We start from the raw sequence: 72,089 nt of genomic DNA on the forward strand, positions 1-72,089 counted from the left end.
TGCTAGTGGGTTTCCTCCGGGTGCTCCGGTTTCCTCCCACAGTCCAAAGATGTGCAGGTCAGGTGAATTGGCCATGCTAAATTGCCCGTAGTGTTAGGTAAGGGGTATATGTAGGGGTATGGGTGGGTTGCGCTTCGGCGGGTCGGTGTGGACTTGTTGGGCCGAAGGGCCTGTTTCCACACTGTAAGTAATCTAATCTAAACCTGATCAGGTCCTGGGGATTTATCCACCTTTAACCGTTTCAAGACATCCAGCGCTTCCTCCTCTGAAATCTGGACATTTTGCAAGATGTCACCATCTATTTCCCTCCACTCTATATCTTCTATATCCTTTTCCACAGTAAATATTGATGCAAAATATTCATTTAATATCTCCCCCATTTTCCGTGGCTCCACACAAAGGCTACCTTGCTGATCTTTGAGGGGCCCTATTCTCTAGTTCCCCTTTTGTTCTTAATTTATTTGTAAGAACCCTTTGGATTTTCCTTAATTCTATTTGCCAAAGTTATCTCAAGTCCCCGTTTTGCCCTCCTGATTTCCCTCTTAAGTATACTCCTATTTCCTTTATACTCTTCTAAGGATTCACTTGATCTATCCTGTCTATACCTGACATATGCTTCCTTCTTTTTCTTAACCAAACCCTCAATTTCTTTAGCCATCCAGCATTCCCTATACCTACCAGCTTTCCCTTTCACCCTGACAGGAATATACTTTCTCTGGATTCTTGTTATCTCATTTCTGAAGGCTTCCCATTTTCTAGCCATCCCTGCCTGCCCTGACTGTTTGATTCACTTCTGTTCTCAACTGTTCCAGTCTCACATTGATCTCTTTCCTCACTATCTCCCTGGGTACCCCCACCCCCCCCACCCCACCGCCAAAACTTACTAGTTTAAATCCTCCCAAGCAGTTCTAGCAAATTTCCCTGCCAGTATATTAGTCCCTTTCCAATTTAGGTGCAATCCATCCTTCTTGTACAGGTCACTTCTACCCCAAAATAAATTCCAATGATCCAAAAATGTGAATCCTTCTCCCATACGCCAGCTTCTCAGCCATGCATTCATCTGCTCTATCCGCCTATTCCTGCCCTCACTAGCTCGTAGGACTAGGAGTAATTCCGATATTACTCCCCTTGAGGACCTCCTTTTTAAATTTCTGCCCAACTCTCTGTAATCTCCCTTCAGAATCTCAACCTTTTCCCTTCCAATGTCATTGGTTCCAATGTGGGCAATGACCTCTTGCTGGCCCCTCTCCTCCGTGAGAACATTCTGCACTCTCTCTGAAACATCCTTGATCCTGGCACCAGGGAAACAACACACCATTCTGCTTTTTCTCTGCTGGCCACAGAAACATCTGTCTGTACCTCTGACTACAGAATCCCCAAACACAATCGATCTCTTGGAAGCTGATGTACCCCTGCATTAGAGCCAGTCTCAATACCAGAAACTTGGCTGTTTGTGCCATTTCCCCCTGAGAATCCATCACTCCCTACATTTTCCAAAACAGCATACCTGTTTGAAATGGGTATATCCACAAAAGACTCCTGCCCTAGATGCCAACCCCTCTTACCCTTCCTGGAGTTAACCCATCTCTGTGACTCTATCTGAGACTTTCCCCCCTTCCTTACACTGCCATCCATCACATACTGTTGCTGTTGTAAATTCCTCATCGCTTCTATCTGTCTCTCTAACCAATCCACTCGATCTGATAAGATTCACATCCAACAGCATTTATGGCAGATATAATCCACAGTAACCCTTAAACTCTCTTTAAACTCCCACATCAGACAAGAAGTACATATCAATGCAAAGGCCATTTTTGCTCCTTCATAATCTACAGACCCAGAAAATAACACCATCTTATTCCTCTACAAAACACTGCATCGGGTTAAATTAAGAGCCATGGCTTATATTTTAAGTTTAATCAAGAGACTTATCTCCAAAAACATATAATCAAGAAAGAACCCACTGTACTCACTAATATAGCCTTTTTTTTGGACAGATTTAAAACAACAATTAACTTATCTGATTCTGTGTTGTGAACTTCGCCCAAACCGGTTCCTCCAAGATTAGTTGTGAAATTCACTGTTTGTCCATTTTCCCAGATGCATTCCGATGTCCAGCAATACATGAATTCAAAAACAGCAAAGGCAGTAGGCAGTAACTGTGCAGGTTTTCTCTCTCTCTCTCTCTCTCTCTCTCTCTCTCCCCCTCACCATGTGCTTCCTTTGTCTGCTGTTCTCCCTTTTAAAACTGCTGCTGTTTTGGCATTTTTCTCTCCAATGAAAACAGCCTCAAGTCCCTCAGCCTTTCCTCATAAGACCTCCCCTCCATACCAGGCAACATCCCAGTAAATCTCCTTTGCATCCTTTCCAAAGCTTCCACATCCTTCTTGTAATGCGGTGACCAGAACTGTACACAATACTTCAAGTGCGGCCGCACCAGAGTTTTGTACAGCTGTAGCATAACCTCATGGCTCCAGAACTCGAACTCTCTATTAATAAAAGCTAAAACACTGCATGCCTTCTTAACAACCCTGTCAACCTGGGAGGCAACATTCAAGGATCTGTGTACCTGGATACCGAGATCTCTCTGCTCATCTACACAACCAAGAATCTTACCATTAGCCCAGTACTTTGCATTCCGGTTACTCCGACCAAAGTGAATCACCCCACACTTGTCCGCATTAAACTTCATTTGCCACCTCTCAGCCCAGTTCTGCAGCTTATCTATGTCTCTCTGTAACCTACAACATCCTTCATTACTATCCACAACTCCACTGACCTTAGTGTCATCCGCAAATTTACTAACCCACCCTTCTATGTCCTCACCCAGGTTGTTTATAAAAATGATGAACAGCAGTGGACCCAACACCAACCGTTGCGGTACACCATTGGTAACTGGACTCTAGGATGAACATTTCCCATCAATCACCACCCTCTGTCTTCTTTCAGCAAGCTAATTACTGATCCAAACTGCTATATCTCCCACAATCCCATTCCTCCGCATTTTGTACAATAGCCTATTGTGGGGAACCTTATCAAACGCAACGCGGAAATCCATATACACCACATCAACCGGTTTACTCTCATCTACCTCTTTGGTCACCTTCTCAAAGAACTCAACGAGGTTTGTGAGGCACGACCTACCTTTACAAAACCGTGCTGACTATCTGTAATCAAATTATTCTTTTCTAGATGATTATAAATCCTATCTCTTATAACCTTTTCCAACAGTTTACCAACGACTGAAGTAAGGCTCACTGGTCTATAATGACCAGGGTTGTCTCTACTCCCCTTCTTGAACAGGGGAACACATTTGCTATCCTCCAGTCTTCTGGCACTATTCCTGTAGACAATGACGATTTAAAGATCAATGCCAAAGGCTTGGCAATCTCCTCCCTGGCTTCCCAGAGAATCCTGGGATGAATCCTATCCAGCCCAGGGGACTTATTTATTTTTACACTCTGCAGGATTTCTAATACCTCTTCCTTGTGAACCTCAATCCCTCCTAGTCTAGTAGCCTGTATCTCAGTATTCTCCTCGACAACATTGTCGTTTTCTAGGGTGAATACTGTCGAAAAATATTCATTTAGTGCTTCCCCTATCTCCTCTGACTCCACACACAATTTCCCACTACTATCCTTGACTGGCCCTAATCTTACTCTCGTCATTCTTTTATTCTTTAAATACCTGTAGAAAGCCTTAGGGTTTACCCTCATCCTATCCACCAACAACTTCTCATGTCTCCTCCTGGCTCTTCTGAGCTCTCTCTTTAGGTCTGTCCTGGCTACCTTGTAACCCTCTAGCGCTCTAACTGAGCCTTCACATCTCATCCTAACATAAACCTTCTTCTTCCTCTTGACCAGAGATTCCACTTCCTTCGTAAACCACGGCTCCTGCGCTGTACAGCTTCCTCCCTGCCTGACAGGTGCATACTTATCTAGGACACTCAGGAGCTTTTCCCTGAATAAGCTCCACATTTCTAATGTGCCTATCCCCTGCAGTTTCCCTCCCCATCCTATGCTTCCTAAATCTTGCCTAATCACATTGTAATTGCCTTTCCTCCAGCTGTAACTCTTACCCAGTGGTATACACCTATCCCTTTCTATCACTAAAGTAAACATAACAGAATTGTGCTCGCTATCACCAAAGTGCTCACCTACTGTCTTCTTCTGGATGAAGATCTCCCTAAGTTGTCTTCTTTCTTATTACTGCGAGTATGTTTTCTATGAATAAGTACCTTTGGTAGAGAGCGTTTCCTAAATATTTGGATCTGTGTTGATGGCAGTTGCTCTATCTGCAATTGTCAAAATGCCTGCATTTTTATATTCCTATCATCAGATTGTTTCATTGGTTTGGTGTTGGCAAAACAGTAAATTGGTTAGGTTTTAGTATCCAGGGGCATAATTTATACCGGTTACAGTCATGGAGATACACAGGACAGAAACAAACCCTTCAATCCAACTCATCCATGCCGACCAGTTACACAAAACTAGCCTAATCTAGTCCCATTTGCCAGCAGTTTGCCCGTATCCCTCTAAATCTTTCCAGTTCATACACCTATCCAGATGCCTCTTAAATGCTGTAATTGTACCAGCCTCCACCTCTTCCTCTGGCAGCTCATTCCATTCATGCACCATCCTCTGCATGAAAAAGTTGCCTTCAAGATCCCTTTTGTAGCTTTCCCCTCTCACCCTAAACCTGTGCCCTCTAATGCTGGACTCTCCCATCCCAGGGAAAAGACCTTGTCTATTTACCCTAGCCATGCCCCTCATAATTTTATAAACCTCTATAAGGTCACCCCTCAGCTTCCAACACTTCAGGGAAAATAGTCCCAGCCTACTCAGCCTGTCCCTATAGCTCAAACCCTCCAAACCTGGTAACATCCTTGTAAATCTTTTCTGAACTCTTTCAAGTTTCACCACTGATTAAATTTGAATTATTATCAAAACAGCAACCTCCTCAGGTATCCATTTCACAGCTAAATTTTACATGTTTCCAATTTTCCAGTACACTCTGAGACAACTATCTAGGTGTTTGTAATCTCTCAGTTCAGAACAGCATTCACTCTCTCTTAATGGTACAGTCCATGCCTTCAACATCATAACACCAACGCATTGTTGTGACTTTCATGAAGGAAGAAGGAGGCGTTTGGTGGTGGTGGAGAAAAATGGACTAAAATAGATTGTGGTAGTAGGGTTAGAAAGCAATAGATCTCTCTCAGCTGCTCCACGCACTCTCTGAAGTTTCTCTGGATTTTTTTTTACCTCTAGGGCTGCTGGAGTTGTGTGTAAGATATTTCTGTTTTCTGAATGTGCCTTTTGGCAAGGGTGTGTACACAAAAGGTGTAACTATATTGGAACAGTAACTGTTTAAGTTTAAAATAACCTATTTCTCTGTTCAGTTTCCCAGTGGAGTAGTTAAGTTATTCTTAGAGTAGTTAAATAGTTAAGTTCCTCTTTTTTTTGTTTGTAGTTTAACTATAGTGTTTGAATAAAGTGTGTTTTGTTTAACATTGAATATTTTGACCAATTGAATTGCATCTGGAACATCGCAGTTACTTTGAACAAAGAGAAGGTTAGGGTCTAGTATACCTTCCGAATATATTTGGAGGGGTCTGGCCTGGTCCATAACACCTGTTATGAGCCCGTCACTCAGATAAATAGTGACCTGAGATAAACCTTGGAAGGTGTTCTCCACCCTGCACTGCAAAATGGCACAGGCTGATGATCCCACAAATGGCAGTCTCGTATATTGGTACAAAACCCTTATGGGGAACGTACTTCTGGGAATCCTTATCGAACTGCCATGGCAGGTACGCATAGATCATGTCCAGCTTCATGAAAGATAACACCCATCCCCTGCCAACGTTGCTTCCAACTCCTCTATATGAGGGCCTGGGTATTTATCCAGAAGCGGTTTATTGTTTGTAATTAAATAGGCAGGGGGTAGCAGCAAAGGAGAAGGCCATTCAGTCCAAGCAGAGTGTCCTGGCAGTTGGTAAGTAATGAGGCTATTGCAATTCACTTCCACAACCAATATCTTTGATGATGTGATGTGACACACACAGATTCCAATGATCAATGCCTTCAATAGGTTGCTATTATTATTGTGCTCTGGGAGACAGTGAGGACTGCAGATGCTGGAGATCAGAGCTGAAAAATGTGATGCTGGAAAAGTGCAGCAGGTCAGGCAGCATCCAAGGAGCAGGAGAGTCGACATTTCGGGCATAAGCCCTTCTTTAGGAATGAGGAAGGTATGCCACGACGGCTAAGATAAAAGGTAGGGAGGAGGGACTTGGGGAAGGGGGGTTGGGAATGCGATCGGTGGAAGGAGGTTAAGGTGATGGTGACAGGCCTATCGCATTCCCAACGTCCCTCCCCCAAGTCCCTCCTCCCTACCTTTTATCTTATTGAGCTCTGGGCCTGGTACTCACAAACAGGACAATTCCACTTCAGACTCTCGGTTCCTGTTAGACACAAACAAAACCACTCAGCCCCTTGAGCCAGTTACACTGGACCAGTATGACGACCATCCAGCCCCACAAGCCTTCAGCACAGGACCAGGAGGAGTCACATTCATCCCCTCAGGTCTATGAGAGAGGAATTCAACCCCTTGGACCATGTTAAATGCTGCCCAGGTCTATAGAGAGACCATATCGGAATAGACAAAGGGTTAACAGTATGTTTGTAATCCAGGGCTAATTGCTGCTTTCTCCCTTTGAACCAACTTGCTGCTCTCACTCACAGTGACACATCGGCAATTCTGATTAAATACACAAGGGGAACACCACAGGAAGTGGCTATTCTACCCAGACAGAGTATGTGGGCACTTCCTCCCCAGGCGAGCATTCGGACAGGTCCAGGGTAAGTAAAGTCACAGCAAGAACTTTCTGCCGCGACCAGCAACATTGTTTGCTGATGTTGTGAAGATATATTCCAATGAACGATTTCTATTTAGTAGTGAGATCTGGCTGTAGGGCTCAAGTCTGTCAGACAGAGTATCTTTCTACATCAACAGGCATGGGTAATGCAGAGACAATGGCACAGGTAATGGCATATCCTGAGGAGGTGAAGGCTGCTATAGAAATTCAAATATTTTGTTGTTTTACCTTCTTGAAGCCTCCTGACTCTCTGAGGAGCACCCATCATCCCACAGAGAATCAAAGTAGTCTGCAAGGACGTGGTCTAAAAGCAGTTCTGATCTCTCGAGAGCTGGTGACAAGAGGTGAGGTCTCATTAACTTCTTTCTGTTTCAGAGCTTGAGAGGGTGAGGCTGATGAAATATCTGGGAGCAGACACTGATCAAGAAATTTTACATCCTGCTGTTACTTCTCCAAGGTAATGACATCGTCAGCTCGGACGTGCTCATGGTTAATAATCTTTGTACAAGATTGGTATTATCGAGCTCTGTTTGGGAACCAGTGCAGCAGTGAGGCAGTGTACACACTCATACCTCGTCCTGGTCACCCATCACCCTGTGCTCACTGATATACACTGGCTCCCATCCTGACAACAGTCATGGAGTAACACAGAGATCCCACAGTGTACATTGCAGACCGAGAGGAGGTTACAGAGGGAGGGAGTGGAGAGCGGTGACAGAGAGATGGGAAAGCAATGGTGATTATCATAAAGCTGAAGCTTTGTTAACCAATGGAATTCAGTGAATAAGGATTCAGTCGTGAGGATGAGCTGGAATAAATACTGGGGAATGATGTTTACACTGACACTGCAAGTTCAGTTACAATTTACTGAAACTTATGTTCTTTACTGATTTAGTTAGAATTTCCCACAAAGACAGCACAGGAGCTCCTAGAATAGACAGACTGGTCAGCGTCGCACTTCCTGTTCATTCTCACTGTGCTAGAAACCTCAATAAGGGTGTGAGATAACCGACAGAGAGAAGGGAGAGTGCAGGGCTGACATGTTCCCATGAAGGTGAAGGGCAGGACCAATAGGCTGAGAGAACCCTGAATGTCAGTGGATGCACAGGATTGGATACGGGAAAAAACACCCTTTTGACAGACACCGAGGGCTCAAAACACTGAATGTTTCAGAGGAGAAAATACAGGGGGTTACTGAAAATGGGAATTAGGAGAACAACGAGGGGACATGAAGAAGCAATGGTGGGTACCATTACGGAAAACCCAAAGGTGGTTTATAAGTATATTCGGGGTCAGAGAAGGAGCCGGCCCCATTAGGGACCAAACGGGCAAACTGTGTGTGTGGGGCCAGAAGACACAGCTGAGGTTCAAAATGAGTATGTTGTATCTGTGTTCACTGTAGAGAGGGACAAGGTAAGTCTGGGACTCAGGGAGGGAGAATCTCATGTATTACAGTGAATTAGCATTGAGAAGGAGGAGATATTAACTGTTTTAATGGATCAGTCCCTTTGGCCCAGATCACATGTACCTCAGGCTGCTGTGGGAGGCAAAGGGAGGAGATTGCAGGCACCCCAACATGAAATTACAAATCCTCCCGTTTTGATGTGTTTTGATTTTTGATTGTCACATGCACATCAGTCCAGTGAAAGGTTTTGTGTGCAGTACAGATAGACCAGACTTTACAAAGACCATCGTGTGATTGTACAGAGTGGGGAATACGGCTGCACAGAATTTGTACATAAAGCAAGATGAACATTAGGTTTGAAATTTGAGAGGTCCATTCAGAATCTAACATCAGCAGCAGGGAAGAGGCTGAACTTGAACCTGTCGGTATCTGTGTGGAAGGTTTTGTATCTCCTGCCTGGTGGGAGGGTTGGAAGAGATTAGAACCAGGGTGGGAGGGCTCTCTGATGGTGTTGGCTGTCCCTCTGAGGCAAGGAGAGGTGTACATGGAGACAATGGACAGATGATCAGCTTGTGTGATGGTCTAGGCTGTGTTCACAACCCTCTGTCGTTATTTACAGGCCTGGGCAGAGCAGTTGCTGTTCCAAGACGTGATGTATCCAGCTAGAATGCTCTCCATGGTGCATCTGGAAAGGTGGGTGAGGGGCCTTATGCTGAATTTCCTTCACCTCCTGACATTAACGTGCTTCTTCACCATCACATCTACTTGGGGTGATCCAGGACACATTGTTGGTTATCGTCACTCCGAGGAATTTGATGCTGTCCACCCACTGCTCCTCATCCCCCCTCCACCTTTCTTCCAACCTCTATAACCTCCTCCTGCCCCTACACCCCCTCCCTATCTCCATAATCTCCTCCAGCCCCTACACCCCTACCCTATCTTTGTAACCCCCTGCAGTCCATACACCCCCTCCCTATCTCTATAACCCTGTCCAGTCCTTACACCCCCCCATCTCTGTAACCTCCTCCAACCCCTACACCCCCTCCCTATCTCTGTAACCCTCTCCAGCCCCTACACCCCTCCATATCTCTGTAACCCCCTCCAGCCCCTACACCCCCTCCCTATCTCTGTAACCCCCTCCAACCCCTACACCCCCTCCCTATCTCTGTAACCCTCTCCAGCCCCTGCACCTCTCCCTATCTCTGTAACCCCCTCCAGCTCCTACACCCCTCCCTATCTCTGTAACCCCCTCCAACCCCTACACCCCCTCCCTATCTCTGTCACCTCCTCCAGTGGGTATGAACTTTCGAGATCTCTGTGCTCCTCCGATTCTCGAGTCCCTCCTGATTCCTTGGCTCCATTATTCTCCGATGTGCCTTCAGCTGCCAAGGGGCCCTGAGCCCAGGGATGAGTTCCTAAAACTCTCCAACTGTCATCTCTATCTCTGATGCTTTCTCTTACTCTTTCTTTCTCTCTCTGTATCTCTCTCTTTCCCTTGCTCCCAACGTTTCACCGCAGTATGTCATCAATGTCCTCTCTGACTCAGCCTTTTGTCACCTGTTTCCTGATATCCCCGGTGAACTCAGCGTGAGACGATGGTGGATTCAGATGAACGATCAGTCCTCAGCAAAGGACTCACCTTCATCCCCCTCCGTCCACGCATCAATGAATTTAATACACGCTGTGACATCAAACACTTCTTCCGTTGCCTCAGCCTCCGAGCTTACTTTCACAATCAGGATTCCCGCCCACCTTCCAAGGACCCCTTCGCCCACCTCCAACATACTGCATCCACCTGGACACCCCGCACTGGCCTATTACCTGCCCTCGACCTCTTCATTTCCAACTGCGGCCGGGATATTAACCGCCTCAACCTGTCTACCCCCCTTCCCCCACTCCAACCTCTCACCCTCACAACGCGCAGCCCTCCAATCCCTCTGCTCCAATCCCAACCTCACTATCAAACCAGCAGATAAAGGGGGCACAGCGGTAGTCTGGCGCACTGACCTCTACACCGCTGAAGCCAAACTCCAACTCGAGGACACCTCTTCCTACTGCCCCCTTGACCATGACCCCACCCCCCCATCACCAAACCATCATCTCCCAGACCATACAGAACCTCATCACCTCAGGAGATCTCCCACCCACAGCTTCCAACCTCATAGTCCGGGAACCCCGCACTGCCCGGTTCTACCTCCTTCTCAAGATCCACAAACCTGACCACCCTGGCCTACCCATTGTCTCAGCATGCTCCTGCCCCACTGAATGCATCTCTACCTACCTCGAAACTGTCCTATCCCCCTAGTCCAGGAACTCCCCACATACGTTCGAGACACCACCCACACCCTTCACCTCCTCCAAGACTTCGGTTTCTCCGGCCCCCAATTGCCTCATCTTCACCATGGATATCCAATCACTCTACACCTCCATCCGCCATGACGAGGGCCTCCAAGCCCTCTGTTTTTACCTCTCCCGACGTCCCCAACAGTACCCTTCTACCGACACTCTCATTCGTTTGGCTGAACTGGTCCTCACCCTTAACAATTTCTCCTTCAAATCCTACCACTTCCTCCAGACCAAAGGGGTAGCCATGGGCACCCGTATGGGCCCCAGCTATGCCTGTCTCTTTGTTGGCTACGTAGAACACTCGATCTTCCATAATTACACCGGCACCACTCCCCACCTCTTCCTCCGCTGCATTGATGACTGCATTGGCGCCACCTCGTGCTCCCGTGAGGAGGTTGAGCAATTCATCAACTTCACCAACACATTCCACCCTGATCTTAAATTTACCTGGACCATCTCTGACACCTCCCTCCCCTTCCTGGACATCTCCATCTCCATTAATGACGACCGACTTGATACTGACATTTTTTACAAACCCACCGACTCCCACAGCTACCTGGATTACACCTCTTCCCACCCTACCTCTTGCAAAAATTCCAATTCCCAGGAGGACCAGTTCCACCACAGAACAGACCAGATGGTCTCCTTCTTTAGAGACCGCAATTTCCCTTCCCACGTGGTTAAAGATGCCCTCCAACGTATCTCGTCCACATCCCGCACCTCCACCCTCAGACCCCACCACTCCAACCGTAACAAGGACAGAACGCCCCTGGTGTTCACCTTCCACCCTACCAACCTTCGCATAAACCAAATCATCCGCCGACATTTCCGCCACCTCCAAATGGACCCTACCACCAGGGATATATTTCCCTTCCCACCCCTTTCCGCCTTCCGCAAAGACCATTTCCTCTGTGACTACCTGGTTAGGTCCACGCCCCCCCCCCCCAACGACCCACCCTCCCATCCTGGCACTTTCCCCTGCCACCGCAGGAACTGCAAAACCTGTGCCCACACCTCCTCCCTCACCTCTATCCAAGGCCCTAAGGAGCCTTCCACATCCATCAAAGTTTTACCTGCACATCCACCAATATCATTTATTGTATCCGTTGCTCCAAATGTGGTTTCCCCTACATTGGGGAGACTGGGAGCCTCCCAGCAGAGCGCTTTAGGGAACATCTCCGAGATACCCGCACCAATCAACCACACCGCCCTGTGGCCCAACATTTCAACTGCCCCTCCCACTCTGCCGAGGACATGGTGGTCCTGGGCCTCCTTCACAGCTGCTCCCTCATCACCAGACACCTGGAGGAAGAACGCCTCATCTTCCGCCTCAGAACGCTTCAATCCAGGGCATCAATGTGGAATTCAACAGTTTCCTCATTTCCCCTTCCCCTACCTCACCTCAGTTCCAAATTTCCAGCTCAGCACTGTCCCCATGACCTGTCCTACCTGCCTTTCTTCTTTTCTACCTATCCACTGCACCCTCCCCCGCCTCCGACCTATCACCTTCATCCCCTCCCCCACTCACCTATTGTACTCTATGCTACTTTCTCCCCACCCCCACCCTCCTCTAGTTTATCTCTCCACACTTCAGGCTCTCTGCCTTTATTCCTGATGAAGGGCTTTTGCACGAAACGTCGATTTTACTGCTCCTCGGATGCTGCCTGAACTGCTGTGCTCTTCCAACACTCCCTGCCTTCTGTCAGCCAGCCAATTCTGAATCCAGATAGCCAAATCTCACTGTATCGCATACCTTCTGACTTTATGAGCTTATCAGGGGAACCTTCTCAAATACCTTGCTGAAGTCAATATACACCATATCAACTGCTCAACCTTCATCTCCCTGTCTCGTCACCTCCTCAAAGAACTCAATAAGGTTTGTGAGGCATGACCTGCCCCTTACAAAACCATGCTGACTGCCTTTAATCACGCTATGCTTTTCCAAATAGTCACAAATCCTATCCCTCAGAATTCTTTCCAAAACCTTGCTGACCACAGACGTAAGTAATTGCCAGGGATTTCACCTTTAAGCAACCACCGACCCTCAAACAGATCACTGTTTGTAGCAAACTGCCCAACTTTCAGGACAACACCATACAACCCTGTTATGGTAGACACTGCAAGGTGTGTCAGAGTGTCAACATGGATACCACCATTACACATGAGGACACCGCCCACCGTGTACGTGGCAGGTACTCATGCGACTCAGCCAATGCTGTCTACCTCATACGCTGCAGGCAAGGGTGCCCTGAGGCATGGTACATTGGCAAGACCGAGCAGAGGCTACGTCAACGGATGAATGGACACCACACAATAATCAACAGACAGCAAATGGGATGGCCTCAACTGGGACCTTGGGTTCATGTCACACTACAGGTGACCCCATTGCACTGTACACACACAGACAGACATACACACACACACACACACAGACACTCCTAAACACACATTCCTACAGACGTACACACTCTCCTACTGGCCCATACACTCAAGCAGACCCTTTCTCATCCGCTCACACATACACTTACACATGCACCCTCTCACAGACGTATACCCCTTTACACTCACACACATGCACACACTCTCTCACAGAGACTCGGCGCCCCCCTGCGCAGACAGACACCCACATACACATATAAGTTTGTGGTGTGAATTTGTACTTGCAGAATTACTTTTACTTTGCTCAAAAACTGCATGAATCCATGTAAGATTCTGTAAATCTTTTTTTTAGATTAGATTCGGTCTGCCCACTGTGGGACAGACAGCCTCACACAGGGCAGCTCACACCTTCAATGCATTATCTGGGCTGACATGACGCCAGTTGTTAAAGTTCATTGAGAACATAACTTTTACATGTTTTGCGATTTACACATGAAAGAACTGAAACCAACATGTTCATTCTAAAAGATGAGAGACTTAACAAACAATATATAATTTTAGTTACATCATACTACACTTTTGCTGTAAATTCTGTAACTTGCGATCTTATGCTCCACACCATCTGATGGAGGAGCAGCGCTCTGAAAGCTAATGCTTTGTTGTGTGATTTTTAACTTTGTACACCCCAGTCCAACACTGGCATCTCCAAATCATAATCTAATGATGGCCAGATGAACACTTTTGGACAAACCAATTGGGGTCACTGATATACTTCAGAGAAGGAAATCTGCCATTCCTCTCCAGTCTCACCCTACATGTAACTCCAGACCCACAGCACCCAAAGATCCCTCTGTGTATCAACGCTCCTTAGGGTCCTGCCATTTATTTTATATTTTCCTAAACATTTGTCCTGGAAAAATGCATCACCTCACACTTATGCAGATTAAACTCTATCTGCCATTTCTCTGTCCAACTTTCCAGATGATCGAGATCCTGCTGAATCCATTCACAACCTTCCTCACTATCCACAACTCCACCAAAGTTCACGATGTTTGCAAACTTATTAAACAGACCGCTGACATTATCATCCAAATTATTTATCTGTTTCATAAACTACAGGGGGCCCAGCAGTGGACCCTGTTTAACACCACTGGTCACAGGCCCCCATTTCCCCCACATCTCTCCACAGGGACTCTCTGTGCTCTCTGACCAAGCCAAATTTGTATCTAACTGACCAACTCACCCTGAATCCTGTGTGCCTTTATCTTCGGAGCAAATTTACCATGAGGGACCTTGTCAAATGCTTTAGTAAAATCTGAGTAGACAACATCCACTGCCCTTCCCTCATCAGTCATCCTCATCACTTCCTCAAAGCACTCAATCAAGTTTGTGAGGCAGACTTCCCCTGCATAAAGCCATGGGGATATCCTTCATCGGAACATTCTTTTCCAAGTATGAGTAAATCCTGTCTCTCAGAATCTTCTCCAATAAATACCGATGAGAACTTAAAATAATTTCTAACACTTTTGGAAAAACACTCATTGTTTTCACCTTGCTTGCTTTCTGTGACAGTGCGGCACATCCTTCGCACTGACCTTCTGACAGTGCAACATTGCTTCTGTACGAACCCACTCCGACAGTGTGACACTCCCTCAGCACTGACCCTCCGACAGTGCAACATTCCTTCAGTACTAACCCACCAACAGTGCAGCACTCACTCAGCACTGACCACTCTGACAGTGCGACACTCCCTCAACACTGACCGTCCAACGGTGCAACACTCTTTAAGTACTAAACCAACGACAATGGAGTGCTCCCTCAGCACTAACCACTCCGACAGTGCGACACTCCCTCAGCACTGACCCTCCGACAGTGCAGCACTCCCTCAGCACTGACCCTCCAACAGTGCGGCACTCCCTCAGCACTGACCCTCTGACAGTGCGGCACTCCCTCAGCACTGACCCTCCAACAATGCCCACTCCTTCAGCACTGACCCTCCAATAGTGCCCACTCCCTCAGCACTGACCCTCCGATGGTACAGTTCTCCTTCAGTATTAACCCACTGACAATGCCACACTCCCTCAGTCCTGAGCCCCTCAGATGTCTGCCTTAATGCGGTTGGTTCAGACAGAGAGTATAAATTTCAACAATGATGATGTAAATCTTTTCATGATTTGTCTCCATTTCTCTTCAGGTCTTTGCCAATGAAGTGGTTCCTCCTCTTGTCACTGCTCCTGCCTTCAGTCTGTGGTATGTGTCTTTCTCAATGTACATCTACATATGCAGAGGAGCCTTGTGAGAGAGGAGGGGAGACAGAGAGGGAGAGAGAGAAAGAGAGCGGGGTGGGGGAAGAGAGAGACGGGAGAGAGAGATACACAGAGAAACAGCAAAAGGCAGAAAGGATGAGGAAATATCTGTCGCAAAGACAGACCCTAATTAGAAATTGGAATGTGGAGAGACTGGGATATTATTAAGGGCAGCATGTTAATAAGTTTGACTGGGTGGGATATTAAAGGGAGCAGGGAGTGAGGGGGGGAGTGGGATTAGACTGGGTGGGATATTAAAGGGTGTGGGGAGTGAGGGGGAGAGTGGGATTAGACTGGGTGGGATATTAAAGTGAGCAGGGAGTGAGGGGGAGAGTGGGATTAGTCTGGGTGGGATATTAAAGGAAGCGGGGAGTGAGGGGGAGAGTGGGATTAGACTGGGTGGGATATTAAAGGGAGCGGGGAGTGAGGGGGAGAGTGGGATTAGACTGGGTAGGATATTGAAGGATGTGTGGAGTGAGGGGGAGAGTGGGATTAGACTGGGTGGGATATTAAAGGGAGCGGGAAGTGAGGGGAGAGTGGGATTAGACTGGGTAGGATATTGAAGGATGTGTGGAGTGAGGGGAGAGTGGGATTAGACTGGGTGGGATATTAAAGGGAGTGGGAAATGAGGGGAGAGTGGGATTAGACTGGGTGGGATAGGAAGAGGAATGAGGAGTATTATGACATGGGTATCCCCTCCTGCTTAATTTAAACCTGCAGCACAGGGAAGATTTATCCCCTGCAGTCATCTGTGAAAATCCGAGAGGTCAAGAACTATTTGAAGGAAAAATTAACAACTTTATTTCTAAAGGTATACGAGAGAATAACTATCCAGCAACTGTTTTCATCTCCTTCCTCTAACCTGTCTTTTACTTTCCCTTCTGCAATACTAGTCTCATTAAACCCCGATTAAAATTTACAAAACAAAACTTCTTATCTCAAAAGGCAGCTTTCTGTTCTTCTCTGTATTCCTGTCTTCATTCCTCCTTCTAGGGGATTCTGCTTCACAGGTTATTGATCAATAAAGGTACCTTTAAGAGAGCGATTTTTCAGGCAGTCTCTTCATGCTGCTGGCTTGGCAGCTCTCCTCCCAACTGTTCGATTTTCCTCAGTCTTTTACCCCCAAACAATCGGATTATGTCATTGCCATTTACAATTGTCAAAAAACTAAATTCAAACTTGATTGGAATGTGGTATTTTTCAGGGTATAATTTAAACTGACTGGCCTCACTCAAATTTGTTTTGTCGATTCATGGCAACCCAGCTAACCTAGCTTTTGACCAAGTGTTACATTGTTAGGTCAATGAGAACATTTGGTGCTGTCAGGTTATTCTGTGAGCTTTTAACTCTCTGACAAGTGCAGTTCACCCACATCCTCATAACAGGAGGCAAGGGGGAGCATAGGATTAGTCTGCATGGGATTTCAAATAATTCCTACCTATCTCTGCAGCCTCCTCCAGCCCATACACCACCTCACTATCTCTGTAACCTACTTTGGTCCCTACAGCGCCTCCCTATCTCTGTAACCTCCTCCAGCCCCTACACATCTTCCCTCTCTCTGCCACTTCCTCCAATCCCTACGACCCCTCCCTATCTCTGTAACCCCCTCCAGCATCTACACCCCTACCCTATGTCTGTAACCTCCTCTAGCACGCACACCCCACTATATCTCTACAACCCCATCCACAATCTACAGCACCTCCCTATCTCTGTAAGCCCCTCCAGCCGCACCACTCCCTCCCAATTGCTGTAACCTCCTCCAGCCCCTACACCCCTTCCTTATCTCTGTAACCCCCTCCAGCCCCTACACTCCCTCCCTATCTCTGTAAGCCCCTACAACCCCTCCCTATCTCTGTAACCTCCTCCAGTCCCTACACCCCCTCCACTTGTGTGTGTGTTGGGGAGGGGGGCGGTACAGTGGGAGGGAGCGACCGGAAGGAGAGGCCGTCGGTCAGAGACAGTCCTGAATAACTCCCATTGTGAATTTGGAGAAACGTCTTCACCCAGAGAGTCGGGGGAGAGAGGCGAATGTGGGACTCACTCCCACAGGGAGTTAGAGGGCAGGGCATGTGGGACTCACTCCCACAGGGAGTTAGAGGGCAGGGAATGTGAAACTCACTCCCACAGGGAGTTAGAGGGCGGGGAATGTGGGACTCACTCCCACAGGGAGTTAGAGGGCGGGGAATGTGGGACTCACTCCCACAGGGAGTTAGAGGGCGGGGAATGTGAGACTCACTCCCACAGGGAGTTAGAGGGCGGGGAATGTGGGACTCACTCCCACAGGGAGTTAGAGGGCGGAGAATGTGGGACTCACTCCCCCAGGGAGTTAGAAGGTGGGACTCACTCCCACAGGGAGTTAGAGGGCGGGGAATGTGGGACTCACTCCCACAGGGAGTTGGAGGGTGGGGAATGTGGGACTCACTCCCAAAGGGAGTTAGAGGGCAGGGAATGTGAGACTCAATCCGACAACTCCCTGTGGAAGTGAATCCTTTCCATGCATTGGTGCAGGGGAAGCTGGTTAAACACACGAGGGAGAGAGGGAGATGAAGATGAGGTGCTGAGGAAGCTGATCTGGAGCAGAAACCCTAGCATGGAGCAGAGAGGCCGAATGGAAAATTCAGTGACAACACCATCAGTAAAACATTTCCCACCATGTCAACACTAACCGGATTGGTAACACATCTCTGTTTCAGATAAACCGAGAGATTTTCAGATTGTACACAGTGTGAATGGTGACGATAAGAGAGATTTAACGTCTGTGAATGAGCGGGACACTGTGAATATTAGCTGTACCAGTCAGAACAGTGACCCTGCAGTCTCAGGGTACAGCTGGTACAGACACACTCAGAACAAGCCAGTCAGCGGGCAGATACTGCTGTTTGAAAGCATCACCAAGGACGACAGTGGGAATTATCAATGTGAGGCTAGAAACAACGTTGGGACAGGGAGATCACACACCATCACCATCAGAGTGCAGTGTGAGTATCCCCAGAAACACAGCTCCTGAATTCATTCACCTGGTATTTCCAAACCTGGTCAAACAGCTTCTGGACAGAAACCATTAAAGGGCACATGCAGATAGAGTGCGGCACTGTCGGAGGGTCAGTGCTGATGGAGTGCCGCACTGTCAGAGGGTCAGTGCTGAGCGAGTGGGCACTGTTGGAGGGTCAGTGCTGAGGGAGCACTGCAATGTCGGAGGGTCACTGCTGAGGGAGTGCCGTACTGTCGGAGGGTCAGTGCTGAGGGAGTGCCGCGCTGTCGGAGGGTCAGAGCTCAGGGAGTGGGCACTGTGGAGGGTCAGTGCTGACAGAGTGGGCATTGTCGGAGGGTCAGTACTCAGGGAGTGCCGCACTGTGGGAAGGTCAGTCCTGAGTGAGTGGGCACTGTGGAGAATCAGTGCTGAGGGAGTGCCGCACTGTCGGAGGGTCACTGCTGAGGGAGTGCCGCACTGTTGGAGGGTCAGTGCTGAGGGAGTGCCACACTGTCGGAGGTTCAGTGCTGAGGAAATGCCACACTGTCGGAGGTTCAGTGCTGAGGAAATGGGCACTGTCGTAGGGTCAGTGCTGAGGGAGTGCCGCACTGTCGGTGGGTCAGTGCTGAGGGAGTGTCGCACTGTTGGAGGGTCAGTGCTGAAGGAGTGCCGCACTGTCGGTGGGTCAGTGCTGAGGGAGTTGGCACTGTCGGAGGGTCAGTGCTGAGGGAGTGGGCACTGTTGGAGGGTCAGTGCTGAGGGAGTGCCGTACTGTAGGTAGCTCAGTGCTGAAGGAGTGGGCACTGTCGGAGGGTCAGTGCTGAAGGAGTGGGCACTGTCGGTGGGTCAGTGCCGAAGGAGTGGGCACTGTTGGAGGTTCAGTGCTGAGAGAGTGGGTGCTGTCGGACGGTCAGTGCTGAGGGAGTGGGCACTGTCGGAGGGTCAGTGTGGAAGGAGTAGGCACTGTGGAGTGTCAGTGCTGAGGGAGTGCCGCACTGTCGGAGGGTCAGTGCTGAGTGAGTGGGTACCGTGGAGGGTCAATGCTGAAGGAGTGCCGCACTGTCGGAGGGTCACTGCTGAGCGAGTGCAGCACTGTCGGTGGGTCAGTGCTGAGGGAGTGCCGTACTGTCGGAGGGTCAGTGCTGAGGGAGTGTCGCACTGTCGGAGGGTCAGTGCTAAGGGAGTGCATCATTGTCGGAGGGTCAGGGCTGAGGGAATGCTGCACTGTCAGAGGATCAGTGCTGAGGGAGTGGGCACTGTCGGAGAGTCAGTGCTGAGGGAGTGGGCACTGTTGGACGGTCAGTGCTGAGGGAGTGTCGCACTGTCGGAGGGTAAGTGCTGAGCGAGTGTGGCACTGTCGGAGGGTCAGTGCTGAGGGAGTGCATCACTGTCGGAGGGTCAGTGCTGAGGGAGTGCCGTACTGTCGGAGGGTCAGTGCTGAGGGAGTGCATCACTGTCGGAGGGTCAGGGCTGAGGGAGTGCCGTACTGTCGGAGGGTCAGTGCTGAGGAAATGCCGCACTGTCGGAGGGTCAGTGCTGAGAGAGTGCCGCACTGTCGGAGGGTCAGTGCTGAGGTAGTGGGCACTGTCAGAGGGTCAGTGCTGAGGGAATGCTGCACTGTCGGAGGGTCAGGGCTGAGGGAATGCCGCACTGTCGGAGGGTCAGTGCTGAGGGAGTGCTGCACTGTCGGTGGGTCAGTGCTGAGGGAGTGTCGCACTGTCGGAGGTTCAGTACTGAAGGAGTGGGCACTGTCGGAGGGTCAGTGCTGAAGGAGTGTGCACTGTTGGTGGGTCAGTGCTGAGGGAGTGGGCAGAGTCGGAGCGTCAGTGCTGAGGGAGTGGGCACTGTTGAATGGTCAGTGCTGAGGGAGTGGGCACTGTCGGAGGATCAGTGCTGATGGAGTGGGTCCTGTTGGAGGGTCCAATCCCTACACACCCTCCCTGTCTCTGTGACCCCCTCCAATCCCTTCCACCCCCGCCCTATCTCTGTAACCTCCTCCATCCCTTCCACCCCCTACCTATCTCTGTAACCTCCTCCATCCCTTCCACCCCGTCCCTATCTCTGTAACCTCCTCTATCCCTTCCACCCCCTCCCTATCTCTGTAACCTCCTCCATCCCCTCCACCCCCTCCTATCTCTGTAACCCTCTCTAGCCCCTCCATCCTCTCCCTATCTCTGTAACCCCCACCAATCAATACACCCCCTCCCTATCTCTGTAACCTCCTCCAGCCCCTACACCCCCTCCCTGTCTCTGTAACCTCCTCGAGTCCTGGCCTCTAGAGTAGCACCTGAATCCCACCACCGGCTCTGCTTTCAGCCGCCTATGACCCTGAGCTCAGATATTCCCTCGCTTCACCCCTCCATCTCCCTCTTTCCTCTCAGACATTGAGGAAAGCCGACCTCTTCTCCTGATGTTGTTGAAGCAACTTGCAGTCTCATTGCTGTTTCATCCTTTTCAATACAACACCTTATGGAGCAGGCGCTATGTCAGTGCAGGTTGAGTGTTGTTACCTTTTTTTTGTCACATTTCCTGGTTTCATTTCTGATCAGCAATCTTTCTGATGTTCCCCCACCCCACCCCTCAGAGACCCCCTGTCTCCTGTGGACCCGGATATGTGAGGGATTCTGAAATCTCGGAATCACGTCTCTCTCTCTCTCTCTCCCCACAGACGGACCGAGAAACGTGGGGATTATTTCTGAGGATACAGTGAAGGAGGGGACCGAGATCACGTTAACGTGTCGAGGTGAAGCCAACCCCCCGGTTCATACCTACAGCTGGAGGAAAATGTGCAACAGACAACGGAAAGGTCTGGGAGAAAATAACGACACGATTAGGATTCAACCCACCAGGAATGATACATCTTGTAGCTACATCTGTACAGCAGGGAATTCTGTCAGCTCCCGGGATTCTACACCCAAACACATTAATGTACAGTGTAAGTAAAGATGGTGTGGGATAACCAGAAAATAGCCCCCAGACCACACTCGGAGCACTGTGTTTAGATCCCTGGTCACCACAGTACAGTTGGATAGTCAGGCATGGGATTTGGGAGAATGTGCCATGATGTTCCACAGCTTTATCCCTCTCCCTGACCTGAATCGAGCTGTAATTCCTCTTATAGATGGTCCTGGAGATGTTACCATTGTTCGCAATGAGCCACAGGGAGAGGTGAAGGAGGGAGACCGGGTTACCCTGACCTGTAACTCCAGGAGTAATCCAGGAGCTCTCTACACCTGGTATAAGGACAGTGTGAACACAGCAGCTAACAAGGGGACAGGGAACATCCTGACCATTCGCTCCATCACCCCAACGGAATCTGGAGATTATTACTGCAAAGCGGAAAACGTTATTGGAAGACAAACTTCAAAGAGCTTCAGGATCGAGGTGCTCTGTGAGTGACATTCCCAGGTTGACCTTTTCCCAATGTAAACTCCCCGGTCTCTGTCACTACTCACTGCATGAGAGCTCCTTATCCAAAACCTCACTGTCCCCCGGTCTCTGAACTCACAGCGAGTCCCTTTCCCCAGTCACCCTCCTCTCACTCCCTCTCCTGCATCGTTCCCCAGTCCAGCAACACATCGATTGTAAAACTCCCATTCTTGGCATTCAACATCCTCCATCACCGCCTTCCTCTCTCTGTAACCCCCTCCAGTCCCTACACTCCCTCCCTATCTCTGTAACCCCCTCCAGCCCCTACACTCTGTCCCTATCTCGAGAAACACCTCCAGCCCCTATATCCCCTCCCTATCTCTGTAAACCCCTCCAGCCCCTACACCCCCTCCCTATCTCTGTAACCCCCTCCAGGCACGACACCCCCTCCCTATCTCTGTAACCCGCTCCAGCCCCTACACCCCCTCCCTATCTCTGTCGACCCCAACATCCCGTACAACCCCTCCCTATCTCTGTAATGCCCTCCAGCACCTCCACCCCCTCCGTATTTCTGTAACCCCCTCCAGCCGCTACTCCCCCTCCCTTTCTCTGTAACCCCCTCCAGCCCCTACACCCCCTCCCTATCTCTGCAACCCCCTCCAGACCCTACACCCCCTCCCTTTCTCTGTAATCATATCCAGCCCCTACACCACCTCCCTATCTCTGTTACCTCATCCAGCTGCTACACCCCCTCCCTATCTCTGTAACCCAATCCAGCCCCTACACCCCCTCCCTATCTCTGTAACCCCCTCCAGTCCCTACGCCCCCTCCCTATCTCTGTAACCCCCTCCAGCCCCTACATCTGCTCCCTATCTCTGTAACCCCCTCCAGCCCCTACATCCCTCCCTATCTCTAACCCCCTCCAGGCCCTACACCCCCTCCCTATCTCTGTAACCCCCTCCAGCCCCTACACCCCCTCCCTATCTCAGTAACCCCCTCCAGCCCCTACAATCCCTCACTATCTCTGTAACTCCCTCCAGCCCCTACACCCCCTCCCTGTCTCTGTAACTCCCTCCAGTCCCTACACCCCCTCCCTACTCTGGCCTCTAGAGTAGCACCTGAATCCCACCACCGGCTCTGCTATCAGCCGCCTCTGACCCTGAGCTCAGATATTCCCTCGCTTCACCCCTCCATCTCCCTCTTTCCTCTCAGACATTGAGGAAAGCCGACCTCTTCTCCTGATATTGTTGAAGCAACTTGCAGTCACATTACTGTTTCATCCTTTTCAATGCAACACCTTCTTCAGCAGGCGCTACATAAATGAAGGTTGTGTGTTGTTGCCTCTTTATTTGTCACATTTCCTGGTTTCATTTCTGATCAGCAATCTTTCTGGTGTTCCCCCAACCTGCCTTTCGGAGCCCCCTGTCTCCTGTGGACCCGAATATGTGAGGGATTCTGAAATCTCGGAATCAGCTCTCTCTCTCTCTCTCTCCCCACAGATGGACCGAGAAACGTGTAAGTAAAGAGGATGTGGGATAACCAGAAAATAGCCTTAGACCAAACTCGGAACACTGTGTTCAGATCCCTGGTCACCATACTACAGCTGGATAGTCAGGCATGGGATTTGGGAGAATGTTCCATGATGTTCCACAGCTTTATCCCTCTCCCTGACCTGAATCGAGCTGTAATTCCTCTTATAGATGGTCCTGGAGATGTTACCATTGTTCGCAATGAGCCACAGGGAGAGGTGAAGGAGGGAGACCGGGTTACCCTGACCTGTAACTCCAGGAGTAATCCAGGAGCTCTCTACACCTGGTATAAGGACAATGTGAACACAGCAGCTAACAAGGGGACAGGGAACACCCTGACCATTCGCTCCATCACCCCAACGGAATCTGGAGATTATTACTGCAAAGCGGAAAACATTATTGGAAGACAAACTTCAAAGAGCTTCAGGATCGAGGTGCTCTTAGATTAGACTTACAGTGTGGAAACAGGCCCTTCGGCCCAACAAGTCCACACCGACCCGCCGAAGCGCAACCAACCCATACCCCTACATTTACCCCTTACCTAACAATACGGGCAATTTAGCGTGGCCAATTCACCTGACCTGCACATCTTTGTGACTGTGGGAGGAAACCGGAGCACCCGGAGGAAACCCACGCAGACACGGGGAGAACGTGCAAACTCCACACAGTCAGTCGCCGGGTCTACAGGCGCTGTGAGGCAGCAGTGCTAACCACTGTGCCACCGTGCCGCTTGATGTCACTCTGTGAGTGACATTCCCAGGTTGACCTTTTCCCAATGTAAACTCCCCGGTCTCTGTCACTACTCACTGCATGAGAGCTCCTTATCCAAAACCTCACTGTCCCCCGGTCTCTGAACTCACAGCGAGTCCCTTTCTCCAATCACCCCCCTCTCACTCCCTCTCCTGCATCATTCCCCAGTCCAGCAATATCTCGATTTTCCAATTCCCACTCGTCACTTTCAAATCCATCCATCACCCCCTCCCTATGTCTGTATCCTCTTCCAGCCCCTATATCCCTTCCCCCTGTAACTACCTCCAATCCCTAATCAGTCCCTATCTTTATAACCTCCTCCATCCCCTACATCCCTCTCTATCTCTGCGTGCTCCTCCAGCCCTTACACATCTCTCTATCTCCCTAACCATCTCTAGCCTTGACCCCCCCTCCCTATCTCTGTAAACCGCTCCAGCCCTGACACCCCTCCCTATCTCTGTAACCACTACCAGTCCCTACACCCCCTCCCTATCTTTGTAACCCCCTCCAACCCCTACAACCCCCCGTGTCTCTCTAACCTCCTCCAAACCTTGACCAATCTCTATCTCTGTAACCTGCACCAGCCCTGACACCCCCTCCCTATCTCTGTAATCTTCTGGCCACTGAACACTCTCCCCATCTCTGAACCCCCTCCATATCTTTTAATCTCCTCCAGCTCCATCACTCCATCCCTATCTCTGTAACCCCCTCCAGCCCCTACACCCCCCTCCCTATCTCTGTAACCTCCTCCAGCCCCTACACCCCCTCCCTATCTCTGTAACCCCTCTCCAGCCCCTACACCCCTCCCTATCTCTGTAACCACTACCAGCCCCAACACCCATTCCCTATCTTTGTAACCCCTCCGTGTCTCTCTAACCTCCTCCAAACCTTGACCAATGTCTATCTCTGTAACCTGCACCAGCCTCTTCAGACCCTCCCTATCTCTATCATCTGCTCTAACTCCTACACCCCTCCCTGTCTCTGTACTTTCCTCCAGCTCCTACATCCCCACCCTATCTCTGTAAACTCCTTCAGCCCCTACACCATATCTCTGTGCCCTCCTCTAATCCCTATATCTACTCCCTATCTCTGTGACCCCCTCCAGACCGTAGATCTCCTCCCTATGTCTGTAACCCCCTCCCTACCTCTGTAACTCCTCCAGCCTCTAGATCCCCTTCCTATCTCTGTAACCCCCTCCATCCGCGGGATCCCCTCCCTATTTCTGTAACCCTCAACAACCCCTTCCTATCTCTGTAACGACCTCCAGCTCCTATAACCCTCCCTATCTCCATAACACCCTCCAGCCCCTAACCCCCTCCTCCCTCTCTCTGTAACCCCCTCCAGCCTCGACACCCCCTCCCTATCTCTGTAACCCCCTCCATCCCTGACACCCTCTTCATATTTCTGTAACCCCCTACGCGCCATCCCTATCTCTATAACCCTTCACCAGCCCTTATGCCCCCTCCCTATCTCTGTAACCCACTCCAGCCCCAACCACCTCCCTATCACTGTAAGCCCTCCAGCTCCTACACCCCGTTCCTATCACTGTAAGCCCTCCAGCCCCTACACCCCCTCCCTATCTCTTTAACCCCTTGTAGCCTTTACACCCTTTCCCTATCTCCGTAACCCCCTCCAGTCCCTACACCCCCTCCCTATTTCTGTAACCACCTCCCGCCCCTAAACCCCCTCGCTATCTCTGTAACCCGCTCCCGCCCCTACACCCCATCCCTATCTCTGTAACCACCTCCAGCTCCTACACCCCATCCCTATCTCTGTAACCCCCTCCTGCTCCTACACCCCCTCCCTATCTCTGTAACCCCCTCCAGCCGCTACACCCCCTCCTAATTTCTTTAACACTCTCCAGTTCCTATACTCTCTCCCTGTCTCTGTACTCTCCTCCAGCCCCTCCACCCCTCCCAATCTCTGTAACCCCCGCTAGCCCCGACACTCTCTCCCTATCTCTGTGAGCCCCTCCACACCCTTCCTATCTCTATAACCTCCTTCAGCCCCTACACGCCTCCCTGCTTTGTAAACCCTCCAGTCCCTACACATCCTCCCTATCTCTGTATCCCCCTCCAGTCCCTACGCCCCCTCCCTATCACTGTAACCCCTCCAGCCCCTTCCTATCTCTGTAACACCCTTTAGCCCCTACACCCCCTTCCTATCCGTGTAACCTCCTCCAGTCACTACACCCCGTCCCTATCTCTGTAACCCCCTCCAGCCCCTACACCCACTCCCTGTCTCTGTAACACCCTTTAGCCCCTACACCCCCTTCCTATCTCTGTAACACCCTTTAGCCCCTACACCCCCTTCCTATCACTGCAACCCCCTCCAGCCCCCACAACCCCTCACTATCTCTGTAACCCCCTCCAGCCCCCACAACCCCTCCCTATCTCTGTAACCCCCTCCAGCCCCTACACCCCCTCCCTATCTCTGTAACCACCTCCAGTCCCTACACCCCCTCCCTATCTCTGTAACCTCCTCGAGTCCTGGCCTCTAGAGTAGCACCTGAATCCCACCACCGGCTCTGCTTTCAGCCGCCTATGACCCTGAGCTCAGATATTCCCTCGCTTCACCCCTCCATCTCCCTCTTTCCTCTCAGACATTGAGGAAAGCCGACCTCTTCTCCTGATGTTGTTGAAGCAACTTGCAGTCACATTACTGTTTCACCCTTTTCAATCCAACACCTTCTTCAACAGACGCTACGTAAATTCAGAGATTGTATTGTTGACATGTCATTTTTCCGGGTTTCATTTCTGATCAGCAATCTTTCTGGTGTTCCCCCACCCCACCCCTCAGAGCCTCCCTGTCTCCTGTGGACCCGGATATGTGAGGGATTCTGAAATCTCCGAATCACGTCTCTCTCTCTCTCTCCCCACAGACGGACCGAGAAACGTGGAGATTATTTCTGAGGATGCAGTGAAGGAGGGGACCGAGATCACGTTAACGTGTCGAGGTGAAGCCAAACCCCCGGTTCATACCTACAGCTGGAGGAAAATGTGCAACAGAGAACGGAAAGATCTGCGAGAAAATACCGACACGATTAGGATTCAACCCACCAGGAATGATGCATCTTGTAGCTACATCTGTACAGCACGGAATTCTGTCAGCTCCCGGAATTCTACACCCAAACACATTAATGTACAGTGTAAGTAAAGAGGGTGTGGGATATACAGAAAATAGCCTCAGACCAAACTCGGAACACTGTGTTCAGATCCCTGGTCACCATACTACAGCTGGATAGTCAGGCATGGGATTTGGGAGAATGTTCCATGATGTTCCACAGCTTTATCCCTCTCCCTGACCTGAATTGAGCTGTAATTCCTCTTATAGATGGTCCTGGAGATGTTACCATTGTTCGCAATGAGCCACAGGGAGAGGTGAAGGAGGGAGACCGGGTTACCCTGACCTGTAACTCCAGGAGTAATCCAGGAGCTCTCTACACCTGGTATAAGGACAATGTGAACACAGCAGCTAACAAGGGGACAGGGAACATCCTGACCATTCGCTCCATCACCCCAACGGAATCTGGAGATTATTACTGCAAAGCGGAAAACGTTATTGGAAGACAAACTTCAAAGAGCTTCAGGATCGAGGTGCTCTGTGAGTGACATTCCCAGGTTGACCTTTTCCCAATGTAAACTCCCCGGTCTCTGTCACTACTCACTGCATGAGAGCTCCTTATCCAAAACCTCACTGTCCCCCGGTCTCTGAACTCACAGCGAGTCCCTTTCCCCAATCACCCTCCTCTCACTCCCTCTCCTGCATCGTTCCCCAGTCCAGCAACACATCGATTATAAACTTCCCACTCAACACTTTCAAATTCATCCATCACCCCCTCCCTATATCTATATCCTCTTCCAGGCCCTATATCCCTTCCCCCTGTAACTACCTCCAATCCCTAATCAGTCCCTATCTTTATAACCTCCTCCATCCCCTACATCCCTCTCTATCTTTGCGTGCTCCTTCAGCCCTTACACATCTCTCTATCTCCCTAACCATCTCTAGCCTTGACCCCCCTCCCTATCTCTGTAAACCGCTCCAGCCCTGACACCCCCTCCCTATCTCTGTAATCTTCTGGCCACTGAACACTCTCCCCATCTCTGAACCCCCTCCATATCTTTTAATCTCCTCCAGCTCCATCACTCCATCCCTATCTCTGTAACCCCCTCCAGCCCCTACACCCCCCTCCCTATCTCTGTAACCTCCTCCAGCCCCTACACCCCCTCCCTATCTCTGTAACCCCTCTCCAGCCCCTACACCCCCTCCCTATCTCTGTAACCACTACCAGCCCCAACACCCATTCCCTATCTTTGTAACCCCCTCCAACCCTCCGTGTCTCTCTAACCTCCTCCAAACCTTGACCAATGTCTATCTCTGTAACCTGCACCAGCCTCTTCAGACCCTCCCTATCTCTATCATCTGCTCTAACTCCTACACCCCTCCCTGTCTCTGTACTTTCCTCCAGCTCCTACATCCCCACCCTATCTCTGTAAACTCCTTCAGCCCCTACACCATATCTCTGTGACCTCCTCTAATCCCTATATCCACTCCCTATCTCTGTGACCCCCTCCAGACCATAGATCTCCTCCCTATGTCTGTAACCCCCTCCCTACCTCTGTAACTCCTCCAGCCTCTAGATCCCCTTCCTATCTCTGTAACCCCCTCCCTCCGCGGGATCCCCTCCCTATTTCTGTAACCCTCAACAACCCCTTCCTATCTCTGTAACGACCTCCAGCTCCTATAACCCTCCCTATCTCCATAACACCCTCCAGCCCCTAACCCCCTCCTCCCTCTCTCTGTAACCCCCTCCAGCCTCTACACCCCCTCCCTATCTCTGTAACCCCCTCCATCCCTGACACCCTCTTCATATTTCTGTAACCCCCTACACGCCATCCCTATCTCTATAACCCTTCACCAGCCCTTATGCCTCTTCCCTATCTCTGTAACCTCCTACAGCCCCTACAACCCCTCCCTATCTCTGTAACCCACTCCAGCCCCAACCAACTCCCTATCACTGTAACCCCTCCATCCCCTCCCTATCTCTTTAACCCCTTGTAGCCTTTACACCCTTTCCCTATCTCTGTAACCACCTCCCGCCCCTAAACCCCCTCGCTATCTCTGTAACCCCCTCCCGCCCATACACCCCATCCCTATCTCTGTAACCACCTCCAGCTCCTACACCCCATCCCTATCTCTGTAACCCCCTCCAGCCGCTACACCCCCTCCTAATTTCTTTAACACTCTCCAGTTCCTCTCCTCTCTCCATGTCTCTGTACTCTCCTCCAGCCCCTCCAAATCTCTGTAACCCCCGCTAGCCCCGACACTCTCTCCCTATCTCTGTGAGCCCCTCCACACCCTTCCTATCTCTATAACCTCCTTCAGCCCCTACACGCCTCCCTGCTTTGTAAACCCTCCAGTCCCTACACATCCTCCCTATCTCTGTATCACCCTCCAGTCCCTACGCTCCCTCCCTATCACTGTAACCCCCTCCAGCCCCTTCCTATCTCTGTAACACCCTTTAGCCCCTACACCCCCTTCCTATCCGTGTAACCTCCTCCAGTCACTACACCCCCTCCCTATCTCTGTAACCCCCTCCAGCCCCTACACCCCCTCCCTGTCTCTGTAACACCCTTTAGCCCCTACACCCCCTCCCTGTCTCTGTAACACCCTTTAGCCCCTACACCCCCTTCCTATCTCTGCAACCTCCTCCAGCCCCCACAAGCCCTCACTATCTCTGTAACCCCCTCCAGCCCCCACAACCCCTCCCTATCTCTGTAACCCCCTCCAGCCCCTACACCCCCATCTCTGTAACCACCTCCAGTCCCTACACCCCCTCCCTATCTCTGTAACCTCCTCGAGTCCTGGCCTCTAGAGTAGCACCTGAATCCCACCACCGGCTCTGCTTTCAGCCGCCTATGACCCTGAGCTCAGATATTCCCTCGCTTCACCCCTCCATCTCCCACTTTCCTCTCAGACATTGAGGAAAGCCGACCTCTTCTCCTGATGTTGTTGAAGCAACTTGCAGTCACATTACTGTTTCACCCTTTTCAATCCAACACCTTCTTCAACAGACGCTACGTAAATTCAGAGATTGTATTGTTGACATGTCATTTTTCCGGGTTTCATTTCTGATCAGCAATCTTTCTGATGTTCCCCCACCCCACCCCTCAGAGACCCCCTGTCTCCTGTGGACCCGGATATGTGAGGGATTCTGAAATCTCCGAATCACGTCTCTCTCTCCCCACAGACGGACCGAGAAACGTGGAGATTATTTCTGAGGATACAGTGAAGGAGGGGACCGAGATCACGTTAACGTGTCGAGGTGAAGCCAACCCCCCGGTTCATACCTACAGCTGGAGGAAAATGTGCAACAGACAACGGAAAGATCTGCGAGAAAATACCGACACGATTAGGATTCAACCCACCAGGAATGATACATCTTGTAGCTACATCTGTACAGCAGGGAATTCTGTCAGCTCCCGGGATTCTACACCCAAACACATTAATGTACAGTGTAAGTAAAGAGGGTGTGGGATATACAGAAAATAGCCCCCAGACCACACTCGGAGCATTGTGTTTAGATCTCTGGACTCCACATACAGTTGGATAGTCAGGCATGGGATTTGGGAGAATGTTCCATGATATTCCACAGCTTTATCCCTCTCCCTGACCTGATTCGAGCTGTAATTCCTCTTATAGATGGTCCTGGAGATGTTACCATTGTTCGCAATGAGCCACAGGGAGAGGTGAAGGAGGGAGACCGGGTTACCCTGACCTGTAACTCCAGGAGTAATCCAGGAGCTCTCTACACCTGGTATAAGGACAGTGTGAACTCAGCAGCTAACAAGGGGACAGGGAACATCCTGACCATTCGCTCCATCACCCCAACGGAATCTGGAGATTATTACTGCAAAGCGGAAAACGTTATTGGAAGACAAACTTCAAAGAGCTTCAGGATTGAGGTGCTCTGTGAGTGACATTCCCAGGTTGACCTTTTCCCAATGTAAACTCCCCGGTCTCTGTCACTACTCACTGCATGAGAGCTCCTTATCCAAAACATCACTGTCCCCCGGTCTCTGAACTCACAGCGAGTCCCTTTCTCTAATCACCCTCCTCTCACTCCCTCTCCTGCATCGTTCCCCAGTCCAGCAACACATCGATTATAAAATTCCCATTCTTGGCTTTCAACACCCTCCATCACCCCCTTCCTCTCTCTGTAACCCCCTCCAGTCCCTACACCCCCTCCCTATCTCTGTAACCCCCTCCAGTCCCTACACCCCCTCCCTGTGTCTGTAACCCCCACCAGCCCCTACACCCCCTCCCTATCTCTGAAACCCCCTCCTGTCCCTACACTCCTCCCTGTCTCCATAACATTCTCCAATACTTACTCCCTCCCTATTTCTGTACCTCCCTCTGGCCCCAAAACCTTTCCCTATCCCTGTATCATTCTCCAGCCTTGACACCCCTCTCTGTCTCTGTAACCTCCACTAGTCCTTACACTCCTCCCTACTCTGGACCTCGACCAGTCTCTATGCCCTCTCTGTCTCGGTAATGCTCCCCATTCCCTACACCCCCTCCCTATCCTTGTAACCCTGTCTAGTTTCAGCCTCTTGAGTATTTCCCAATTCACTCTCCCATTTACAGCCCTGAACTTTGGCAATCTGTCCCTAATCTATTTCACCTCTCACCATTTCTCTTCCTTAAAAGCTGCGCCCTTTAATTGAAGAATTGTCAAGTTATCTGCCCTGAGGGATCTGTGACCGATTTTCCTGTTACGTCACCCCTTGCAATGTCTCCCTGAGTGAGTGATGCTCAGGTAATGCTGTCTCTCACTGAGGGTCTTGTCCCTTTCTGTCAGATGCCCCTCGGAATGTGAAGGTGTCGATCTCTCCATCGGACAGTGCGATACACGAAGGTGACAACATCACCCTGAGCTGTACCAGCGACAGTAACCCCCCAACCAGCTGGTACAAGTGGGTACGGAGACAGGGAGAGGAGACTGAGCCTCTGGAATCATCTGAGAGAGACCTGACCTTGTACAGAATCACTCCCAAACAGGAGGGTGTGTACTCCTGTGAGGCGGGGAACACTGTTGGTGCCAACAGGTCGGACGGTCGCAGGATAGCGTTTGGGAGTAAGTTAGCAGCCCTGATATTGATGTCTGACTCCCTGCCCTCACCCTGAGTGTTCAGCACAGCCCTCAGTGTTCACATTGCTCTACTCCCATTTGTCAGTCGCCTCAAATGACAGCTGGGAGGTATTGACATTTTATAGCTTGAGTCACCTCAGCTGAGGAAGGATTTCCTTATCTTCGAGTCAGCACATTGAGGTTTCACCAAATTGAATCCTGGAATGTGGGGCAGAGAAGAGATACAATCAATCATAGAATGTCTGCAGGGTGTAAAGAGTCCATTCAGCCCATCAGATCCACATTGACCCTCTGATGAGCATCCCAGATACAGCCTAGCCTCATATCCCTACATTTCCATTGGCTAACTCACCTAGCTTGCACACCCCTGGACACTATAGGACAATTTTGCATTGCCAATCCACACTAACTTGCACATCACTGGACAGCATGAAATAAGAGGTGGTCCCACTGTATTCCAGTAAATTCTACAATAACCAAGGGGAGGAAATAAATACAGAAACTCTCACAAGAGGAAATGAACCAGAGAAACTAGTGGGAGAAAAGGCCAACAAGTCCCTGGTCCTGATGGGATGCAGCCTCAGATAAGAAAGGAAGTAACTAATGTTAGAATGCTCACTGATTTTTCAGTATTTTTGTTTGTATTGTTTTACCAGTTTTGGTTGGAGTTGTGAATTGGGAAGTATGAGCTGAAAATGAACTGTGGAATTTGGGACAGCTTGTGGTAAAAGGAAGATAGCAGACCAACAAGCATCTGTTTGTTTGTGAGGCCAGGCCTGGAGGCTGATTGCAGGCAGATTCTTGGTCAAAGGAATTCCAACAGACAAAGTGAAGGGTATTGTGTTTAAACAGATCGCAGAAGGTGGCTGTTAATGAGGTCTGTATCTGGGAATTGGTTCCAGCAAGTCTGGAAGAGGCCCTATGTTGAAGCAGACAGCAGTTGTTGAATGGTTATTGAGACCTCAGGAAGAGGCAATCAGACTATCAGAGATGCTGCACTTGCCCTTAATATACTTATAAAAAGTCTTGGGATTTTCCTTGATCCTGTCAGCCAAAGATATTTTATGACTTCCTTTTTAATCTATTCCCTAACTCTCTCAATTCCTATTACAGAACCACATTTCATTTTTTTTTAGCATAGACATGTACCACAACAGCTGGTTGTTCACCCTTACCCTTCAGAATGCCTGGTAGCTACTCTGAAGTTCTGACCAGGAGGATAATATCCAATTCGAGAGTCCCATTTGTGGACATAGAGAGTTATAGAGTCATACAAGGTCACCCCTCAGCCTTCGACGCTCCATGGAAAGCAGCCCCAGCCTGTTTAGCCTCTCCCTGGACCTCAAGTCTCCAATCCTGGCAACATCCTTGTAAATCTTTTCTGAACCCTTTTGAGTTTCACAACATTTTTCAGATAGGAAGGAGACCAGAATTGCACGCAATGTTCCAACAGCGGCCTAACCAATGTCCCGTACAACCGTAACGTGACCTCCCAACTCCTGTACTCAATACTCTGACCAATAAAAGAAAGCATATCAAATGCCTTCTTCACTATCCTATCTACCTGCGACTCCACTTTCAAGGAGCTATGAAACTATTCTCCAAGGTCTCTTTGTTCAGCAACACTCCCGAGGACCTCACCATGAAGTGTATAAATCTTGCTAAGATTTGCTTTCCCAAAATGCAGCACCTCGCATTTATCTGAATTAAACTCCATCTGCCATTTTTCAGCCCATTGGCCCATCTGGTCCAGATCCTGTTGTAATCTGAGGTAACCTTCTTCACTGTCCAACACACCTCCAATTTTGGTGTCATCTGCAAACTTACTAACTGTACCTCTTATGCTCGCATCCAAATCATTTATGTAAATGATAAAAAGTAGAGGACCCAGCACTGATCCTTGTGACACCCCACTGGTCACAGGCCTCCAGACTGAAAAACAACCCTCCACCACCACCCTCTTTCTTCTACCTTTGAGCCAGTTCTGTATCCAAATGGCTAGTTCTCCCTGTATTCCCTGAGATCTAACCTTGCTAACCAGTCTCCCATGGGGAACCTTGTGAAATGCCTTACTGAAGTCCATATAGATCACATCTACTGCTCTGCCCTCATCAATCTTCTTTGTTACTTCTTCAAAAAACTCGATCAAGTTTGTGAGACATGATCTCCCACGCACAAAGCCATGTTGGCTATCCCGAATCAGTCCTTGCCTTTCCAAATACACGTACATCCTGTCCCTCAGGGAGGTTAGGAATAATGCAGCGATCTCTAAGGAGGGTGCCTGTAACCAGAAAGGTGGATTGAAGTGTGTATACTTCAATGCCAGAAGTATAAGGAATAAGGTAGGTGAACTTGCAGCGTGGGTTGGTACCTGGGACTTCGATGTTGTGGCCATTACAGAGACGTGGGTCGAACAGGGACAAGAATGGCTGTTGCACATTCCAGGGTTCAAATGTTTTAGTAGGATCAGACATGGGGGTAAAAAAGGGGGAGGCGTGGCATTACTTGTCAAAGACAGTATCACAGCAGTGGAATGGACGATGGAAGAGGACTTGCCATCTGAGGTAGTTTGGGCTGAGGTTAGAAATAGGAAAGGTGAGGTCACCCTGTTAGGTGTTTTCTACAGGCCTCCTAATAGTCCTAGAGAAGTAGAGGATAATATTGCGAGGATGATTCAGGAAAAGAGTGAAGGTAGCAGGGTGGTTGTTATGGGGGACTTTAACTTCCCAGATATTGACTGGGAGAGCTATAGCTCGAGATCGTTAGATGGGTCGGTGTTTGTACAATGTGTGCAGGAGGGTTTCCTGACACAATATGTCGACAGGCCAACAAGAGGGGAGGCTATATTGGATTTGGTTCTAGGTAATGAACCAGGCCAGGTGTTAGACTTGGAGGTAGGTGAGCACTTCGGGGACAGTGACCACAACTCGGTGACTTTTACTTTAGTGATGGAGAGGGATAATCGTGCGCCGCAGGGCAAGAGCTATAGCTGGGGGCAGGGAAATTATGATGCTGTGAGGCATGAATTAGGATGTGTGGATTGGAAAAACAGGCTTCAAGAGAAGAACACTAATGAGATGTGGGGATTGTTCAAGGAGCAGCTACTGCGTGTCCTCGATAGGTATGTACCAGTCAGGCATGGTGTAAAGGGCCTTGTGAGGCAGCCGTGGTTTAGTAAGGAATTGGAGTCCCTTGTGAAAGGGAAGAAGGCGGCATATGTAAAGATGAGGCGTGAAGGTTCAGTAGGGGCGATTGAGAGTTATAAGGTAGCCAGGAAGGAGCTAAAGAGGGAGCTAAGAGAAGCGAGAAGGGGACATGAAAAGTCTTTAGCTGGTAGGATTAGGGAAAACCCAAAGGCTTTCTATAGGTATGTCAAGAATAAAAGGATGACTAGGGTAGGTATCGGTCCAGTCAAGGATAGTAGTGGGAAGTTGTGTGTGGAGGCGGAGGAGATTGGAGAGACATTAAATCAGTACTTTTCATCAGTATTCACTCAGGAACAGGACACTGTTGCTGATGTGAATATGGAATCACAAATAATTAGAATGGATGCCCTGGAAATGTGCAGGGAAGAGGTTTTGGGAATATTGGAAAGGATGAATATAGATAAGTCTCCTGGTCCTGATGGCATTTACCCCAGGATCCTATGGGAAGCTAGGGAGGAGATAGCAGAGCCATTGGCCTGGATTTTTATGTCGTCATTGTCAACGGGAATAGTACCAGAGGACTGGAGGATAGCGAATGTGGTCCCATTGTTCAAGAAAGGGAGTAGGGATAGCCCTAGTAACTATAGGCCAGTGAGTCTGACTTCAGTGGTGGGCAAAGTCTTAGAGAGAATGGTAAGGGATAAGATTTATGAACATCTGGGTAGGAATAACGTGATCAGGGATAGCCAGCATGGTTTTGTGAAGGGCAGGTCGTGCCTCACAAACCTTATTGAGTTCTTTGAGAAGGTGACTAAGGAAGTGGATGAGGGTAAAGCAGTAGATGTTGTGTATATGGATTTTAGTAAGGCGTTCGATAAGGTTCCCCATGGTAGGCTAATGCTAAAACTTCGGAGGTATGGCATTGAGGATACATTAGAGGTTTGGATTAGGAATTGGCTGGCTGGAAGGAGACAGAGGGTAGTAGTTGATGGATTATGTTCATCTTGGAGCGCAGTTACTAGCGGTGTACCACAAGGATCTGTTTTGGGACCATTGCTTTTTGTTATCTTTATAAATGATCTAGAGGAAGGACTTGAAAGCTGGGTAAGCAAGTTTGCGGATGACACAAAAGTCGGTGGAGTTGTGGATAGTGAGGAAGGAAGTGGTAGGTTACAGCGGGATATAGATAAGTTGCAGAGCTGGGCGGAAATGTGGCAAATGGAATTCAATGTAGCTAAGTGCGAAGTCGTTCACTTTGGTAGGAATAACAAGAAGATGGAGTACTGGGCTAATGGTAGGCTACTTGGTAGTGTGGATGAGCAGAGGGATCTTGGTGTCCATGTACACAGATCTCTGAAAGTTGCCACCCAGGTAAATAGTGCTGTGAGGAAGGCATATGGTGTACTGGGCTTTATTGGCAGAGGAATTGAGTTCCGGAGTCCTGAGGTCATGTTGCAGTTGTATAAGACTCTGGTGAGGCCTCATCTGGAGTATTGTGTGCAGTTTTGGTCGCCATACTATAGGAAGGATGTGGAAGCTTTAGAACGAGTGCAGAGGAGGTTTACCAGGATGTTGCCTGGAATGGTAGGAAAATCTTATGAGGAAAGGCTGAGGCACTTGGGGCTGTTCTCATTGGAGAAGAGAAGGTTTAGGGGAGATCTGATAGAAGTGTATAAGATGATTAGGGGTTTAGATAGGGTAGATACTAAGAACCTTTTACCGCTAATGGAGTCAGGTGTTACTAGGGGACATAGCTTTAAATTAAGGGGTGGTAGGTATAGGACAGATGTTAGGGGTAGATTCTTCACACAGCGGGTTGTGAGTTCATCGAATGCCCTGCCCGTATCAGTGGTGAACTCTCCTTCTTTATGGTCATTTAAGCGGGCATTGGATAGGCATTTGGAAGTTATTGGGCTAGTATAGGTTAGGTAGGATTCGGTCGGCGCAACATCGAGGGCCGAAGGGCCTGTACTGCGCTGTATCCTTCTATGTTCTATGTTCTATGTTCCCTCCAACAACTTGCCCACCACTGAGGTCAGGCTCACCAGTCTATAGTTCGCTGGCTTGTATTTACTGCCCTTCTTAAACAGTGGCACCACGTTTGCCAACCTCCAGTCTTCCGGCACCTCACCTATGACTATCGATGATACAAATATTTCAGCAAGAGGCCCAGCAATCACTTCTCTAGCTTCCCACGGAGTTCTGGGGTACGCCTGATCAGGTCCTGGGGATTTATCCACTTTTATGCATTTCAAGACATCCAACACTTCCTCCTCTGTAATATGGACATTTTACAAGGTGTCACCATCTATTTCCCTACGTCTATGTCTTCCATATCCTTTTCCACAGTAAACACTGATGCAAAATACTCATTTAGTATCCTCCCCATTTTCTGCACCACAGAACTGCCTGTCAGTTCCTCTTACAAACGAGTCCTCTGTCACTGAAGACCAGCCAGCCTTTTCCTTCTTACACTCTGCAGCAGAGCCAGTTGCGACACTGCAAACTTTCCCCCGATAGGCCACCCCCCGACAACAGTATCCAGCACGTGATATCTGTTTGTGAGGGAATGGCCACAGGGGACTCGTGCATGACCTGACCACAGTTTTCCTGGTGGTTGTCCCAGACCTTTCTGCCTGTGTAGCTCTTCCGTATGGTGCAACAGCTCAGTATATGTGCTATCCACAATGTCCTCAGCGTCATGGATGCTCCATCATGACTCCATCTGCAGCTGCATCTGCTCCTTGTACCAAACCAGGAGCTGCAGCTGAATATACGTCTTGAATACATGGTCACCAAGGAGACTGGAAGTGTCTGTGATTCCACACATTATTGCAGGAGGAGCATTCTGCAGTGCCGAGTTCTCCTTAGCAAGTACAAACAATAAACTAGGAATAAACTACCCAACCTCACCCATTACTCACCAAGTCAGATTTCTCTATTCCTAAAGAATGACAAGGCACAAGGATAAGGACGTTACATTCTGTCTCCCGACAGGTTTTACTCTGAGCCCCGAAAATTGGTTCCTAGGCAACCAATCCTCTTTCCCTGAGCTAATTTTTAAATTGTGAGGTCACCTCAGGAGACCTGCCTCTGGACAGAGTGAAGGCTCCAACCTTTCTGCTCCTCTCCGACTGCTGCTCTGACAAAGCATTGGGCTGGAGGAGGTGACAGAGATAGAGGTGTAAGGGCTGGCAGACCTTACAGAGATAGTGACAATTGTAGGGGCTGGAGGAGGTTACACAAAACGGGAGGGCGTGTGCAGTGGAAGGAGGTTACAGAGACAGCGAGGGGGTATAGGGGCTGGAGGGGGTTCCAGAGATGGGGCGTGTAGGGTCTGGAGGGGATTACAGAGATAGAGAAGGGGTATAGGGGCTGGAGGGGGTTCCAGAGATAGAGAGGAGGTGTAGGGGCTGGAGGGGGTTACAGAGATAGGGAGGGGGTGTAGGGGCTGAAGGAAGTTACAGAGATGGGGGTAAGGGGGTGTAAGGGCTGGAGGGGATTACAGATATAGGTAGGGGGTGTAGGGGCTGGAGTTGGTTACAGAGATAAGGAGGGGGAGTAGGCCCTGGAGAAAGTTACAGAGACAGGGAGGAGGTCTAGGGGCTGGAGGGATTTACAGATATAGGGAGGGGATGTACGGGCTGGAGGAGGTTACAGAAATAAGAAGGGGGTGTAGGGTCTGGGTGGGGTTACAGAGATAGGGAGGGGGTGTAGCGGGTGAAGGGGTGTACACATATAGCGTATTCTGTAGCATTTGGAGGATGTTACAGAGATAGGGAGGGATGTATGGAAGGAGGAGATGACAGAGGTAGGGAGGAGGCTGGAGGGGCTCGAGGAGGCTACAGAGGTAAGGAGGTTGTTTAGTAGCAGGAGGAGGTTACAGAGGAAATGACAAGTGAATGGGCTGTGCCATGTCACAGAGGTGATATTGGGTACAGGGGCTGGTTGAGTTTAGAGATTGTGGCAGTTGTTGAATGGGTTGAGGTGACAAAGATAGGGAGAGTTCTCACACACTCACTTGTAGTAGTTTCCTCCAGTCTCTGGGTAATGTCTGGAGCTGTTTATTTAATGGAATCTGAAATTCTGTGCAGTGGTCTGTTGAGATCATGGCTGATTTACATGAGACCAAGAGAGATGTCACACTCTGTGAACAACGTTTCCAGATTTCTCTCCAACAATTCACAACAACACAATCCTGTGTGGAAAAAAGAGAGAAACCTTTGACAGGGAATCCCCCAGGACAAACCTGCACTGTCTCCAATATCCCACACTTTGATTTGATTCATTCACTAGCTTCATTCCTGTAAGTCAGACCTGATACTGTCAGCACTGCCCTTCCCAGATGGACACCAGTGAACCAGATGGGTTTTGCTGACAATCTTCAATGATTTCATGGTTATCATTGGATCCTGAATTCCAGATTTTAAATTTACACACATTCCAGCATCAGCTAGAATGGATCCAACCTGCAATCTCCAGACAGCACCGCACTGTCTGCATGATTCCTGTAGAGATATTAACACTAGACCATCGTCTCCCCACTAAAGTGGAAGGTCAGAATGGCACTCGCAGCAAGTTCACAGTGAAAAGATCTTGGAGACTTTGGTGTCTCTGAGAAACCATTAGTTGCTCAGAAAGACACATTTTATATTTCATCCCAGTGGCTTTTCTGGTTTGGAAGACAGTTTGGAGCCAATCAAATTGCTGTGGGTCTGGAATCACATGTAGGGTCGGCCGGGTAAAATTTCAGGAGATTCCCATAAGTGAAGGCCATAAGTGAACGAGCTGGGTGTTTACAACAATCAGCAATGGTTACACAGTCTCAATTAGGCAAATGTTTTAATTACAGATCTTTTAATTAAATTTAAATTTCACCATCTGTAACAATGTAATGTGAACCAATGTTCCCAGAACATTAGCTTTGGATTCTGAATTGTTCACCCAGTGACATTCTCACTCTATCACTGCCACAGTTGGAGTGACGTGGAGCCTGAGAGAGATTGAACATGGACAGGAAGTGATTAACCCTTTCTCTGTGTTTTCTAGATAACAGAGGAGAGAGTCTGCATGTGATCCTGATCCTGGGAATACGAGCTGGGATATTCATTGTAGCTGTTGTTCTCACTGTTGCTGGTGTTTGTGTCTGTGAGGGGGAAACTGTTAAAGGAAGCTGAAAGGCTGCTTCAAGCTTTATCAGTGCAACCAAATCCCATGGGATGTTGGGTTAAGGGAACTGGTTCGGATTGTCTGAGAGCCATAGAATTCTCAGGTAACCATTCAGTCCATTGAGCTATGCCAGCTGTCTCTGTACAGTAATGCAGTCAGTGCCATTTCCCCACTCACTACTCATTGTTCTGAGAGTTTATTTCCCACAAATATTCATCCAAATTCTGTTTGAAATCAGTGAGCATCTTCCCTTCCACACCACCTTGTAGGCAGTGAGATCCAGATTATTATCACTCACAGTGTATAACAGTCCTTCCTCACAACCCCTGCTCTGTCTATCCCACCCCGAATCTTCAATATGTCTCCTTGGTCCTTGTACCTTCAGCAAAAGGGAACAGCTTTCCTTTGTCTCCCTGATCTAAACCTGGCCCCATCTCGTCCTCATCAGTCAGATTCACCCCCAGTCACCGTCGCTCTGAGAGGAACAGCACCAACTTCCCCAAATGAACCCTGTCACTGAAATCCCCGCTCATTGGAACTGTTCAGGGAAATCTCTTCCATATCCTCTCAGACTCTCACATCCTTCCTGAAATGCACTGACCAGAACTGGACACAATGATGTCTTTGTAAACTAAGCAGACCTTTATAAACTCAGCGTAACTTCCTTGCCTTTGTCCTTGACAGCTCGATCTATAAAGCTCTTGTTCTGTACATCAGCACAAACAGCAATTTACCAGCAGAATGTCTTCAGCAAATGGAGTCCAATTAAACTTCAGTGTGTGTGCTACTTAGTGTATTGACAGAAACCCCAAACACCCTCATCCTTTCTGCTCCCCAAGTGCTGTTGTGTGACCCTGTCTTACCCAAGATGGAGTGCTGCCAACGTGGTTGAATATCCCTGAACTGAAGTGTGAACTTCACTCAGACCTGAACATGCTTTCTGAATGTTGCATCTTGGGCAAACAGTGAGAAATTGCAGCAAGCTTGTTGGTAATGAACAACTTTACCGTTATTGGATTAGATTAGATTCTCTACAGTGTGGAAACAGGCCCTTCAGCCCAACCAGTCCACACCCCACCTCTGAAGAGAAACCCACCCAAACCCATTCCCCCACATTTATCCCTGACTAATGCATCTAACACTGTGGGCAATTTAGCGTGGCCAATTCACCTGACCTGCACATCTTTGGATTGTGGGAGGAACCCAGAGGAAACCCACGCAAACACAGGGAAAATGTGCAAATTCTACACAGACAGGTGGGAATTGAACCCAGGACCCTGGTGCTGTGACGCAGAAGTGCTAACCACTGAGCCACTGTGCCATCCAAAGTGGAATGAAATACTCAGGTACATAAATATCAATTCAACTTCATATTGATTCAAAATTGTTGACTCAAGATTGCCTCACATGTTCTCATCTTCCCCACATTGTTTGAATTCCTGGGCCAACTTTCCAATGTAAACATGTCACATTGTAGTTACAGCCTCCTGCCTGTGGTGGTGCTGTAATCTGCATCTCAGATGCTGGAGGAAATAATGTGGTGGAGAACAGGTCATTCTTCTGTAACACAACAGTTGCATTATTGTGCTACCCTGCATTTTTGATAAATCGCACTTTGGAAACGGTGCTTAATGTGTTGGTGATGTAATTGCGTTACAGCCAACACACATTTTAAATATTCATGCTTTAGAAACAGTGTCACCAATTCATCAATTATGTTACAGTGAATTTACGTTAACAAAATGCACATTATAGCAGAATGACCTGTACCTGAAATTTCTGAGACATGGATTTCAAAGGAATTTTTGTACTGAGCTTAAAAATGTTTTAAGATAGAGCTTATTCAGTGTGCTCTCATTAGTAATGACATCTCTCCCTCAATATCACCCTCTGACAAAGGACACACCCTCAATACTGACACTCCAATAGGATAGTGGTCTTAAAGGAATAACCCTCTAACAAAGTCTCATAGTCCCTCCCTATCACTTTGCGATGATGTTATGGCTTTAAGAGATGTATTTTGTCCTGTCTTTGTTTTGAAGAAAGGTTTTCAGGCTGAGGGTTGTTGTCCATTGAAAACCTATAAAACAGCTTAGGTATTTTCAAAGATGGAAGAATAGAAGCAGCCTGAATGGGTGTGATCAAACTCCCACAGAACCTGGATTTTAGGTTTAACTTTCAACAGTTGTTGCTGAGGTCTCAACAGAGTGTGGAAGCTGGAGGATGTCTCTCCCTGCTTCACTCGCTCACTGAATGATCTCTTGATGTTTTTTCTTACTGCTGCTGGAGTTGCATGTCAGACAATCTGTTTTTCTGAAATTACCTGTTGCCAATGGTGTGTTTATGGGGTGTTACGATATTACAACAGTTACTCTTTAGTAGTAAAATAATTTCTTATTCTGTTTAGTTTTCAAATATTCTAATTGCCTTTTCCATTTATTGTCTTTTAACTATAGTGTATGAATAAAGTGTGTTTAACTTCAAACCTGGTCGTTTGACCGATCAAACTGTATCCGGAACACAATGCCTTGCACGTACCTTTACAAGAAGAAAATGTGAGGGTTAGGCTGTGTTCTGGATTTTTTGTGGGGGTTTACTCTGGTCCATGGCAGACTGGGGACTCTTAGTTGGATCAAAATCTCTAATTCAACTTTGAGTTCAGGATTATTGTACTCAAAGGTAGCGAGTGGTAAGTGTTTGTGTCTTTTTTTTGGGGTGTTGAATTTGATTAATTTAAACAGGGTGGGCCTTGTTTTAATGGCGGCACGGTGGCACAGTGGTTAGCACTGCTGCCTCACAGCGCCTGAGACCCGGGTTCAATTCCCGACTCAGGCGGCTGACTGTGTGGAGTTTGCACGTTCTCCCCGTGTCTGCGTGGGTTTCCTCCGGGTGCTCCGGTTTCCTCCTACAGTCCAAATATGTGCGGGTCAGGTGAATTGGCCATGCTAAATTGCCCGTAGTATTAGGTAAGGGGTAAATGTAGGGGTATGGGTGGGTGGTGGGTCGGTGTGGACTTGTTGGGCTGAAGGGCCTGTTTCCGCACTGTAAGTCTAATCTAATCTAATAATGGCTCTTTCAGTCACTAAGAGTTTCTTAGGGCTGGAGAAAGTTGCTTTGGCAGTTCTACAAAAAGTGAGCAAGGAAAAACATTAGGAATTGGCAAACCAGCTGTAGTTGGGGTTGGCTGTGTCTGTGAGGAAAGAGGAGATTTTTGTGGCAATCACGCAGCATTTACAATTGCCAGGAACACCATCAGAATCTTTGGAAATGGTTAAAATGTAATTGCAAATGAAGCAGCTTGGGTTAGAGGCAAAAGAAAAGGAAAGAATAGCCTTGGCAGAACAAAAATAAAGAGAGATTGAAATGAGACAGCTTGAATTATGATTCAAAGCAGCAGAAAAAGAAAAAGAGAGGAAATCCCTAGTAGAAGGAAGGACGTGAGAGAGAGACAGAGAAGAAAGACTGAAGGAGAGAGAGAAGAATTGGAGAAAGAGGTAAGATTTGAACTTCAGAGGTTGGAACTGAAAACCCAAAGTCAAGATAAAATGTCGGAGGTAGAGGTGAAAGTAGGAATAATGATGAGGATAGTGACGGAGAGCAGTCCCATCTGAGCTAAAGGCCCGGTGGGATCTGTTTAAATATGTTCAAGCATCACCAACGTTCAACAAGAAGGATCTAGAAGCCTTTTTCATTCCATTTGAGAAAATGGTGAAACATATGAAATGGCCAGGGACCATGTGGGTATCATTGATTTAAAGATAGTTGGTATGTGGAGCCAGTGAAGTATTTGCATTGCCAACACTGGAGCTATCTGGTGATGGTAATGAGGTGAAAAATGCCACCTTTAAATGCATATGAACGAAGACCAGAAGCTGAATTAAGTGTTTCAGGAGATGGATCCTGGTCAAACATACATTGAGTTTTAAAGGATCAAACACCATAAACTTGATAGATGGAGAAAAGTATTGAAAATATATCACACATATGATGCTCTGAGAGATGATTATTTTGGAGGAATTCAAAAAATCACTTCCTGAAGCACTCAGAACTGACGTGGAAAAGCAGAGATATAAAACTAAGATTAACAGCTGAAATGGCAGGTCATAATGACTTTGTTCATAAATTAAAATTTGACTTCTGACATCAATCTCAATCTGTGAAGGATAGTAATTGGGGAAAAGAGAAATCCTCAGGTGGTAAGGGAAAGGAGATTCCCATTGAAGATAGTAAAGATAGTTTGCCCAGGGGGTGAAAAGGAACCCCATGATGGGGAAAGAGAAGTAAAAATGTTCCAGTGTTTTCACTGTAATAAAGTAGGCCACACCAAGTCGCAATTGAAAATGCGTTGCTGGTTAAAGCACAGCAGGTCAGGCAGCATCCAAGGAATAGGAAATTCGACGTTTCGAGCATAAGCCCTTCATCAGGAATGAGAGAGAGTAGCCAAGCAGGCTAAGATAAAAGGTAGGGAGGAGGGACTTGGGGGAGGGGCGATGGAGATGTGATAGGTGGAAGGAGGTCAAGGTAAGGGTGATAGGCCGGAGTGGGGTGGGGGCGGAGAGGTCAGGAAGAAGATTGCAGGTTAGGAGGGCGGTGCTGAGTTGAGGGAACCGACTGAGACAAGGTGGGGGGAGGGGAAATGAGGAAACTGGAGAAATCCGAGTTCATCCCTTGTGGTTGGAGGGTTCCCAGGCGGAAGATGAGGCGTTCTTCCTCCAACCGTCATGTTGTTAATGTTGCTGGTATTGGAGAAGCACTGGGAAGATGGATGTGGGAAAACAGGATAAACCAGTGAATATTGTTATTGTGGGAAAGGAAAGTGCAGGGGAAGCTAAACAAAAGCTGTGAAAGAATGCACAATCTGATCAGAGGTTGGTTGAGAAGAGAATGCCAGATCTCTTTATAAAGAAGTTACTTGTGAGGGTAAGGGTTACTCATGTATGGCAGCAGGAGCAGGTAAAAAAATTAACATTTTCAGTGATATGGGAGGAAGTCAATTTTTGATAGGGAGAGATGAGGAGATATGTAATTACAAGGCATATTGCCAGGAAAAGTGGTTAGACAGGGAATTCATGATGAGAAGTGCAGTGTTTCATGATTTAAAGTGAGGTTGGAAAGTCCAGGAAAAAGTGGTGATGTGGTGATAGGAGTAATCGAGAAATTCTCAGTTCCAGGAATGCAATTTATCCTTGGTCATGATACAGCTGGATCACAGGTGAGAGTGATGCCTACTGCAGTTGAAAAGCCAGTGGAATATAGGCAACTGAGGTGTACCGGGAAGGACATCCTGGGATTTTTCCTGACTGTACGGTAAGACGGTCACAAAACCACAGGTGGAATCAGGAGGAGAAACCAAAACATGAAGACAAGGAAGTTGGAGTTCAATTATCAAAGCCTCTGTCTGATCAAATGGTTGAAAACAAACAAGAACAAGTGGAAGATGAAGTGGATATCTTTACTTCAGAGAAAGTAAGTGAATTACAACAGGAAGGAGAAAAACTAAAGCAGCTGTATCAAAAGACATACATAGAAGGAGAATCTGAGTGTATCCCAGAATGTTAGTCCCATAACAATGACTTCCTGATGAAGAAATGGAGACCATCGCATATTCAGGTGGAAGGGGAGTGGACAGAAGTCCATCAGATTGTATTACCAGTGGGTTACAGAAAGGAGGTGTTGTGGGTAGCACATGAATTACCAGGACAAGGTCACATGGGAGTTAGGACAACACAAGCCAAAATACAGAAACATTTTTATTGGCCTGGACTGCATAAGGATGTGGTGAATATTGTCAGACATGGCATCGGTGTCAGGTAATTGGATAGCCTCAAACAGTAATAAAACCAGCACCCTTGATGCCTGTTCCCATGTTTGAGGAACTTTTTATATTGTTTCCGTAGGACCCCTAATTTAAACATAAAGTGGGCATCAGTGTTTATTGACCATAATGGATGAGTCTACTAGATTTCCAGATGTAATTCCATTATGCAGTATCATGGCTAAAAGGATTGTGGAACAGTTACTCAAAATCTTTGAGATATGGACTACCCACAGAGACACAAACAGGGTCGCATTTTCATCCAAATCATTCAAGGAAGTTATGGATAGAGTCATAGAGTGTACAGCACAGAAACAGACCCTTCAGTCCAAATCGTCCATACCGACCAGATATCCCATCTTAATCTAGTCACATTTGCCAGCCCTTGGCCTATATCCCTCTGAACCCTTCCTATTCATATACCCTTCCAAATGCCTTTTAAAAGCTACAATTGTACCAGCCTCCACCACTTCCTCCAGCAGCTCATTCCATACATGCACCACCCTCTGCATGAAAAGGTTCTCCCTTAGGTCCCTTTTATATCTTTCCCCTCTCACCCTAAACCAATGACCCTAATTCTGGAATCTCCCATTCCAGGGAAAAGACCTTATCTATGTACCCTATCTATGCCCCTTCATGATTTTATAAACCTCAATAATGACAGCCCTCAGCCTCTGACACTCCAGAGAAAACAGCCTCAGCCTATTCATCTGTCTCTCTATAGCTCAAATCCTCCAGCTTTGCCAACATCCTTGTAAATCTTTTCTGAACCCTTTCAAGTTTCACAAAATCCTTCTGATAGGAAGGAGACCAGAACTACGTGCAATATTCTAAAAATGGCCTAACCAATGTCCTGTACAGCCAGAACATGACCCCCCCCCCCCCCCCCCCCCCAACCAATCCCATACTCAATGTTCTCTAAAGGTGCTTGGGAATGAAACAATTCAAATCCCCTCAATACCATGCAGAATCAAAAGGAGCATTAGAACGATGGCATCAAACTTTAAAGACCATGTTGAAGGCTTATCATCAAGACTATCCAGAGGATTGGGATAAAGGAATTCCATTTGTACTTTTTGTTTTGCAATTAGGGATGCCCCAAATGAATCTAGCAAATTCATTCCATTCGAATTAGTTTTGGGCATAAGGTGAGAAGACCACTGATATTAATGAATTGGAAATTGTTTTGAGTTTTGAGACCATAGAATTCGACTGTGTGTCAGATTTTAGTGTAGAGAGCAAGTGAGTTAGTTCGACAGCATTGGAAAGTAGCACAGAATATAATGAAAGATGAAGTGTACAAGAAATCAAAAAATTGCAATGTTGCTCATGGAGATTAAGTGGTAATGTTACTTCCAATGGTAGGCAAACATTTAAAGGCAAGTTTAGTGAGCCTGATCAAATTGGAAGGAAATTGAATATGGTGAATGATTTGATTCGAAAGCCAGATAGAAAGAAATCTCACAGAGTGTGTCATGTGAATCTACTCAAAAGGTATTTAAGATAGTCAAGAAAAGCAAAAGGAGCGTGCATTACTGCTTACAACGCAACGTGTCAAACTCAGATCAGATTGTTCTGATTTGGGTATTCCTCAAATTGGACAGTGAAGAAGTTCTCAAAAGTGGGGATAAATTAGTGAGTTATCTTGCAGAGGAAAATCAAAGTGGCCTGAAAGAGTTATTCCAATCACAGAGAGAGATATGTGGGGATAAGCTGGAAAGCACTAATTCATTTGTGCATGATTCCAATACGGAAAATGCTGTTCCAATTAAGCAACATCCTTATTGACTTGTCCTTGAATGCATGCTGAAAGACAACATCAACGACTGGAGCTCACCCATAGTAATGGTGCCAAAACCAGATGGTACCCCCAACGATATTGTGTAGCCTATCGCAAAGTCAAATCAGTTACAAAGTCTGAGTCATAACCTATTCCACATTTGGAAGACTGTATTGAGAAGGTGGGACAAGGATCATAGTTTTCTAAGTTGCACCTACTCAGTTACACAGCAGGTACCTTTATATGAAAGAGGGAAGACAATTTCGATGCTTGCAATACAGAATGAGCTACACCAGTTTAAAGTCAACTAGGAGAAAATGAGGACTGCAGATGCTGGAAATCAGAGTTGAAAAATGTGTTGCTGGAAAAGCGCAGCAGGTCAGGCAGCATCGAAGGAGCAGGGGAATCGATGTTTTGGGCATAAGCCCTTTTCCAGCAATACATTCAGCTCTATACCAGTTTAAAGTCATGCCATTTGTTATGGAAATCCACCAGCCACATTTCAAAGACAAATTAATAAAGTCATTTCTGGATGACCCCACTGTGTGCTGTATATCGACGAGCTGGTGATTTTTAGGCACACATGGAAGGAACATTTGCAGCATTTATCGGAATAGTTTGATTGACTTTCAGAGGCGGGCTTGGTGATAAACCTGGCTAAGGGTGAGTTTGTAAAAGGCCGACTTGCATTCCTGGGCCATGTCATTGGACATGGACAGATGGTCCCCAGGATCTGAAAACAAATGTTATTGGAGAGTCTGACATCCCATCAGCAAAGAGGGCAGTGCTGTGATTCCTGGGATTGAGTGGCTTTTATTGGAATTTCATCCCCAAGTTTAGCAGGATGTTTCCTCCACTGACTGACCTATCAGCGGACAGCAAACCATCAGAAGGTATTTGCCAGCCTGAAAGCTGTATTAACCACTGCCCCAGTGCTAGCCACACCTCATTAAGCAAAGCCATTCAAGATATCGGTGCTGTACTCTTGCAAGAAGACGATGAGAAGATGGATATTGGGTATTTTTCCAGAAAATTGAATAATCATCAACAGAATTATTCCCCAATGAAGAAGGAAACCTTGAGCTGAATATTGGAGTTACAATATTTCAACATTTATATTGTTAGTAATGTGTCTGAGATACTTGGACATACTGACCACAACCTCTCAAGGTTTTTAAAAATATTTAAGGAGAAAAAAATCAAGCCTGTTTAGATGGAGCTTCCTATTGCAGCAATTCAATATGAAACTTTTACACGCAGCAGAACGAGAAAGTGTAATTACCAACAGTTATGACACAATGGTGAACCCCTCTGTTAATTAAACCAAAAACCCAGAAAAGCTCACCTCACCTCATAGTCTGTGAGAATATGAGTGACTGAGAATTCCCGAATCCCACTATTTAAAAAAAATCAATTCAGCTTTTTAACTCAAAAAGTGAACATTAAATAACAACTATTCATAATTCTAAGACCCCCTTTCTCTTTCCTGCTTATTACCTGCCTCCAACTCGATAACAATATGCTGATCCAGTAAAAAACTTGTTGGAATGGCAACAACTTAATTTCAGTGGCTGTCATCTTCGAAGACTGTCTTATAGAACATAGAACATTACAGCGCAGTACAGGCCCTTCGGCCCTCGATGTTGTGCTGACCTGTCATACCAATCTGAAGCCCATCTAACCGACACTATTCCATGTACGTCCATATGCTTGTCCAATGGTGACTTAAATGTACTTAAAGTTGGCGAATCTACTACCGTTGCAGGCAAAGCATTCCATTCCCTTACTACTCTGAGTAAAGAAACTACCCCTGACATCTGTCCTGTATCTATCACCACTCAATTTAATGCTATGCCCCTCGTGCTCGCTGTCACCATACTTGGAAAAAGGGTCTCCCTGTCCACCATATCTAACCCTTTGATTATCTTATTAGTCTCTATTAAGTCACCTCTCAACCTTCTCAGAGTCATGGAGATGGACAGCAAGGAAACAGACCCTTCGGTCCAACCTGTCCACACCGACCAGATATCCCAACCCAATCTAGTCCCACTTGCCAGCACCCTGCCCATATCCCTCCAAACCCTTCCTATTCATATACCCATCCAAATACTTCTTAAATGTTGCAATTGTATCAGCCTCCACCACATGCTCTGGCAGCTCATTCCATACACGTACCACCCTCTGCGTGAAAAAGTTGCCCCTTAGGTCCCTTTTATATCTTTCCCTTCTCACCCTAAACCCTCTAGTTCTGGACTCCCCCACCCCAGGGAAAAGACCTTGTCTATTTACCCTCTCCGTGCCCCTCATAATTTTATAAACCTCTATAAGGTCACCCCTCAGCCTCCGACGCTCCAGGTAAACAGCCCCAGCCTGTTCAGCCTCTCCCAGTAGCTCAAATCCTCCAACCCTGGCATCATCCTTGTAAACCTTTTCTGAATCCTTTCAAGTTTCACAACATCTTTCTGACAGGAAGGAGACCAGAATTGAATGCAATATTCCAACAGTGGCCTAACCAATATCCTGTACAGCCGCAACATGACCTGCCAACTCCTGTACTCAATATTCTGACCAATAAAGGAAAGCATACCAAATGCCTTCTTCACGATCCTATCTCCCTGCAACTCCACTTTCAAGGAGCTATGAATTCCAAGGTCTCTTTGTTCAGCAACACTCCCTGTGACCTTACCATTAAGTGAATAAGTCCTGCTCTGATTTGCTTTCCCAAAATGCAGCATCTCGCATTTATCTGAATTAAACTCCATCTGCCACTTCTCAGCCCATTGGCCCATCTGGTCCAGATCCTGTTGTAAGCTAAGGAAACCCTCTTCACTGTCCACTGCACCTCCAATTACTGACTGTACCTCTTATGCTCACATCCAAATTATTTATGTAATTGACAAAAAGTAGAGGACCCAGCACCGATCCTTGTGGCACTCCACTGGTCACAGGCCTCCAGTCTGAAAAACAACCCTCCACCACCACCCTCTGTCTTCTACCTTTGAGCCAGTGGTCTCTCCAAATGGCTAGTTCTCCCTGTATTCCATGAGATCTAACCTTGCTAATCAGTCTCCCATGGGGAACCTTGTCAAATGCCTTATGAAGTCCATATGGATCACATCTACTGCTCTGCCCTCATCAATCTTCTTTGTTACTTCTTCAAAAAACTCAATCAAGTTTGTGAGAAATGATTTCCCACGCACAAAGCCATGTTGACTATCCCGAATCAGTCCTTGCCTTTCCAAATACATGTACATCCTGTCCCTTAGGATTCCTTCCAACAACTTGCCCACCACCGAGGTCAGGCTCACTGGTCTATAGTTCCCTGACTTGTCTTTACTGCCCTTCTTAAACAGTGGCACCACGTTAGCCAACCTCCAGTCTTCTGGCACCTCACCTGTGACTATCGATGATATAAATATCTCAGCAAGAGGCCCAGCAAGCACTTCTCTAGCTTTCCACAGAGTTCTCGGGTACACCCGAACATTGGCACGGTGGCACAGTGGTTAGCACTGCTGCCTCACAGTGCCAGAGACCCGGGTTCAATTCCCGCCTCAGGTGACTGACTGTGTGGAGTTTGCACGTTCTCCCCATGTCTGCGTGGGTTTCCTCCGGGTGCTCTGGTTTCCTCCCACAGTCCAAAGATGTGCGGGACAGGTGAATTGGCCATGCTAAATTGCCCGTAGTGTTAGGCAAGGGGTAAATGTAGGGGTATGGGTGGGTTGTGCTAGTGGGTTTCCTCCGGGTGCTCCGGTTTCCTCCCACAGTCCAAAGATGTGCAGGTCAGGTGAATTGGCCATGCTAAATTGCCCGTAGTGTTAGGTAAGGGGTATATGTAGGGGTATGGGTGGGTTGCGCTTCGGCGGGTCGGTGTGGACTTGTTGGGCCGAAGGGCCTGTTTCCACACTGTAAGTAATCTAATCTAAACCTGATCAGGTCCTGGGGATTTATCCACCTTTAACCGTTTCAAGACATCCAGCGCTTCCTCCTCTGAAATCTGGACATTTTGCAAGATGTCACCATCTATTTCCCTCCACTCTATATCTTCTATATCCTTTTCCACAGTAAATATTGATGCAAAATATTCATTTAATATCTCCCCCATTTTCCGTGGCTCCACACAAAGGCTACCTTGCTGATCTTTGAGGGGCCCTATTCTCTAGTTCCCCTTTTGTTCTTAATTTATTTGTAAGAACCCTTTGGATTTTCCTTAATTCTATTTGCCAAAGTTATCTCAAGTCCCCGTTTTGCCCTCCTGATTTCCCTCTTAAGTATACTCCTATTTCCTTTATACTCTTCTAAGGATTCACTTGATCTATCCTGTCTATACCTGACATATGCTTCCTTCTTTTTCTTAACCAAACCCTCAATTTCTTTAGCCATCCAGCATTCCCTATACCTACCAGCTTTCCCTTTCACCCTGACAGGAATATACTTTCTCTGGATTCTTGTTATCTCATTTCTGAAGGCTTCCCATTTTCTAGCCATCCCTGCCTGCCCTGACTGTTTGATTCACTTCTGTTCTCAACTGTTCCAGTCTCACATTGATCTCTTTCCTCACTATCTCCCTGGGTACCCCCACCCCCCCACCCCACCGCCAAAACTTACTAGTTTAAATCCTCCCAAGCAGTTCTAGCAAATTTCCCTGCCAGTATATTAGTCCCTTTCCAATTTAGGTGCAATCCATCCTTCTTGTACAGGTCACTTCTACCCCAAAATAAATTCCAATGATCCAAAAATGTGAATCCTTCTCCCATACGCCAGCTTCTCAGCCATGCATTCATCTGCTCTATCCGCCTATTCCTGCCCTCACTAGCTCGTAGGACTAGGAGTAATTCCGATATTACTCCCCTTGAGGACCTCCTTTTTAAATTTCTGCCCAACTCTCTGTAATCTCCCTTCAGAATCTCAACCTTTTCCCTTCCAATGTCATTGGTTCCAATGTGGGCAATGACCTCTTGCTGGCCCCTCTCCTCCGTGAGAACATTCTGCACTCTCTCTGAAACATCCTTGATCCTGGCACCAGGGAAACAACACACCATTCTGCTTTTTCTCTGCTGGCCACAGAAACATCTGTCTGTACCTCTGACTACAGAATCCCCAAACACAATCGATCTCTTGGAAGCTGATGTACCCCTGCATTAGAGCCAGTCTCAATACCAGAAACTTGGCTGTTTGTGCCATTTCCCCCTGAGAATCCATCACTCCCTACATTTTCCAAAACAGCATACCTGTTTGAAATGGGTATATCCACAAAAGACTCCTGCCCTAGATGCCAACCCCTCTTACCCTTCCTGGAGTTAACCCATCTCTGTGACTCTATCTGAGACTTTCCCCCCTTCCTTACACTGCCATCCATCACATACTGTTGCTGTTGTAAATTCCTCATCGCTTCTATCTGTCTCTCTAACCAATCCACTCGATCTGATAAGATTCACATCCAACAGCATTTATGGCAGATATAATCCACAGTAACCCTTAAACTCTCTTTAAACTCCCACATCAGACAAGAAGTACATATCAATGCAAAGGCCATTTTTGCTCCTTCATAATCTACAGACCCAGAAAATAACACCATCTTATTCCTCTACAAAACACTGCATCGGGTTAAATTAAGAGCCATGGCTTATATTTTAAGTTTAATCAAGAGACTTATCTCCAAAAACATATAATCAAGAAAGAACCCACTGTACTCACTAATATAGCCTTTTTTTTGGACAGATTTAAAACAACAATTAACTTATCTGATTCTGTGTTGTGAACTTCGCCCAAACCGGTTCCTCCAAGATTAGTTGTGAAATTCACTGTTTGTCCATTTTCCCAGATGCATTCCGATGTCCAGCAATACATGAATTCAAAAACAGCAAAGGCAGTAGGCAGTAACTGTGCAGGTTTTCTCTCTCTCTCTCTCTCTCTCTCTCTCTCTCCCCCTCACCATGTGCTTCCTTTGTCTGCTGTTCTCCCTTTTAAAACTGCTGCTGTTTTGGCATTTTTCTCTCCAATGAAAACAGCCTCAAGTCCCTCAGCCTTTCCTCATAAGACCTCCCCTCCATACCAGGCAACATCCCAGTAAATCTCCTTTGCATCCTTTCCAAAGCTTCCACATCCTTCTTGTAATGCGGTGACCAGAACTGTACACAATACTTCAAGTGCGGCCGCACCAGAGTTTTGTACAGCTGTAGCATAACCTCATGGCTCCAGAACTCGAACTCTCTATTAATAAAAGCTAAAACACTGCATGCCTTCTTAACAACCCTGTCAACCTGGGAGGCAACATTCAAGGATCTGTGTACCTGGATACCGAGATCTCTCTGCTCATCTACACAACCAAGAATCTTACCATTAGCCCAGTACTTTGCATTCCGGTTACTCCGACCAAAGTGAATCACCCCACACTTGTCCGCATTAAACTTCATTTGCCACCTCTCAGCCCAGTTCTGCAGCTTATCTATGTCTCTCTGTAACCTACAACATCCTTCATTACTATCCACAACTCCACTGACCTTAGTGTCATCCGCAAATTTACTAACCCACCCTTCTATGTCCTCACCCAGGTTGTTTATAAAAATGATGAACAGCAGTGGACCCAACACCAACCGTTGCGGTACACCATTGGTAACTGGACTCTAGGATGAACATTTCCCATCAATCACCACCCTCTGTCTTCTTTCAGCAAGCTAATTACTGATCCAAACTGCTATATCTCCCACAATCCCATTCCTCCGCATTTTGTACAATAGCCTATTGTGGGGAACCTTATCAAACGCAACGCGGAAATCCATATACACCACATCAACCGGTTTACTCTCATCTACCTCTTTGGTCACCTTCTCAAAGAACTCAACGAGGTTTGTGAGGCACGACCTACCTTTACAAAACCGTGCTGACTATCTGTAATCAAATTATTCTTTTCTAGATGATTATAAATCCTATCTCTTATAACCTTTTCCAACAGTTTACCAACGACTGAAGTAAGGCTCACTGGTCTATAATGACCAGGGTTGTCTCTACTCCCCTTCTTGAACAGGGGAACACATTTGCTATCCTCCAGTCTTCTGGCACTATTCCTGTAGACAATGACGATTTAAAGATCAATGCCAAAGGCTTGGCAATCTCCTCCCTGGCTTCCCAGAGAATCCTGGGATGAATCCTATCCAGCCCAGGGGACTTATTTATTTTTACACTCTGCAGGATTTCTAATACCTCTTCCTTGTGAACCTCAATCCCTCCTAGTCTAGTAGCCTGTATCTCAGTATTCTCCTCGACAACATTGTCGTTTTCTAGGGTGAATACTGTCGAAAAATATTCATTTAGTGCTTCCCCTATCTCCTCTGACTCCACACACAATTTCCCACTACTATCCTTGACTGGCCCTAATCTTACTCTCGTCATTCTTTTATTCTTTAAATACCTGTAGAAAGCCTTAGGGTTTACCCTCATCCTATCCACCAACAACTTCTCATGTCTCCTCCTGGCTCTTCTGAGCTCTCTCTTTAGGTCTGTCCTGGCTACCTTGTAACCCTCTAGCGCTCTAACTGAGCCTTCACATCTCATCCTAACATAAACCTTCTTCTTCCTCTTGACCAGAGATTCCACTTCCTTCGTAAACCACGGCTCCTGCGCTGTACAGCTTCCTCCCTGCCTGACAGGTGCATACTTATCTAGGACACTCAGGAGCTTTTCCCTGAATAAGCTCCACATTTCTAATGTGCCTATCCCCTGCAGTTTCCCTCCCCATCCTATGCTTCCTAAATCTTGCCTAATCACATTGTAATTGCCTTTCCTCCAGCTGTAACTCTTACCCAGTGGTATACACCTATCCCTTTCTATCACTAAAGTAAACATAACAGAATTGTGCTCGCTATCACCAAAGTGCTCACCTACTGTCTTCTTCTGGATGAAGATCTCCCTAAGTTGTCTTCTTTCTTATTACTGCGAGTATGTTTTCTATGAATAAGTACCTTTGGTAGAGAGCGTTTCCTAAATATTTGGATCTGTGTTGATGGCAGTTGCTCTATCTGCAATTGTCAAAATGCCTGCATTTTTATATTCCTATCATCAGATTGTTTCATTGGTTTGGTGTTGGCAAAACAGTAAATTGGTTAGGTTTTAGTATCCAGGGGCATAATTTATACCGGTTACAGTCATGGAGATACACAGGACAGAAACAAACCCTTCAATCCAACTCATCCATGCCGACCAGTTACACAAAACTAGCCTAATCTAGTCCCATTTGCCAGCAGTTTGCCCGTATCCCTCTAAATCTTTCCAGTTCATACACCTATCCAGATGCCTCTTAAATGCTGTAATTGTACCAGCCTCCACCTCTTCCTCTGGCAGCTCATTCCATTCATGCACCATCCTCTGCATGAAAAAGTTGCCTTCAAGATCCCTTTTGTAGCTTTCCCCTCTCACCCTAAACCTGTGCCCTCTAATGCTGGACTCTCCCATCCCAGGGAAAAGACCTTGTCTATTTACCCTAGCCATGCCCCTCATAATTTTATAAACCTCTATAAGGTCACCCCTCAGCTTCCAACACTTCAGGGAAAATAGTCCCAGCCTACTCAGCCTGTCCCTATAGCTCAAACCCTCCAAACCTGGTAACATCCTTGTAAATCTTTTCTGAACTCTTTCAAGTTTCACCACTGATTAAATTTGAATTATTATCAAAACAGCAACCTCCTCAGGTATCCATTTCACAGCTAAATTTTACATGTTTCCAATTTTCCAGTACACTCTGAGACAACTATCTAGGTGTTTGTAATCTCTCAGTTCAGAACAGCATTCACTCTCTCTTAATGGTACAGTCCATGCCTTCAACATCATAACACCAACGCATTGTTGTGACTTTCATGAAGGAAGAAGGAGGCGTTTGGTGGTGGTGGAGAAAAATGGACTAAAATAGATTGTGGTAGTAGGGTTAGAAAGCAATAGATCTCTCTCAGCTGCTCCACGCACTCTCTGAAGTTTCTCTGGATTTTTTTTTACCTCTAGGGCTGCTGGAGTTGTGTGTAAGATATTTCTGTTTTCTGAATGTGCCTTTTGGCAAGGGTGTGTACACAAAAGGTGTAACTATATTGGAACAGTAACTGTTTAAGTTTAAAATAACCTATTTCTCTGTTCAGTTTCCCAGTGGAGTAGTTAAGTTATTCTTAGAGTAGTTAAATAGTTAAGTTCCTCTTTTTTTTGTTTGTAGTTTAACTATAGTGTTTGAATAAAGTGTGTTTTGTTTAACATTGAATATTTTGACCAATTGAATTGCATCTGGAACATCGCAGTTACTTTGAACAAAGAGAAGGTTAGGGTCTAGTATACCTTCCGAATATATTTTGAGGGGTCTAGCCTGGTCCATAACACCTGTTATGAGCCCGTCACTCAGATAAATAGTGACCTGAGATAAACCTTGGAAGGTGTTCTCCACCCTGCACTGCAAAATGGCACAGGCTGATGATCCCACAAATGGCAGTCTCGTATATTGATACAAACCCTTATGGGGAACGTACTTCTGGGAATCCTTATCAAACTGCAATGGCAGGAATGCATAGGTCATGTCCAGCTTCATGAAGGATAACACCCATCCCCTGCCAACGTTGCGCCCAAGTCCTCTATACGAGGGCCTGGGTATTTATCCAGAAGCGGTTTATTGTTTATAATTAAATAGGCAGGGGGTAGCAGCAAAGGAGAAGGCCATTCAGTCCAAGCAGAGTGTCCTGGCCGTTGGTAAGTAATGAGGCTATTGCAATTCACTTCCACAACCAATATCTTTGATGATGTGATGTGACACACACAGATTCCAATGATCAATGCCTTCAATAGGTTGCTATTATTATTGATCTCTGGGAGAAAGTGAGGACTGCAGATGCTGGAGATCAGAGCTGAAAAATGTGTTGCTGGAAAAGTGCAGCAGGTCAGGCAGCATCCAAGGAGCAGGAGAGTCGACGTTTCGGGCATAAGCCCTTCTTTAGGAATGAGGAAGGTATGCCACGACGGCTAAGATAAAAGGGAGGGAGGAGGAAGGACTTGGGGAAGGGGCGTTGGGAATGCGATAGGTGGAAGGAGGTTAAGGTGATGGTGACAGGCCTATCGCATTCCCAACATCCCTCCCCCAAGTCCCTCCTCCCTACCTTTTATCTTATTGAGCTCTGGGCCTGGTACTCACAAACAGGACAATTCCACTTCAGACTCTCGGTTCCTGTTAGACACAAACAAAACCACTCAGCCCCTTGAGCCAGTTACACTGGACCAGTATGACGACCATCCAGCCCCACAAGCCTTCAGCACAGGACCAGGAGGAGTCACATTCATCCCCTCAGGTCTATGAGAGAGGAATTCAACCCCTTGGACCATGTTAAATGCTGCCCAGGTCTATAGAGAGACCATATCGGAATAGACAAAGGGTTAACAGTATGTTTGTAATCCAGGGCTAATTGCTGCTTTCTCCCTTTGAACCAACTTGCTGCTCTCACTCACAGTGACACATCGGCAATTCTGATTAAATACACAAGGGGAACACCACAGGAAGTGGCTATTCTACCCAGACAGAGTATGTGGGCACTTCCTCCCCAGGCGAGCATTCGGACAGGTCCAGGGTAAGTAAAGTCACAGCAAGAACTTTCTGCCGCGACCAGCAACATTGTTTGCTGATGTTGTGAAGATATATTCCAATGAACGATTTCTATTTAGTAGTGAGATCTGGCTGTAGGGCTCAAGTCTGTCAGACAGAGTATCTTTCTACATCAACAGGCATGGGTAATGCAGAGACAATGGCACAGGTAATGGCATATCCTGAGGAGGTGAAGGCTGCTATAGAAATTCAAATATTTTGTTGTTTTACCTTCTTGAAGCCTCCTGACTCTCTGAGGAGCACCCATCATCCCACAGAGAATCAAAGTAGTCTGCAAGGACGTGGTCTAAAAGCAGTTCTGATCTCTCGAGAGCTGGTGACAAGAGGTGAGGTCTCATTAACTTCTTTCTGTTTCAGAGCTTGAGAGGGTGAGGCTGATGAAATATCTGGGAGCAGACACTGATCAAGAAATTTTACATCCTGCTGTTACTTCTCCAAGGTAATGACATCGTCAGCTCGGACGTGCTCATGGTTAATAATCTTTGTACAAGATTGGTATTATCGAGCTCTGTTTGGGAACCAGTGCAGCAGTGAGGCAGTGTACACACTCATACCTCGTCCTGGTCACCCATCACCCTGTGCTCACTGATATACACTGGCTCCCATCCTGACAACAGTCATGGAGTAACACAGAGATCCCACAGTGTACATTGCAGACCGAGAGGAGGTTACAGAGGGAGGGAGTGGAGAGCGGTGACAGAGAGATGGGAAAGCAATGGTGATTATCATAAAGCTGAAGCTTTGTTAACCAATGGAATTCAGTGAATAAGGATTCAGTCGTGAGGATGAGCTGGAATAAATACTGGGGAATGATGTTTACACTGACACTGCAAGTTCAGTTACAATTTACTGAAACTTATGTTCTTTACTGATTTAGTTAGAATTTCCCACAAAGACAGCACAGGAGCTCCTAGAATAGACAGACTGGTCAGCGTCGCACTTCCTGTTCATTCTCACTGTGCTAGAAACCTCAATAAGGGGGTGAGATAACCGACAGAGAGAAGGGAGAGTGCAGGGCTGACATGTTCCCATGAAGGTGAAGGGCAGGACCAATAGGCTGAGAGAACCCTGAATGTCAGTGGATGCACAGGATTGGATACGGGAAAAAACACCCTTTTGACAGACACCGAGGGCTCAAAACACTGAATGTTTCAGAGGAGAAAATACAGGGGGTTACTGAAAATGGGAATTAGGAGAACAACGAGGGGACATGAAGAAGCAATGGTGGGTACCATTACGGAAAACCCAAAGGTGGTTTATAAGTATATTCGGGGTCAGAGAAGGAGCCGGCCCCATTAGGGACCAAACGGGCAAACTGTGTGTGTGGGGCCAGAAGACACAGCTGAGGTTCAAAATGAGTATGTTGTATCTGTGTTCACTGTAGAGAGGGACAAGGTAAGTCTGGGACTCAGGGAGGGAGAATCTCATGTATTACAGTGAATTAGCATTGAGAAGGAGGAGATATTAACTGTTTTAATGGATCAGTCCCTTTGGCCCAGATCACATGTACCTCAGGCTGCTGTGGGAGGCAAAGGGAGGAGATTGCAGGCACCCCAACATGAAATTACAAATCCTCCCGTTTTGATGTGTTTTGATTTTTGATTGTCACATGCACATCAGTCCAGTGAAAGGTTTTGTGTGCAGTACAGATAGATCATACTTTACAAAGACCATCGTGTGATTGTACAGAGGGGGGAATACGGCTGCACAGAATTTGTACATAAAGCAAGATGAACATTAGGTTTGAAATTTGAGAGGTCCATTCAGAATCTAACATCAGCAGCAGGGAAGAGGCTGAACTTGAACCTGTCGGTATCTGTGTGGATGGTTTTGTACCTCCTGCCTGGTGGAAGGGTTGGAAGAGATTAGAACCAGGGTGGGAGGGCTCTCTGATGGTGTTGGCTGTCCCTCTGAGGCAAGGAGAGGTGTACATGGAGACAATGGACAGATGATCAGCTTGTGTGATGGTCTAGGCTGTGTTCACAACCCTCTGTCGTTATTTACAGGCCTGGGCAGAGCAGTTGCTGTTCCAAGACGTGATGTATCCAGATAGAATGCTCTCCATGGTGCATCTGGAAAGGTGGGTGAGGGGCCTTATGCTGAATTTCCTTCACCTCCTGACATTAATGTGCTTCTTCACCATCACATCTGCATGGGGTGGTCCAGGACACATTGTTGGTTATCATCACGCCGAGGAACTTGATGCTCTCCACCCACTCCTCCTCATCCCCCTCCACCTTCGTTCCAACCTCTATAACCTCCTCCTGCCCCTACACCTCCTCTCTATCTCTATAACCCCGTATAGTCCCTACACCCCTCCCTATCTCTGTAAACCCCTCCAGCTCCTACACCCCCTCCCTATCTCTGTAACCCCCTCCAGCTCCTACACTCCCTCCATATCTCTGTCACCCCCTCCAACCCCTACACCCCCTCCCTATCTCTGTAAACCCCTCCAGCCCCTACACTCCCTCCCTATCTCTGTCACCTCCTCCAGCCCCTACACTCCCTCCCTATCTCTGTAACCCCCTACAGCCCTTACACCCCCTCCCTACCTCTGTACCCCATCCAGCCCCTACACCTCCTCCCTATCTCTGTAACCCCCTCCAGTCCCTACACCCCCTCCCTATCTCTGTAACCCCCTCCAGCCCCACACCCCCTCCCTATCTCTGTCACCTCCTCCAGCCCCTACACACCCTCCCTATCTCTGTAACCCTCTCCAGCCCCTACACCCCTCCATATCTCTGTAACCCCCTCCAGCCCCTACACTCCCTCCCTATCTCTGTCACTTCCTCCAGCCCCTACACTCCCTCCCTATCTCTGTAACCCCCTACAGCCCTTACACCCCCCCATCTCTGTACCCTATCCAGCCCCTACACCCCCTCCCTATCTCTGTAACCCTCTCCAGCCCCTACACCCCCCTCCCTATCTCTGTAAACCCCTCCAGCCCCTACACTCCCTCCCTATCTCTGTCACCTCCTCCAGCCCCTACACTCCCTCCCTATCTCTGTAACCCCCTACAGCCCTTACACCCCCCCATCTCTGTACCCTATCCAGCCACTACACCCCCTCCCTATCTCTGTAACCCTCCCCAGCCCCTACACCCCCTCCCTATCTCTATAACCCCCTCCAGCCCCTACACTCCCTCCCTATCTCTGTCACCTCCTCCAGCCCCTACACTCCCTCCCTATCTCTGTAACCCCCTACAGCCCCTACACCCCCTCCCTATCTCTGTAACCCCCTCCAGCCCCTACACCCCTCCCTATCTCTGTAACCCCCTCCCTATCTCTGTCACCTCCTCCAGCCCCTACACTCCCTCCCTATCTCTGTAACCCCCTACAGCCCCTATATCCCCTCCCTATCTCTGTACCCCCTCTAGCCCCTACACCCCCTCCCTATCTCTGTAACCCTCTCCAGCCCCTACACGCCTCCATATCTCTGTAACCCCCTCCAGCCCCTACACCTCCTCCCTATCTCTGTAACCCCCTCCCGCCCCTACAACCCTCCCTATCTCTGTAACCCCCTCCAGCCCCTACACCCCCTCCCTATCTCTGTAACCCCCTCCAGCCCCTACACCCCCTCCCTATCTCTGTAACCCCCTCTTGCCCCTACACCCCTCCCTATCTCTGTAACCTCCTTCAACCCCTACACCCCGTCCCTATCTCTGTAACCCCCTCCAGCCCCTATCCCCCTTCCCTATCTGTGTAACCCCCTCCTACCCTTACACCACCTCCCTATCTCTGTAACCCACTCCAGTGAGTATGAACTTTCGAGATCTCTGTGCTCCTCCGATTCTCGAGTCCCTCCTGATTCCTTGGCTCCACTATTCTCCGATGTGCCTTCAGCTGTCAAGGGGCCCTGAGCTCTGGGATGAGTTCCTAAAACTCTCCAACTCTCTCTCTCTTTCTCTCTCTCTCTCTCTCTCTTTCTGTAAATCTGTATCACTCTCTCCTTGCCTCTCACTCTCATATTTTCATTCTCTCTTTGGTTCTGTCATCTCTATCTCTGTTGCTTTCTCTTACTCTTTCTTTCTCTCTCTGTATCTCTCTCTTTCTCTTGCTCCCAACATTTCACCACAGTATGTCATCAATGTCCTCTCTGACTTAGGCTTTTGTCACCTGTTTCCTGATATCCCCTGGTGGAACTCAGCGTGAGACGATGGTGGATTAAGACGAACGGTCAGTCCTCAGCAAAGGACTCACCTTCATCCCCCTCACCCACGCATCAATGAATTTAGTACACGCCGTGACGTCGAACACTTCTTCCGTTGCCTCCGCCTCTGAGCTTACTTTCACAATCAGGACTCCCGCCCACCCTCCAAAGACCCCTTTGCCCACCTCCAACATACTGCATCCACATGGACATCCCGCACTGGCCTATTACCTGCCCTTGACCTCTTCATTTCCAACTGCCGCTGGGACATTAACCGCCTCAACGTGTCTACCCCCCTCCTCCACTCCAACCTCTCACCCTCACAACGCGCAGCCCTCCAATCCCTCTGCTCCAATCCCAACCTCACCGTCAAGCCAGCAGATAAAGGGGGTGCAGTGGTAGTCTGGCGCACTGACCTCTACACCGCTGAAGCCAAACACCAACTCGAGGACACCTCTTCCTACTGCCCCCCTCGACCATGACCCCACCCCCCATCACCAAACCATCATCTCCCAGACCATACAGAACCTCATCACCTCAGGAGATCTCCCAACCACAGCTTCCAACCTCATAGTCCGGGAACCCCACACTGCCCGGTTCTACCTCCTTCCCAAGATCCACAAGCCTGACCACCCTAGCCGACCCATTGTCTCAGCCCTGCCCCACTGAATGCATCTCTACCTACCTCGACACTGTCCTATCCCCCTAGTCCAGGAACTCCCCACATACGTTCGATAGACCACCCACACTATTCACCTCCTCGAAGACTTCGGTTTCTCCGGCCCCCAACGCCTCATCCCCACCATGGATATCCAATCACTCTACACCTCCATCCACCATGACCAGGGCCTCCAAGCCCTCCGTTTTTCCCTCTCCCAACATCCTCAACAGTACCCTTCCACCGACACTCTCATTCGTTTGGCCGAACTGGTCCTCACCCTTAACAATTTCTCCTTTGAATCCTCCCACTTCCTCCAGACCAAAGGGGTAGCCATGGGCACCCGTATGGGCCCCAGTTATGCCTGTCTCTTTGTTGGCTACGAAGAACAGTCGATCTTCCATAATTACACCGACACCACTCCCCACCTCTTCCTCCACTACATTGATGACTGCATTGGCGCCACCTTGTGCTCCCGTGAGGAGGTTGAGCAATTCATCAACTTCACCAACACATTCCACCCTGATCTTAAATTTACCTGGACCATCTCTGACACCTCCCTCTCCTTCCTGGACCACTCCATCTCCATTAATGACAACCGACTTGACACTGACACTTTTTTACAAACCCACCGAATCCCACAGCTACCTGGATTACACCTCTTCCCACCCTACCTCTTGCAAAAATGCCATCCCGTATTCGAATTCCCAGGAAGACCAGTCCCACCACAGAACACACCAGATGGCCTCCTTCTTTAGAGACCACAATTTCCCTTCCCACATGGTTAAAGATGCCCTCCAACGCATCTCGTCCACATCCCGCACCTCCGCCCTCAGACCCCACCACTCCAACCGAAACAAGGACAGAACGCCCCTGGTGTTCACCTTCCACCCTACCAACCTTCGCATAAACCAAATCATCCGCCGACATTTCCGCCACCTCCAAATGGACCCCACCACTAGGGATATATTTCCCTTCCCACCCCTTTCCGCCTTCTGAAAAGACCGTTCCTTCCGTGACTACCTGGTCAGGTCCACGCCCCCACTACGACCCACCCTCCCATCCTGGCACCTTCCCCTGCCACCGCAGGAACTGCAAAACCTGCGCCCACACCTCCTCCCTCACCTCTATCCAAGGCCCTAAAGGAGCCTTCCACATTGATCAAAGTTTTACCTGCACATCCACTAATATCATTTATTGTATCCGTTGCTCCAAATGTGGTCTCCTGTACATTGGGGAGACTGGGAGCCTCCTAGCAGAGCGGTTTAGGGAACATCTCCGAGATACCCGCACCAATCAACCCGCACCCTGTGGCCCAACATTTCAACTGCCCCTCCCACTCTGCCGAGGACATGAAGGTCCTGGGCCTCCTTCACCGCCACTCCCTCATCATCAGACGCCTGGAGGAAGAACGCCTCATCTTCCGCCTCGGAACATTTCAACCCCAGGGCATCAATGTGAAATTCAACAGTTTCCTCATTTCCCCTTCCCCCACCTCACCTCAGTTCCAAATTTCCAGCTCAGCACTGTCCCCATGACTTGTCCTACCTGCCCTTTTCCACCTATCCACTCCACCATCCCCCTGCCCCTGACCCCCTCGTCATCTCCTCAAAGAACTCAATAAGGTTTGTGAGGCATGACCTGCCCCTTACAAAACCATGCTGACTGCCTTTAATCACGCTATGCTTTTCCAAATAGACACAAATCCTAGCCCTCAGAATTCTTTCCAAAACCTTGCTGACCACAGACGTAAGTAATTGCCAGGGATTTCACCTTTAAGCAACCACCGACCCTCAAACAGATCACTGTTTGTAGCAAACTGCCCAACTTTCAGGACAACACCATACAACCCTGTTATGGTAGACACTGCAAGGTGTGTCAGAGTGTCAACATGGATACCACCATTACACATGAGGACACTTCCCACCGTGTACGTGGCAGGTACTCATGCGACTCAGTCAATGCTGTCTACCTCATACGCTGCAGGCAAGGGAGCCCTGAGGCATGGTACATTGGCAAGACCGAGCAGAGGCTACAGCAACGGATGAATGGACAGCACACAATAATCAACAGACAGCAAATGGGATGGCCTCAACTGGGACCTTGGGTTCATGTCACACTACAGGTGACCCCATTGCACTGTACACACACAGACACACACACACACTCCTAAACACACATTCCTACAGACGCACACACTCTCGTACTGGCCCATACACTCACGCAGACCCTTTCTCATACACTCACACATACACTCACACATGCACCCTCTCACAGACGTATACCCCTTTACACTCACACACATGCATACACTCTCTCACAGACACTCAGCGCCCCCCTGCGCAGACAGACACCCACATACACATATAAGTTTGTGGTGTGAATTTGTACTTGCAGAATTACTTTTACTTTGCTCAAAAACTGCATGAATCCATGTAAGATTCTGTAAATCCTTTTTTTAGATTAGAATCAGTCTGCCCACTGTGGCACAGACAGCCTCACACAGGGCAGCTCACACCTTCAATGCATTATCTGGGCTGACATGACACCAGTTGTTAAAGTTCATTGAGAACATAACTTTTACATGTTTTGCGATTTACATGTGAAAGAACTGAAACCAACATGTTCATTCTAAAAGATGAGAGACTTAACAAACAATCCAGGTCTTTTTCAATATATAATTTTAGTTACATCATACTACACTTCTACTGTAAATTCTGTAACTTGCGATCTTATGTTCCACAACCATCTGATGGAGGAGCAGTGCTCTGAAAGCTAGTGCTTTGTTGTGTGATTTTTAACTTTGTACACCCCAGTCCAACACCGGCATCTCCAAATCATCTCCAAACACCTCTCCTGTCTGTATATCCCTCCGTTAGACCCACTTTCACAGCACAATGCACAGCTCCACAGACTTTATGTCGCTCAGTTAGACCACACCCATTCCTCTCCAGTCTCCCCCTACATGTAACTCCAGACCCACAGCACCCAAAGATCCCTCTGTGTAACAACGCTCCTTAGGGTCCTGCCATTTATTTTATATTTTCCTAAACATTTGTCCTGGAAAATGCATCACCTCACACTTATCCAGATTAAACTCTATCTGCCATTTCTCTGTCCACCTTTCCAGATGATCTATACCCTGCTGAATCCATTCACAACCTTCCTCACTATCCACAACTCCACCAAAGTTCACGATGTTTGCAAACTTATTAAACAGACCACTGACATTATCATCCAAATTATTTATCTGTTTCATAAACTACAGGGGGCCCAGCAGTGGACCCTGTTTAACACCACTGGTCACAGACCCCCATTCCCCCCACATCCCTCCACAGAGACTCTCTGTGCTCTATGACCAAGCCAAATTTGTATCTAACTGACCAACTCACCCTGGATCCTGTGTGCCTTTATCTTCGGAACAAGTTTACCATGAGGGACCTTGTCAAATGCTTTAGTAAAGTCTGAGTAGACAACATCCACTGCCCTTCCCTCATCAGTCATCCTCATCACTTCCTCAAAGCACTCAATCATGTTTGTGAGACAGACTTCCCCTGCATAAAGCCATGGGGATATCCTTCATCAGAACATTCTTTTCCAAATATGAGTAAATCCTGTCTCTCAGAATCTTCTCCAATAAATACCGATGAGAACTTAAAATAATTTCTAACACTTTTGAAAAAGCACTCATTTTTTTCACCTTGTTTTCTGTGACAGTGCAGCACATCCTTCGCACTGACCCTCAGACAGTGCAACATTCCTTCAGTACTAACCCACCAACAGTGCAGCACCCTCTCAGCACTGACCCTCTGACAGTGCAGCACTCTCTCAGCACTGACCACTCTGACATTATGGCACTCACTGAGCACTGACCCTCTGACAGTGCGACACTCCCTCAGCACAGACCACTCCGGGAGTGTGACACTCCCTCAGCACTGACCCTCCGACAGTGCGGCACTCCCTCAGCACTGACCCTCCAACAGTGCGGCACTACCTCAGGACTGACCCTCCGACAGTGCGGCACTCCCTCAGCACTGACCCTCCGACAGTGCGGCACTCTCTCAGCACTGACCCTCTGACAGTGCAGCACACCCTCAGCATTGACCCTCCGACAGTGCAGCACTCCCTCACCACTGACCCTCTTAAGGTACAGTTCTCCTTCAGTATTAACCCACTGACAATGCGACACTCCCTCAGTCCTGAGCCCCTCAGATGTCTGCCTTAATGCGATTGGTTCAGACAGGAAGTATGAATTTCAACAATGATGATGTAAATCTTTTCATCATTTGTCTCCATTTATCTTCAGGTCTTTGCCAATGAAGTGGTTCCTCCTCTTGTCACTGTTCCTGCCTTCAGTCTGTGGTATGTGTCTTTCTCAATGTACATCTACATATACAGAGGAGCCTTGTGAGAGAGGAGGGGAGGCAGAGAGGGAGAGCGGGGTGGGGGAGGAGAGAGACGGGAGAGAGAGAGACACACAGAGAGACAGCAAAAGGCAGAAAGGATGAGGAAATATCAGTCGCAAAGACAGATCCTAATTAGAAATTGGAATGTGGAGAAACTGGGATATTATGAAGGGCAGCATGTTAATAAGTTAGACTGGGTGGGATATTAAAGGGAATGGGGAATGAGGAGAGAGTGGGATTAGAATAGGTGGGATATTAAAGAGAGAGGGGAGTGAGGGGGAGAGTGGGATTAGACTGGGTGGGATATTAAAGGGAGCGGGGAGTGAGGGGGGAGAGTGGGATTAGACTGGGTGGGATATTAAAGGGAGCGGGGAGTGAGGGGGGAGAGTGGGATTAGACTGGGTGGGATATTAAAGGGAGGGGGAGTGAGGGGGAGAGTGGGATTAGACAGGGTGGGATATTAAACGAGGTGGGGAATGAGGGGAAGAGTGGGGTTAGACTGGGTGGGATATTAAAGGGGTGGGGAATGAGGGGGAAAGTGGGATTAGACTGGGTGGGATATTATAGGGTGCGGGGAGTGAGGAGGACAATGTGATTAGATTGGGTTGAATATTAAAGAGAACGGGGAGTGAGGGGGGTTGCATTAGACTCCTCAAGTCTCTACACTCCTCCCTATCTCTGTAACCCTCCCAGACCCTACACCCCCTCCCTATCTCTGTAAACCCCTCCAGCCCCTACACCTCCCTATCTCTGTAACCCCCTCCAGATCCTATAGCCCCTCCCTACCTCTGTCACCTCCTCCAGCCCCTGCACCCCCTCCCTATCTGAGTAAGCCCTTCAACATCCTACACCACCTCCCTACCTCTGTCACCTCCTCCAGCCCCTGCACCCCCTCCCTATCCCAGTAAACCCTTCCAGCCCTGACTCCCCCTCCGTATCTCTGTCACCCCCTACGGCCCCAACATACCCTCCCTGTCTCTGTGCACAGCTGCCCGGAATGTAAATTCCTCAGTTAGACCCAGACTCACTGCACTGTGCACAGCTCCCCAGACGGTATATCCCTCAGTTAGGCCCACACTCACAGCACTGTGCACAGCTCACCAAACTGTATATCCCTCACTTAGACCCACATACACAGCACTGTGCACAGCTCCACAGACTGTATATCCTTCAGTCAGACGCATACTCACAGCACTGTGCACAGTTCCCCAGAGTGTATATCTCTCAGTTAGACCTACACTCACAGCACTGTGCACAGCTCCCCAGACTGTATATCCCTCAGTTAGACCCACACTCACAGCACTGTGCACAGCTCCCCAGATGGTATATCCCTCAGTTAGACCCACACTCACAGCACTGTGCACAGCTCCCCAAACTGTATATCCCTCACTTAGACCCACATACACAGCACTGTGCACAGCTCCACAGACTGTATATCCTTCAGTCAGACGCATACTCACAGCACTGTGCACAGTTCCCCAGACTGTATATCTCTCAGTTAGACCTACACTCACAGCACTGTGCACAGCTCCCCAGACTGTGTATCCCTCAGTTAGACCTACACTCACAGCACTGTGCACAGCTCCCCAGACTGTGTATCCCTCAGTTAGGCCCACACACACATCACTGTGCACAGTTCCCCAGACTGTATATCCCTCAGTTAGACCGTGCTCCCAGCAGTGTGTACAGCTCCCCTGAAGGTATATCCCTCAGTTAGACCACACTCAAAGCACTGTGCACAGCTCCCCAAACTGTATATCCCCCAGTTAGACCACACTCACATCACTGTGCACAGCTCCCCAGACTGTATATCCCTCAGTTAGACCCATACCCACAGCACTGTGCACAGTTCCCCAGACTGTATATCCCTCAGTTAGACCCACACACACACATCACTGTGCACAGTTCCCCAGACTGTATAACTGTATATCCCTCAGTTAGAGCCATACTCACAGCACTGTGCACAGCTTCCCAGAACGTATATCCCTCAGTTAGACCCACACTCACAGCACTGTGCACACCTCTCCTGTCTGTATATCCCTCCGTTAGACCCACTTTCACAGCACAATGCACAGCTCCACAGACTTTATGTCGCTCAGTTAGACCACACCCACAGCACTGTGCTCAGCTCCCCAGACTGTGTATTCTTCAGGTAGACCCACACTCACAGCACTCTGCACTGTTCCCAAAGACTGTATATCCCTCAGTTAGACCCACACACACATCACTGTGCACAGCTCCCCAGACTGTATATCCCTAAGTAATACCACACACTCTTCACTGTGCACAGCTCCCCAGACTGGATATCCCTCTGTTAGACCCACACACCCCACTGTGCACAGCTCCCCAGACAGTATATCCCTCATTTAGACCACACTCACACCACTGTTCACAGCTCCACAGGACTTATATACCTCAATTAGAACACACTCACAGCACTGTGTACAGCTCCCCAGATTTTATATCCCTCAGTTAGGCCCACGTTCACAGCACTGTGCACAGCTCCCCAGACTTCACATCCCTCAGTTAGACCACACTCAAAGGACTGTGCACAGCTCCCCAGACTGTATATCCGTCAGTTAGACCCACACACACATCACTGTGCACAGCTCCCCAGACTGTATATCCGTCAGTTAGACCCACACACCCACTGTGCACAGCTCCCCAGACTGGATATCCCTCAGTTCGATCGCGCTCCCAGCAGTGTGTATAGCTCCCCAGACTGTATATCCCTCAGTTGGACCCACTCTCACAGCACTGTGTACAGCTTCCCAGAACATATATCCCTCAGTTAGATCTCATTCACAGCACTGTGCACAGCTCCCCAGACTGTATATTCGTCAGGTAGACCCACACACACACAGCACTGTGCACAGCTTCCCAGAACGTATATCCCTCAGTTAGACCACACTCAGTCCTATTCCTGAGTTAGACCCACACACACAGCACTGCGCATGGCTCTGCAGACTGTATATCCCTCAGTTAGACCTCATTCACAGCACTGTGCACAACTCCCCAGACTGTATATTCTTCAGGTAGACCCACACTCACAGCACTCTGCACTGTTCCCAAAGACTGTATATCCCTCAGTTAGACCCATACACACATCACTGTGCACAACTCCCCAGACTGTATATTCTTCAGGTAGACCCACACTCACAGCACTCTGCACTGTTCCCAAAGACTGTATATCCCTCAGTTAGACCCATACACACATCACTGTGCACAGCTCCCCAGGACGTGTATCCCTCAGTTAGACTACACTCACAGCACTATGCACCGCTCCCCAGAACGTATATCCCTCAGTTAGACCACACTCAGTCCTATCCCTCAGTTGGCCCCACATACACAGCACTGTGCACAGCTTCCCAGATTGTATATCCTTCAGTTAGATGCACATTCACAACACTGTGCACACATCCCCAGGACGTGTATCCCTCAGTTAGACCACACTCATAGCACTGTACACAGCTCCCTCAGACAAATATACCTCAGTTCGAACACACTCACAGTACTGTGCACACCTTCCCAGACTATATATCCTTCAGTAAGACCCACACACACAGCACTGTGCACATTTCCCAGACTGGATATCCCTTAGTTCGACCCACACACACATCACTGTGCACACCTCCCCAGACTGTATATCCCTCAGTTAGACCCAATCAAACAGCACTGTTCACAGCTCACCAGACTGTATATCCCTCAGTTAGAGCCATACTCACAGCACTGTGCACAGCTTCCCAGAACGTATATCCCTCAGTTAGACCACACTGAGTCCTATCAGTCAGTTAGACCCATATACACAGCACCGTGCACAGCTCCCCATACTGTATATCCCTCACTTAGAACACACAGTGCACTGTGCACAGTTCCCCAGACTGTATATCCCTCAGTTAGACCCACACACACAGCACTGTTCACAGCTCACCAGACTGTGTAACTGTAACCCTCAGTCAGAGCCATACTCACAGCACTGTGCACAGCTTCCTAGAACGTATATCCCTCAGTTAGACCACACTCACAGCACTGTGCACACTCTCCGTCTGTATATCCCTCCGTTAGACCCACCTTCACAGCACAATGCACAGCTCCCCAGACTTTATGTCGCTCAGTTAGACCCACACACGCATCACTCTGCACAGCTCCCCAGACTGTATATCCCTCAGTTAGACCCACTTTCACAGCACTGTGCACACTCCCCAGAACGTATATCCCTCAGTTAGACCACACTCAGTCCTATCCCTCAGTTGCCCCA

The 72,089-nt window shown here is 48.1% G+C and overlaps 1 protein-coding gene across 1 annotated transcript; it reads left to right on the top strand.

Annotated features, from left to right (window-relative positions):
* Window positions 1-6,905: 6,905 nt before the first annotated feature.
* Window positions 6,906-42,865, top strand: LOC132814209 (B-cell receptor CD22-like). The gene is made up of 8 exons (XM_060823427.1): window positions 6,906-7,046; window positions 7,256-7,337; window positions 15,205-15,260; window positions 18,010-18,294; window positions 30,186-30,452; window positions 30,638-30,907; window positions 31,797-32,072; window positions 40,283-42,865. Exons 2-8 carry the CDS (start codon window positions 7,276-7,278, stop codon window positions 40,408-40,410), a joined length of 1,344 nt encoding a protein of 447 aa, XP_060679410.1. The 5' UTR covers window positions 6,906-7,046; window positions 7,256-7,275; the 3' UTR covers window positions 40,411-42,865.
* Window positions 42,866-72,089: the final 29,224 nt, after the last annotated feature.

Source organism: Hemiscyllium ocellatum, unplaced genomic scaffold (genome assembly GCF_020745735.1).
Source record: "Hemiscyllium ocellatum isolate sHemOce1 unplaced genomic scaffold, sHemOce1.pat.X.cur. scaffold_752_pat_ctg1, whole genome shotgun sequence".
In the NCBI taxonomy this organism is placed as follows: domain Eukaryota; kingdom Metazoa; phylum Chordata; class Chondrichthyes; order Orectolobiformes; family Hemiscylliidae; genus Hemiscyllium; species Hemiscyllium ocellatum.

Coding starts and splice junctions, on each gene's coding strand:
- LOC132814209 (XM_060823427.1), top strand. CDS start 7,276: ATGAAATATCTGGGAGCAGACACTGATCAAGAAATTTTACATCCTGCT. Junction 7,338..15,204: donor CCTGCTGTTACTTCTCCAAG/GTAATGACATCG, acceptor ATTTCTCTTCAG/GTCTTTGCCAATGAAGTGGT. Junction 30,908..31,796: donor CTTCAGGATTGAGGTGCTCT/GTGAGTGACATT, acceptor CCTTTCTGTCAG/ATGCCCCTCGGAATGTGAAG.